Consider the following 72089-nt stretch of genomic DNA (forward strand, 5'->3'; position numbering starts at 1 on the left):
GGCTTCGTGGTAAACAATATCGACAAACTAAGGCCTTTTTCCCTCTGCATATAATGCAAACTGATCTTTTAACCCCAGACGCGATTCAACGGCGTCACAATACACCCTACAAATATATTCTAGTTGCAATCAGTGTCTTTAGTCGCTATACATATGCCATTCAATTGCGAACAAAAAGAGGTGTTGAAGTTGCTCAGGTTATAGAAAGTATTCTTGAACATGATTGCTATAGAAAAATTAAAACGGACCGTGGTAGTGAATTTGTTAATCCTCTATTGAAATAAAATTCTAAGCTCTATCACAGTCCGATAAAGGCTGCATTGGCTGAACGATTGATAAGAACAATACGTCTATTAATTTCAAGATATTGAACGTTGAAAAATACTGCTGCTTTTATTCATGATTTAGATAAAATCATGCAAAAATATAACCAACGACCACATCGATCCCTGTCCAGTGTTAGTCCTCAGGAAGTTCATTGTAGTGAAAATACATTTGACGCTTTTCTAAAGCAATATTCCAGTGAAAAAACGATATCAAACAAAATTGTGAATAAGAAATTCAATGTTGGTGATACTGTTCGAATTAATCGAACCACCAATATTTTTGAAAAGGGAAATTATTTATGGAGCACTGTATATCTTAAAGTTTCCAAACTCTCAGATGCCGCAACCACGAATTATTGGCTGCGAGACACCAAAGATTATGAGATAACTGGTGGGTTTTATGCTCATTAATTAGAAAAAATAGGAAATACTGTTGATATTAAACAAATAGATAATATATTAAAGAGCCGTACTTGCAGGCGCAAGAGACAGTTGCTTGTTCGTTGGCTAGGATGCAACTGTGATTTTGATTATTGGGTTGCAGTTGAAGACATTGACAATGCCAAATGATTTCTGTGTGACATTCATTTCCATTGCTTCAGATCCTCTGTACAAGGATTTGAATAGAACAAGTGATTTTTGGATGAAACTCTCCCCCACTATCAAATTCGACGGCACGTATCAAGTGGCTCTTGTCAACTGTATTGTCAAAAATATATATGACATCCTGAGAAATTATCACAAATATGATATAAAAATCAGACCCTATGATTGGCCGCCACCCCCAGGTGATCACCAACAAATTCAAAAGATCAATTACATGAATTATCCATATATTGAATTACCCTACGAAGAACTCACCCTTATAAATGATTTATGTCGTTCCATCAATAAAAGAATTTCCGTTCGTAAGAAGGAAGCCTTTCATTTCACTTTTCAAAGGAAGAGGTCAAGATCTATATTAATTCACCCATTCCCAATGGAACTGTTATTCTTAATAACAGTCTAAAGGATGTTCATGGCGTTAGACTCAATATACTCAATGGTAAAAGCGCTGGAAACACTACTTTTATTTTTGCTGACTACCCGTCTGCCTTCTCCAAAGAACTTGTATATTTCTCTATGATTCATTTGTTGAAACATCCAGAGTTGGCAATAGCAATGTCCCCCTCCTACGAGTTCTGGAACGAAAAACAAATCAAGAACATATTCATAATTAAAAAATAAAGCATCTTAAGTATATCCCTGTAAACACTTCCTATTTGGAACTCTGCCAGTTAACACTAAGAACTGAATTAGGTAATCGCCTATTAATATCAATAGGTTTGGCTGTGATTACATGCCCTTTTCGACCCGTCGTTGTCAGTGTTCAAAAAAAACAAACAATATGTCTAATAGAAAAGTGGTATTCATTTGTCCTGATATTGACTGCTATGTTAATACTCTTAGCCTAAGACAACTGGGCAATGGAATGGACTATTACAAAGGTCGTTCATCAATATCTGGCTATGGTCTTGGCAGTTGATTTGCTAAGCTGTTTCGCTCTGCACTACCTCTGGCTAGAAAATATATTTTACCTACTGCGACAAATTTTGCATACTCTACACTATACGATTCGAGCTCTGGCAAGGATTTTAAAAAAAGTGCTTTGTAAAATCTTAGGTCCAGTGCGCGAACCCTTGGCGAACAATTGAAATCTAATTAAAATAGAAAAGTTTTAAAAAGGTCGAGAAACAGTGCACCACTCATCAGTCTCTACTCAGGTCAGAAACGAAAGGCATCACCCCTGTCAAAGAAAAGAAGGAAAAAGACAACACCTAGAGTAAACAGTAGAAGAAGAAGCCCCAGGAAGAGAATTGTTAGATCGAAATTAGATTTCTCTTCATAGGCTGAACAATGGCATATCTACCACATAGATATTCCCAACCTTCGGTCACTTCATCTTTAAATCTATTCAATGCAGAAAATGTTGATGTGAGTGTAAAACATGGATACTATGAACATTTTTATCCACAACAACCCCTTTCCGATAATATCCACTTTCAACTTTATTCCAATGAAGACTACTTTATGGACATGTCTTCGACATTCATAGATTTACCAACGAAAGTCTCGAAATCCGACAATACATTGCCAATTTGTGCTGATGGAATATCCTATGAAAATTGTATATTACATCATTTATTTCGTCAAATCAGTGTCTACATAAATGGCACTTTGGTGAGCACAAGCAACAATCTCTCGAATTATACAAGCTATATGCAATTCATGCTGATGACACCCAAGTCATACAAGGAATTGAGAGGCACCTCCAATGGATGTGAATATATTACTAATACTGATAGTACAGATGCACTTAAAAATGCTACAACTAGTGAATTACATCTAGTTGGAAAAATACATCATGAAATATTTAATATACCCCAATGGCTACCACCAAATATTAAAAGTGGATATAATTGACGCCTGCTCCATCCAATTTCATTTTACGAAAGGAACATCCTGTCAATCCTGATGTAACTCTCTCTCTTTCTCACCTCGGCAAAACTACATGTACGAAAGCAGCAGGTTATGAGTTCTGTTGCTTTGGCAGTGGAAAAACTGAGAGCCAGTGGAAATAATATTAAACCACTTGTTTCTCATACAATCACCAATCAACGTCATATTGCCACAGGCTCACGCATCTTCACCGACTCATCCTTTATCAATGGTGAAATTCCATCAAAATTAGCATTGGTATTTGTAAAAAGCGCTAGTGCAATAGGATCGTGGACTGGATGCCCACATAAATTTGAAATGTTTGGGCTTTCATCTCTTGTCTGTACAGTAAATGGAATCACCATCTACAATCTATCTTTTGATAAATCCTATTGGACTTTGTATGAGTTGACCATGCAAACCATAGGTCATGATTCACAACTTGTTGAAAATGATATAACCGAAGAAATACTCGCTAAAACACATGGTATCATTGTACTAGACCTGTCTGGCACCCAAGATATGAGTATAGTACGAACGGGGGTGTGCGTTTAGAGTGTATATTAGCCGACCCATTGCCTGAGAGAATTGCACTAACCTCACTAAATCAATTTGAAATCTATTGGAAGATCACTCCCGAATGTAGTGTTCTACTAGACCTTGCACCATGAACACCAGTTATATAATCAATGTATTTAATATGGACCCCTACATTTCCAAATACAGATTATATTGTCTGATCTCGGAATTCCTTGAGAACATTCAAGGGATAGATAATACTCTAATTATTGTTAAAAGCAGTCCCTCGACTATGATTACTGGCCATTGGTTGTGCATCTTTCAAACAATGAAGACAATTGAATTTTTTTATCCTCTCAGCCTACCCTATACATTCTACACTCCACAAATCAGCAACTATATTGTGAGCAGTGGGAAAACTATTATTCAAAATCGGAAGAGAGTACAGGATCTGACGACTAAAAGCTGTGGTTTCCATGCGCTACTTTATTTCATGTTCAGATGTCCTGGCTAAACTTACAAGCAGTTTCTCAATATTTATGTAGACAGTCCACGTCTGAACGACTTTATGGTGGAAAATATCCTCTCAGACCTGTATAATATCAATTTCGGTGCCCTACGAGTAAAGTACTTAAAAAATGTATGCGAATTTGTTTATCAATAAAGAAAAAATTTATATATACAACAATGTCTTTTTTCTTCACTGTAGATTTCTTCTTCGGTGTATAGGCAAGTGTCGAGAACAACTAATGATGGTAGATCATTTGATTTCACTGTATATTGATCTTGATTGGCTGTAAAGTCAGGGTCACATTTTCAACAGTGCAATATAACTTCACTCTTCTTGTATCCCTTTGTATAGTCAATGATACTATTTGCAGTCATATTGTGGAATTCAGGTGTTTCAATCTGTCTATTTGAAGCAATATCACATACAGTGTTTTCAAATGGTGAGTTACATTCGGTAACTGCCAAATAAAAATCCCTTGGTTTAAAGTCATAATAAGCAGTGTTATCAAAATGATGAAGTAGAAACCAAATTGTCTTGTTACCCCAACATTTGAAACTCAAACTTGATTCTTCCTCCCAAAAAAATGTAAATCCACGACGATACAAGTCTCGTAGAATTAAACTAAAATCTCTTTTAGGGTTCTTTCCAATCATATCTGGGTAATTATTATCCCACTGATTACACTTATCATAGTGGCAATTGGAGCATAGATGCCCTCCAAGGTGAGAGTCACAAATCTCTTCAAGACACGAATTACAGCCTTTAATTTGTGCAGCATAGCCTCTATGTAATTTACAGGGATTGCTTAATTTACACTTTTCATTATACTCATCAATAATTGTACAATTCTCACATGATGACCAACTGCCAAGAGTGTACATGCATAGTGAGCATGTATAGAACATTTATGGTTTACGTTGTCACCTCATTCAAAACTGAATAGAGAGTAATCCTCGTTCAATAAATTCCGATAGGGGTTGAAGGGGAGTAACTCTGTGACGTTACATAACCTCTTTCGAAGAGGGAGCCATCTACATAGAACCTATGGCAATGTTTTCAAAAGTATATCCACAATATTATTCTGCTTCGTTTCAATTAATATATTAATAAATTTAGTAAAAGCATTAGAGTCACGTCGTAGAAGCTTCATACAATAGTCCAATGCGGGAGAATCAGTTTTAATTATATTGTCAAGTGTCCCCTGTGAGAATATCTTCCGTTGAAATGACAAATCGAGAAAATCGTCATCCAAAATCAAATGTTTTTCCATAATCACAAGATTCGATCTAATTCTCTCTTTCTCAAATTTAGTCATTTTTTAATCCTATCACTCTCACTGCTGACTCTAGACTAACCATGATTCGTTCTACTTCAAGAATATGCGATAACCTAAAATTCTAACATAAAGAAAAGGGTGACATTTTCGATTTCGAAACAATTTTATTGAGCTTGTATAATTACAACAATAGTATATATTACACATGTACAATTATCGATATAACTTATTGTCCTCTATATGCTTCACCATTGCATTTAAAGCACTTTGAAGTCTATTCACATGTGCTGTATCAACTTTTACAGCGAAGCATAATTGATCCTCTATTTTAAATTTGCTCAAAAATAACACATATCTTGCATATACTTCATCCCATTCAAGAAAAATCCGTGATCCTCTCGTGATTTCTACCGCTATGTTTGGTGCTATTGCATCATTGCTGCTACTGCTATCAACTTCTAATAGTGTAAACATTCCACTCATTATTGCAAATATATCTCAATGAATAAAGTTAAACTGTTCTTACTCCTTGAATTCTATTCTCACACTAATAAAAACTATAGCAAAAATTCATCCTAATATTCACTGTGATCTTGTCCCGTTAGCGTTTCCGACTCCCTAATTGGCCTACAAAGAGAGACGTGATCTTGTTCCCGTTTGACACTCTTATCTGACAATGATGTAAAGTTTCGTCTGTATTCAATAGGAATAGAAACATCTATGAAACATCTAATCACATAACAATCAGCAAAACATAACCATGAAACAACATCAACGTAACATAACATAGCATAACCAGCAAACCATTATATGGCAATGATGTAAACTCCCGTCTATATCCATTGGGCTTAGAAACATTAAACAACACAACCATCAACAAAACATAACCACGAAACATGGAAAGGGGCATGTGATCTTGTACAGTTAGACTGATTATAGATGGCCGCAGACGGTCCCGTTCAAATCAATAGATGCATTTCTACTCTTTGGCAGTAAGCATGGGCACTGTTCTGTTTTTCTAAAGAAACAGAAAAAAATAAACAGGGCTTGAATGAAATAGAACAGAAAGAGAACAGGTCAACAAAAAAACAGAAGACCTATTTCTGTTTCTGTTCTGTTTTTTTGGTAAAAACAGAAAACAGCCGTTTTCTGTCACAGCTGTTTAAACAGCTGTTTTTCGAACACCTAATGCTTAAGAAAAAATTGTAAATGATACGTTTTAGTTTATTATGAGTACTATTGCAGCATTTTCCGCCAAAAAGAACAGTTTTTCAATAAAGAGTTGAAAAATTGTCTATGCACAAAATATCGCCATCCTTTTTTATGGTTATTTTCTTCCATCTTCCCGTTCTTTTTTTTACAAAAATGCGCTTTTATGTTTATACGGAATCTCGTTGAATTTCCCAGAAATGCATACTAGTTATTTGTGACGTTTTGAAAATAAAATAATTTTCTTCGTCAAATTGCGCAGTCAGCTCTAAGTCATTAGTGTTTAAGCAGAGCCCATAGTTGCTTTGGCAGGGCACAGTCTCCCCATCCAGACCAAGCTTTCCCCTTCCCCAATCCTGATGTTTGGAAGCCATCTGAAACAATGTATTAAAGAAGAGAAATTCACGGGAAAATGACACTTCTTACTGCCAAGTAAAAAATTTTCGGTGCCTCACGGCTTAAAACAATCTTTTAAGATTAATTATTTCCTAGCCAATGTGTGTGAGAGAAAAATCAAAAGGAAAATTAATGGTTTAAGTGTACTTCGCATATTTTTACGGCGCTTTGCGCTAGAAAATAATGTTCTAGGACCTCCACCGAATTCATTCTTAGGTAAATATACAAAATGAAACTCCTTAAATTCTGAATTTCAAAGAAACTTAGACCATGCGCTACACAATACTTTCTTTAAGCATTCTCTTCTTTTAAATAGGTTTTCAAAGGGATGCAAATATAAAGTGTTACTAACTTCAAACTTGTGTTTTAAGAATACGAGTGGGTATTATTTAGGCATGTTTTCATGGTCCATTCCCAAAGGAAAAGGGGTAGTGACAACCTTGAATATCAATGTTTGAGCAAGTGTAACGTGTCTTCAGATAGCCTGTGCTGCAACCTCGTTTTTGACAGACTCCCAGCTCCCCACTCTTCTTTCCCATTACTTTCACCGCCCTCTTCCTTAGATACTGCATCAGTTTATTCAGATTCTTCAGCAAATGTTTCTTCATTTCCGAAGTTTTCAGAACAACGAACAGAAAGACCGTCTGAATCATATTCACCAGTTGGATCGACATCTTCGACTTCATCAAATGATTCCAAGCAATCTTCTTCAGGGATGTCATTGGCTAATCTTCGAGTGGACCAAAATCTAACATCGCTTGCAACAGATGAATGAAGACAATGTTAAAAGCGTGAAGTTAAGGAAAGGGCTCATATCCTACAGGCTTCGGTGACATTGTTCCCAGAATTAGTCACAACACGGAACATTTAACTGTCATTGAAAACTTCCTGATTGGAACTTGGATTGCTGAAAGGATGTTAGTAATTGTATGAGAATTCTTATGCCTCTTGAAATGTGAAAGATTGCGGTGCAAACCTCTGCTCATTTTCCATATTCCTGGGGTAAAAGGCAGTGATACCTATAAAACCAGATTCTTTTGCAGACCAGCAGTGAAAAGTCAAGCTAGTCTGAGTGGCAGATCTTAAAGCAGCCTTCTGAACTTCTTTTTTTTCTGGCAGGAAAACTTATGTGACGATGGACGGTTCCCCCAAGTGGTGCTTTCAAGCCCCCCATTTTTTTTAAATAAGCTGTTTCATATCTGGCTTATCAAACACCGAAATTGACAATTTGTCCTTAAACAGGGTTTTGCAGCAGAGCATCCTCAGAGCAGCTTCTTTTGACAGATTAGAAATAAAGAACCGTCGCACCTCTGCTCTTCTTATTCCAGATTTCACTAATCCATTGCCCTCTGTGTCACTTGCTTTACTATCTGCAGCTTTCTCAAGGGAAGCAGCCTGATTTGATATATATATATTTTTTTTTTTGGTTTGGGTTTTTTATTTGCTGCACCAGCCGCATATACTTTATCTTTTTGTATATCAATTGGGGTCTTCCTTTTAAGATAGTACATAAATGTCATGGTAGAGACTTCCGTAGCCTTTAGAGACGCTCCTCAGAAGTTGCACCTAAAGCTTTCTTTGCTTCCTTTTTTCCGTAGGGTACCCAGAGAGATGTCTTGAAAGATCCAAGTCGTCATCAGAAAATGATATCATGCTTGTCTTAAAACAAGGTTAATTCTAGGATTTTTCACAAAATTAGAAGCACCTTCTAGTAGCCTACCATTTTGAAAATTGCACCTCCAGCCAAATATCTGACCTCTTTCACCTCAGTGACGTAATTAGGGGGAAAGGGGCCGATTTCCCCCTGAACGGTTTCGTTTGCACAATGAGCTAAGAAAACATGTCGGCAAAAAAAAAAGAAAAATGACAGCTCCTAACTGCGGTTTACTGCAAACTTAGACCATTTGCAGCACAGCATTAATTTTTACGGGAATTTACTTGTCTATAATAGGTATTTAAGAGATAGATACAAGAAATAATATACTGCTTAGTTACAATCTTTTTAATTTATTGTATTGTATGGAAAAAATTACCGTGTTCCGCGGAAGAGGTGGCATCCTACAAAATGAGAAAACTGCATCAGCATTTTATAAGACTTCGGCCAGTTAGGCCAGAATCAGTTAGTTAGGCCACTGTTTCAACTATAAGCTTTTCCTTGAAAGGGTTTCCATTGATTATATTCAGAGATGGTTTTATTAACATGAGAAAAAGTATACTTGGTATCTTGAAAAAAGTATATCTTGTTATGTTGATGCAATAAAACGTGCTAGCAAATACATATATTTTTACTGGACAAGAATTCAATACATTTACACTCCTCACTGACTAAACATTCAAAAAAATTTGCAATTAATAAACGGTATTTATCATGTATAGGCTAATATGGTAATCATAGCAAGTCACTGTTGTCTTGCAGTATAAATTCCATAAAAACCGTTGAACTAAGGTTTTCCCGGTTAAAGGTGCAGATTACTTCCCATGTAATGTAGGATACATAGGCCCTACCAATAGAACCAGAAAATACAGTAATAAGTGATTTGTTTGAATCCTGCTTAACCTAGACTGTATCTGTACAACTTTGCTGCTCAATTGACTGAATAATATACACACAAAAATAAGCTATTTTAGTGGAACAAAACTGCAACTTTACCGTTCTCCCATTTACCCACCTACCTACTTTCATCTGACTCTTAAGCCCTAATTTTGCATAGCTGAAATAATCTAGCAGCACATTTGATATTTTAGACACACTGAGTGCCATCATTTTACTGCCACTTCTGAGTGCCACTTCTACTTTATATTGACGCTCCAATTCCAAAAACTGTATGGGGCGTAGCCATGCTTCTTTAAAATTTCAAATTATGATTTAAAACACTATTTTGTGTTCAAAATTTTTAATATCTCATTCTCGAATCAATAAAATAAAATCGAGAACAGAAGAAAAACAGGTAGAAAAAAAACAGAAACAGGACAAAATAGTTATTATAAAAACAGAAACAGAACAGAACAGGTAAACAGAAACAGGTCATCTGTTTCAGTTCTGTCTCTGTTTTTTGTAAGAACAGAACAGAAACAGGTACTTAAAAAACAGAACAGAAACAGAAAACAGAAACAGTGTCCATGCTTAGTCAGAAATATAATAACTATGTCTTTTAGGATGACTTAATCCCCCAAATTCCCCGGGGGGAAGGCTGAAAGCTATGAACTTTACCCAATGTTTGCATATAGTATTGGTTATCGGGAAGTATACAGACGTTTCAGGGGGTATTTCTTCTGTTAGTGGGGGGAGAGGGTCGGGGGTTATTTGGGAGGATCTTTCCATGGAGGGTTTTCATGGAAGAAGGGACATTAATATGAAAGGGGTGCCGGATTTCCCGGCATTATTTAAAAAAACGATCAGAAATTAAACAAAATAACAAAACATGTTTTTCAACTGAAAGTAAGGAGCAACATTAAAACTTAAAACGAACAGAAATTATTACGTATTTTACTGGGTTCACCCCCTAGTCAATACCACGTTCTTTAAGCCAAAGATTTGTAGTACTTTCATTAAAGCTATTTAATGAATAGCTGTAAAATGTATGACTTACTGACCTCTAAAGGCATATATGCATATGACTATTACTGTTTTGGCGCACGGTTAAGTGAGGAGAAACTCCCTCCCATTGATGCATTCTATAATTCACTTACCAATAGTGAATGCATTGGCTAAGACTATGAATTTGCCAAGAGGGTATGGGCTAAGGGTAATTGTAAAAATGGTTGGGATTATTGTAGAATGTACTTGGCCAGTGATGTGTTAACTCTTTTATATATTGTCCGCAAAAACACAGATCAAATTTATTCAGAGTTTGGGCTAAACATTGGCTATTATTTTTAAACACCACATCTCGTCATGGACTTAATTCTAAAAATTAGTAGGGAGGAAATAGGGTTGATCACCTATGTGGATCAACACCTTTTTGTAGAAAGATCGATAAGGGTGGGTATGTTTTTCATGGGGATCGCGTTCTAACAACGGATCCAACTGGCCAAGACACCGGTGTAAAGTCAAATTTAGTTTTTCTTGACATGAACTCATTGCACCTCTTGGGATTGTGTCACTGCTCTTTACCATGTGGCAAGTATAAACGACCTTAAAATCCTTGTGACCTACCTGACATTCCAACACGTAAGGAAAATGAGCCACATGGATGGTTATTTGGAACTTAGGAGCATATACCAGTGGAAGTTCACGATACAGTAAAAGATTTTGTATTTCTATACATGAATAGACATGTGACCAAGGAGTCTTTAAGCCCATACAATCGGTCTTTAGTCGAGGATATGAGCATGCACTGGACCCCCTTTAATCAGAAATTAATTGCCAATTTGGACCCTAAACAGAATATCGTTGTTCACCACGTCTTTTTGCGATGGATGTTGAGCAATGGTTTCAGGGTCACAAAAATACACAGGGCCCTGCAATTTGATCTGAAACCCTACAGGAAGACGTTTATTGGCACCTTTGTCAGTAAACGGTCACAGGCAAAAAGTAAAGTCGAAAAAGTAATGTACAGTTATTTTAAATTCAGCTTTTGGGAAAATGTGTGAAAGCGTACGAAACAGATCATGTTGTGACGTCGTAACAGGCCCCAAAGAATGTGCACGAATTATTGCCGACCCCAATTTTACAACATTCACGAGCATAGAGCCGAATATGGTTCTTCTACACAGAAAAAAGATAAATGCTGTACTGAATGAGAATATAGCGGGGGCAGTTCAGTACTAGAAATTTCCAAAAAAACTCATGTTGTCGTTCTTTTACAATGTGTGCAAGGTACAATGGCCAAGAGAGGGGGAGGTTCAAGTTTACTATGGGGACACAAATTCTCTGTTGTTTAAAGTTAAAACTGGGGATTTATTAAATGATTTAGAAAATGGGGTGCATATCAACTCGCAGATGGACTACACCAACTGGAATGAGTCACTCTATCCCGAGTTGGTGAAACGTCAGGCCCCCAATCAACTTTTAATGCTAAAATCAGAGACGGGGAATGATTTAATATCCAATGGGGTGTTCTCCGGTCCTAAAGATTACTGTGTTGAAACACACGGCAAGGATATAAAACAGGCGTGCAAAGGGGTGCCTACACACTTTGTAAAAAATAATTTCGACCTGAGTGTCTACAGAAACTGTGTAGACAGCTGTCTAGTGCCAAGAGCAAAAGTGCAGGCAATTCCCTCTCTACAATATAGGAACTATACTGTTAGAGTGGAAATCAATGCCATGTCATGCATATCCGATAAGGTCTATGTGCTCGAGAAGGGTGTAAGAGTACTCCCCCACGGTCGCTATCGAATTTAAGATCGAGTTGAATGTGTGGACAATCGAAACCAACTCGGTCTGAATAAGTTAACTTAAATTCAAAAAAATCTTCAAAAAGTATATAAATTGGGGCGGGGGACAACATCGTCATCATCATTTTTTAGATGCGCCTATTGTATACAGAGTTTGTTTTTCCGTACTTCCCGGGGGCGTGGGATCCCGCCCACGGCCGGTCTTCGGCCCGTGGCCCAGCGTTCAGCCCTGGAGGGAGGGGGGACCCTTGGAGGGGGGGGGGGATTCTCATCTTTTAAATGTTCTAAATAGTGTTTTCTATTCTATTTTTCTATTCTTAGTCTAGAAACTTTTTCAACTGTGCTGCTATTCGTGTTGTATTTTAAGTTGTTTTTATGAAAATAAATGAAAAATATAGTTCTTGTTGTTTTTGCTATTGTTGTACAAAAATTGTTGTTGTTAATAAATCAAAAATGCCGTTGTTGCTATAGTTGTTGAACAAATAGTGTTGTCAAGAAATGAAAAATACTGCTATTGCTATTCGTGCAATTGTTGTACAAAAAGTGTTGATGTTAATAATTGAAAAATATATTTTTGTTGTTCTTGTTATTGTATAGGTAGATCTATGGGAAAATTATTATTTATTCATTAGACAAGTATGGTTTACAGTTAGTTGTAGTCCGATTGTTGTCAACAGCAGTATGTATCAGTTTAAAACACCATTCAGGTCGTTTCTGTGTGCCCAATCAATGTCAGGGAAAACCATACTTTTAGGTAAAATAATTAGAAATTGAAATAAAATGTTTTTGGAAAAACAAGTGAAAATTTATTATTGCTATGGTTTGTGGAAGGAATCCTACGACAAAATGAAAAGCATTGCTGTTATTATAGCGATGCCAATACAATTCATACGGGGCTTCGGTATTTTCAATAATATTGAGCGAAATTCTTGGCTGGCTAGTGAGCATCCGGCTGAATAAAATGAACAGTTCTCAAAGGAAATGTTACAACTGTTCACTGTTCACTCTAATCATGAAAACATTTCCATAATCCTAGTTCTGCAGAATCTGTTTCATCAGAGCAAGTGTAAGAGAACCCTTGTTTTGAACTCCACCATCTATTTTATCTTCCGATTTGTTCGTGATTCTTGTTCTCTAATAACTCTCAATAAGCAAATATATCCCAGTGCTCCAAGATTTCTACTGTCAACTTACAGTCAGATGACAAATAAGCCCTACGGGCACATTTTACTAGATCTTAATCAGAATACACCCGATAATATACCTGTAGTCACCGATATTTTTGACAAAGAAATTACTCTATATCTTCCGGAGAAGAGTAGAAAAGGCTCTTAGTCGCCATCATGAACTGAAGAAACTACCCGAAAATAAACATTTATTTTCCGCACTAGGCACTTCAAAACCCCCACTCAGGCAAGCCATACTCAAACATGGCGTTGACAAAGAATCTACGAATCTAATATCTGAACCTTGTTTAAATTTAACGGAGGGCAATGTACACTTGCCAGAAGGTGTTAGACAACAGACAAAGCAACATCGTTCCACTGTACGTGCCTTGGCTTCCAAAAACTAAGGAAAAATCTTTAAAAGAAAAAGTTTCCTTCAAGCGGGCGGTAGCTTTTTTACACTTTTACTACCAATAATTGCAGGACTTGTAAACAGTTTTCTCTAGATGGCTAAACCCTATAAATTGACCCCAACAGAACTTGTCCTCTCACCGATGGAACACTTTGAAGACAATCTAAGCAAATTCATTAATGATGAAAATATTGCCGATGATAAAAAGCTAGTTTTACTTCAAGATGCATTGCGTCGAGTGGACAAACATAGACCTTATCGTGAGAGACCCGTCACCGTCGCCGTCACAGATCCCCCCAAACAGGAAACATCTCCACAGGATTCTGCAGCACAATCAAAGTAGAAGGAATTGAATTCAATAGTGACATCAATTGGAAACCTATTGCCATTGACCTATGGAGAACAGAGTAAAAGAGTATTAAAATATCTCATGTTGGAAAGTGGTGATGATTATTATCAAGTTCAGGTCGATAGAACTGAGAAGCGAATTATAATTCAGGGAAAACGTTATAATGTACTTGATTTAGTTTATGATACGTTTACAAATCATAAAGGACTCTTATCATTTGACAATAATCTATACAACTTTCTAAATACTTCAAACTTCCCCAACAGTCTTATTAGCCATAAGTAAATTCTAAAGAAATTAAGAAAATTTAGTAGAGGTGTTAGTCCTCTAACAACGCCAATAACATTTAAAAAAAAGAAGAAGAATATTTTAAATCAATCTTGGAAAAAACTAACACTCCTAGCAACAGCAATGATTTGATAACACCAGTGACGGCTAGACAAAAGCAAAGACGTATCGATATCAACTCATAGTCACAATTACCACCCTCCAGTGTGCAAAAGGGGAGTGGACATTATAATAAGTGTTTGCGTTCAAATGGAAGAAGCTTTAAAACATGTCTATGAAAATATTGGTGAAGCGGGAATTCTAAGGTCCTCCAAAACGCTTTCTAAAGTTGCCTCTGACATAGGTCGCAGCACATTAAAAAATACAAAAGAGTATCTAGAAAATTAACCGAGTTACACTCTACATCAGACTCGCAGGCTTCGTGGGATACAATAACGACAAACTAAGGCCTTTTTCCCTCTGCATATAATGCAAACTGATCTTTTAACTCCAGACGCGATTCAACGGCCTCATAATACACCTTACAAACTTATTATAGTGGCAAGCAGTTTTTTTAGTTGCTATGTATGTAAGGTTCCATTTCAATCGAAGAGAGTGTTGAAGTTCCAAGTCACTTAGAAGGTATTGTTGAACAAGATTACTATAGAAAATTTCATTGGGGTTTTGGTAGTAAATTAGCTAATCCTCTATTGAAATAAAATTCTAAGCTCTATCACAGCCCGACAAAGGCTGATTTGGTTTAACGGTTTAAAATAACGATTCGTCTATTAATTTCAAAATACTGTAAGTTGCAATTTGGTTCTGCTTATTTTCATGTTTTAAGTGAAATTTTGAAATTAAATATACATCGACAGTCTTGACCGTTATTAAGTGTTAGCCCTAGAGAATCTTATTGCAGTAACAATAGATTTGATACTTTTCTTAATCCATATCCCAGTAAAAAAACGACATCAAACAAAATTGTGAAGAAGAAATTCAATGTTGGTGATACTGTTCGAATTAATAGAACCACCAATATTTTTGAAAAGGGGAATTATTCATGAGCCCTGAACTTTTTAAAATGTCCAAAATCATAGACGCTGAATCCAGGTCTTATCAGCTGCGAGACACCAAAGCTGATGAGATCCTTTGCTGTTTTTATGAATATGAACTAGGAAAAAGTTAGAAACACTAGTGAAATTTATCAAATTGATAAGACATTAAAGAGCCGTACTCGCAGGGGTAAGAGACAGTTGCTTGTTCGTTGGCTAGGATACAACTCTGATTCTAATCTTGGGTTGCAATTGAAGACATTAACCATGCCAAATAATTTGTGTATGGAAATCATTTCCAATGTTTCTTATCCTCTCTACAAGGACTTGATTAAAATAGGGGATTTTCGAAGGAAATCACTCGCCCCGTGAACTTTGATGGCGCATGGGAAGTGGCTCTTGTTGCCTGTATTCTCTAAAATACCTATGGATTTCCGTAGAAAAGATCGTAAAGATGATATAAGAATTAGACGCTATGATTGGCCGCCACCCCCAGGTGATCACCAACAAATTCAAAAGATCAATTACATGAATTATCCATATATTGAATTACCCTACGAAGAACTCACCCTTATAAATGATTTATGTCGTTCTATCAATAAAAGAACTTCCCTACGTTCTATCAAATAATAACAAAACATGTTTTTCAACTGAAAGTAAGGAGCAACATTAAAACTTAAAACGAACAGAAATTATTACGTATTTTATTGGGTTCACCCCCTAGTCAATACCACGTTCTTTAAGCCAAAGATTTTGTAGTACTTTCATTAAAGCTATTTATTCTAATTAATGGCCTTTGTGATTAAGGGGTCATTTTTAAAGAATTGGAATAAAATTCGAACTTTAGCGTAAAGAGCGAGGTATTGACTAGGGGGCGAATTCCTAATATACGTATTAAAAATATATGAATATAGAAGTTCGTTACGTAAGTTACTTCGTAAGTTACGTATATTTATTACTAATAAAAACGTTTGTAAATAAAATTAAACAACTTTCGAGGAGCCGTTTAACCAAATAAAAGTAAAATTAATATGCAAATTTTGTATTAATTATTCATGAGCCAAAATCAAAACCTACATTAATTCAAAAACGTTCAGAAATAAAAAAAACAAGTTTTTTAACTGAAAGTAAGGAGCGACATTAAAACTTAAAACAAACAGAAATTATTCCGTGTATGAAAGGGGCTGTCCCCTCCTCCACGCCTCGCTCTTTACGCTAAAGTTTTCTATTGTTTTAAAAAATAGAGTTGTGAGAAAGAGTCTAACTATAGCGTAAAGAGCGCGGCGTTGAGGAGGGGACAGCCCCTTTCATATACGGAATAATTTCTGTTGGTTTTAAGTTTTAATGTCGCTCTTTATTTTCAGTTAAAAAAAAACTTGTTTTTTTTTAATTTAATTATTATTAAAAACGGCGGATGCGGTGAAGATATTAAAAGTAGAAAAGCCAAGGCTCAGGGTGTTTTTCTCAGTTGAAAAAGTTTGGAAGAGTAGGAAGATCCTTGCTTACGCTGATAAATTAAAAATCCGCTCCACTTTTTTCCGTTTCACAAAATACCTACTGAGATATCGAATTTTAAAACGCAGTTCAAAACGCATCAATATCCTTTATATAGCAAATCCTACTTTAGCTGTTGCTAAATTTATTGAAAAACACAACCAAAGGATTTCAAATAATGCTTGGAACTAACTCCTTTTACAATAGTTACATTGTGATAGTTGCTGCTTTTGTTTTTTTGTTGTTCTTTGTAGGCCTCCATCATTTTCTTTTTGTATGAAAGTTTTCAATAGATAATGATAATAAGTATGCAAACCTGGATTAAGATATTGGAAGCTATAGTGAGGACAGTGGTCAAATATAGTTCTGAAGCGTGGGCGCTCCAAAAAACGGAAGATGATTTACATGAGGTTTTTTTCAGAGCAGGTGCTTACGAATTGTTTTGGGTACCCAACTAACTAACCATATCTCAAACGGTAAGCTGTTCGAAAAATATATTTTCCAGGACTAAAATTCAGCTTTTTACGGTCATAATAAGAGAAAGAATGAGATGACTATGACAAATTTTGTGGATTAATGATGACAGATTGCTAAGGATTGTCCTTGTCAGCCAATATCTAGGGCCAAACAAAAGGAAGTCGTCCCCAAATGTGTTGGGAAGATGTCTCGAGTAAGGGAAATGGAAACATCTTGGGAGGGTGTAAAGAGGGAGGCTATGCATAGATCGGGATGGAGGAGGAACATGCGTACCTGTGTTGGCCTCAGTCGGCTTGTCGCTACAGTCAGTTATCAATAGCATTGTATGATGTGTTTTTACCGAATACGATATGAGAGTTTGTTGGGAAATCAGTACAATTAAAAAGGAGGAAGACTGTGTATGGCAATGCTTTGTTATCCTCTTATTTAAAGGACAAGTGAAACACGTGATTTTGAGCTACTCTTAGGATTCATCCGGAGTCGGATCGTTAAGGGGCGTTCAGACGCTGGATTCTGTCTCCGATTCTGTCCAAGTTCCCCGCTCAGAATGGTTGAACGTCCAAAGTATTTTCAGAAAAAACAAATTCACAATCAAAATTGTGATCTAAATAGGTGTTTTCAGTTCTGAAAATGTTGCTCGATAGCTCCTATTTTTAGCTTTCAACCATTCTGAGCGCGGAAAACTTGGAGTCTGAGACAGAATCTAAGGCCTGAACGCCCCATTAATGCACTGACTCAATGAATCCAAATATTCCTTCGCTTTCATTAGCACTCTCTTTTCATCAGTTGAAAAGTCAACGTATTATAAACTTCCTAAACTTTAAACTTTTTATCCAAGCCAATCGGTCCAATGGCAGCACCAAGTGAATCACTCCAGCTGCGTGGCATGCTCAAAGGACACAATGGTTGGGTTACACAAATCGCCACCAACCCGAAGTTTCCTGACATGGTATTGTCTGCATCAAGAGGTAAGATTTTAGATCACTACTAAAAATTTGGTAGTTTTGGGGTTATTTTATTACAAGTTCTACCATGACTACCTAAATCTTTACCATTTAGGAAGAGTTCTGAAACGACAAAATCCTTATTTACTGCATAATGTGATTTCAGGTAGTCTACCCGCCTGTTCTAAATCCTTTTTTAATGTTTTAGAAATTCATAAGAATATTCTGGAATCAGTTTATTAAAAGTCTCTTTGTTACATAAAATTCTGTTCTAAATGCTTAGCCAGGGTCTAAATGCTTAGCCAGGTGTAGGCCTACTGGAGTTCCAGGCTAGCCTATGAGCATAACCTGAGAAAGGCAAAACCAAAGGAAAAGAAAATAAAATTTTGATTTAAACCTGTCATGCAGGCAAATTTCAGAATCCTCTAGAGAGAGAAGTGGAGGTAGATACTTCAAAATACTGGTAAATTTTTACCAAATCATATTGTTGACTTACAAATAAAGTGAATAGGCCTATACCACTTGATGCCTTTTTGGTAATTTTTTACCAAATCATATTATTGACTTACAAATAAAGTGAATATACCACTTGATGCCTTTTTTTATGCTCTTTTCAAATACAATAATCATTTTTATCGGAAATGAATCTAACCCCACCCCTACATATCCAATTCGGTCAATATCTACAAAATCATATTATTGAGTTAGGAATAAAGTGAATGCACCATTCAATGACTTTTTTTATGCTGATTATGAATATAATAAGCATTTCTATTGGAAATGAATTTCAGCCCCCCCCCCTAAATAGGCTATAACTAACCAAACCCTGAATTGGCATATAGGGGGGCTGAAATTCATTTCCGGTAAAATTCTACTTTAGCTACTTTTGGCTATCTTGGAATGGGGTTAGGTTAGGAAAATGAAACTTTCAGGGATAGGTCTACAGGCTAAAGTATGTCCCGGGAAGGCATTTTGAAGTACCTACCTCTACTCCTTCTCCCTCTAGAGGGTCCTGAAATTTGCCTACATGACAGGTCTATACCTATTGAAATTTTGACAAAACAATATTTTACCATAATTTTCAGTTATCAGTTTCTTTTTCTCTGGCTTTAGTTCTGAAAATGCAATTTCAGTTATTTGAGCAGAATTTTTGTGCCATATCAATGTTTATTCCCAAAATGTAGGAAATGTATTTGCATATCTTTAAAACCTTATAAATTGGGAGTGAGCAAAGCTGTGAAGCCGAAAACAATTTTGTTGTGCTTTAATTAAGCAGAAGATCTATTTTGCAAGGTTTCACTTTTATAATTCACACATTTTTAAGGGTCATGAAAGGTCAGGACCCTCTAGAGGGAGGAGTGGAGGTAGGTACTTCAAAATACCTTCCTAGGACATACTTTAGCCTGTGGACTCATCCCTGAAAGTTTCATTTTCTTAAACTAACCCCTTTCCAAGATATTCAAAAGTAACTAAAGTAGAATTTTACCCTCATTTCCGATAGAAATGCTTATTATATTCGTAATCAGCATAAAAAAGGGCATCGAATGGTGTATTTACTTTTGTCCTAACTCAATAATATGATTTTGTAGATATTGACCTCCAATTCAGGGTATATATTTGCACATTGGGGGGGGGGGTTGTCAAATTTTATTTATGATATAAATGGGAGGTAAGTTTAAACTTTACCCCACCCCCAATGTGCAAATATAGGTCAATTTTTACCAAATCATACTCTTGAGTTTAAAATAAAGTTAATAAACCATTCGATGCTTTTTTTATACTTTTTAAAAATATATTAAGCTTTTCTAACATAAATTAATTTCAGGCCCCCCCCCCCCCTAGATCGGCGATACCTAACCAAACCCGGAATTGGGATATATAGGGGGGGCTGAAATTCATTTCCGATAGAAATGCTTATTATATTCGTAATCAGCATAAAAAAAAGGCATCAAATGGTGTATTCACTTTATTTGAAACTCAATAATATGATTTGGTATATATTGACCCAAATATATACCCTGAATTGGTATGTATATGGGTGGGGATAAAATTCATTTCTGAAAAAATGATTATTATATTTGGAAAGAGCAAAAAAAAAGGCATAAAGTAGTATAGGCCTATTCACTTTATTTGTAAGTCAATAGCCTAATATGATTTGGTAAAAATTTACTGCCTTTTTCACTCATCAATGTGCTAAGATCTTACATCTTTTGTCAGAAAATGTCTAAAATTGAAATCTTTGAACTAAGATCTTACATCTTTGGTTGTTTTTATGCAAACATCTTTCATCATTCTGCTCTGATCAGCAGTCTGAGAATAATGATGAGTAGATCATCAAAGTTCTCTCATCAATGTTCTATTTGGCAGAAAGATGGCATTTTTCACTTTTTCCTAACATCAGTGAGCTGTAAGATCTTAGAACAAAGATGAGTTGAAAAAACAATAATCTCTGCAGAAAGATGAAAGATCTTAGGTGTAAGATCTATGGGCACCCATAAGCTGAATTCTAGGGGGGGGGGGCAAACCTTGTCTAATTGGCACTTTTAATGCTATATAATAGAAATCGCAGAACAACAATATAAAACTAGGCAGCATCATTCAGCCATGGGGGGGAGGTGCCCCCCCCCCTAATGGGCACTCATCTTAGTGCTAAAAATGGCCCTACTGTGACACAGTGATGTTGGGGGGGGGGGGGCAGTTGCCCTCTACTTAATAAACTAATTTATTTAGTGGCTTTAAAACTGTTCAAAATTTTAAGTGTCAAATTTGCTCTTTATTTTTAGCAGATAATTTCTTTTTAATTAATCTGTTATCATTTTTAACAGAAGGAAAATGAGAAAAAATAACAGTCCATTACACTGCATAATATGTTCTATATAAATATTGTTTAAAATATACAACCTTTGAAACTTTATCATGAAGTAAAATGTGAGCATAATTAAGGGTAAAATTGAAAAATGTTCTATGCTTCCTGTTCTGCCAAATTTGCTTGGGTATATCTTTCTCCTGATATTTAAGGTTCTTTTAGCTTACTTCCTAAAATCTATAAGTTCAATATTAGATTCTCTTGTATAAAACTAGCAAAAGTGGAAATGAATACACCCTCTAGATCTGCAATTAGGATAGACACAGAATTATTGAAGAATAAGAAGTTAGATATATAGTGAATATAATTTCCTGAATGAAAACTAAAATAAGGCTTGGTGCTTTTTATAATGATATTCGCACTATAACTAAATAGGCCAAATCAGTTGTAGTTTGGTCATGGAATTTCGTAAAGGGGGATCAGCTCCAGGAATCATTTAATTGTTTTAATTTTTATTTTCAGTACTTAATTGAAACTGATTCTCTTATTTGCCATTGAAATGCCTGCTGATAATGTCCTATTCCTTGCTTTTTGTATTCACATACTAATGCATAAATATTGAACTAACTCCTTGTACAATATCATGGTGACTTCTTGCTATTTTTGTTTTTCTGAATATTTCTTTTAACCAGCTCCAAAAAAAAAGAACTAGATATACTCCTGTCTCTTCATAGTGAGACAAGTGGTCACCAGGCTTCAAGCAAATTTTTTATAATATTTCAGTTTTCTATATATTTTAATGCACTAATGTAATTAGGGAGACTTGTAGACTACACTAGCAATTCCATTTTTGAAGCAAGTCTAGATTTCCTTTGCCATCTCTACTGATGACATAGTGCTATCAGCCTTGGAGATTGTAAGATGTAGGCATTTACACTGCTTTCTCCTGATAGTGAGATAAGCGGTCACCAGGCTTCAAACAATACATTTTTAGACATTCCAACAGTTTAATTTTAATATACATACAAGGGAGAGACTTGTAGACTGCACCAGTAGTTCTGTTTTTGAAGCAAGTTTAGAGTTACTATGTCATCTACAATGATGGTGTAGTGTTATCCCCGCCTTGGAGATTATAAGAAATAGCCATTTACCCTACTTTCTTTTGATAAGTGAGATAAGCAGAGATGTAGTTGCAGTTGCTATTAGTCTCATTTGCAGCTGCAGTAGTAGCAGCCCTGAAAGTTTCAGGTTAATATCCTTACCTGTTCCTAAAGTATTGCAGATCCTCCTTTCTGATTATTATATTTCTTTTTGATTTAGCTTATCATGTCCCTCAATGTTTCTTGAAATTTCGCCTCAATACCCTAACCCTTTTTGCACACACCCAGGGTAAAAAATAGACAAACTGCATAATTTTCATTCCTTGCCCTAGGGGATGTGTGGTGCATTGTATCATCAGAGGCATAGCTATTTGACTTTGTGATTTTCAAATAAAGTGGCTTTTTAAGATCTCCATCAGTGTTAAGGGAAGTATCCAAAAGGGCAAGGAGAGGGGGAGGGTTGCCCTTGGATCCATTTTCAGCATACCTTTAAAGTTTCAACTTAATACTTCTAGCTTTTCCTTAATTAAGATTTTACTGTAATATTTTTAGCCCTTTTTTGGAGACTCAGGATCAAACATGTCCCCTTTTCCCAATAAATAACCTTGTATATAAACAATGGGCAACTAATATAACTTGCAACACTTAACCCAGGGATTGTGGAAGATTACATCATGCCTGGAGATATAGTTATTTTACTTTTTGGATCAAAAGATAGAAGGATTGCCCACTTGGGAAAGTTGTTGAGCTAGGCAAATGAAATTTTCTGATACACTTCTATAGCACAAAATAGGTTCAGGAATCTCTGTTCAAGCTGTCTTCCATGACCTGTGTCCCAGTTCAATATTAGATTCTCTTGTTTAAAACTAGCAAAAGTGGAAATGAATACACCCTCTAGATCTGCAAATAGGATAGACACGGAATTATTGAAGAATAAGAAGTTAGATATATAGTGAAAATAATTTCCTGAATGAAAAAGAAAATAAGACTTGATGCTTTTTATAATGATATTGGCATTATAACTAGATAGGCCAAATCAGTTGTAGTTTGGCCATGGAATTTGGTAAAGGGAGATCAGCTCCAGGAATCATTTAATTGTTTTAATTTTTATTTTCAGTACTTAATTGAAACTGATTCTCTTATTTGCCATTGAAAAGCCTAATAAGTGCTGATAATGTCCTATTCCTTGCTTTTTGCATTCACATACTAATGCATAAATATTGAACTGCCTCCTTGTACAATATCATGGTGATTTCTTGCTATTTTTGTTTTTCTGAATATTTCTTTTAACCAGCTCCAAAAAAAGAACTTAATAATGTGCTAAAAATTATGACTGAAATTTCACTCAATGCCAGTGGTATTTGTGGGATATTTATCTCTGCATCAGCATGATAAGTTATGTATAAGCAGTACCAACCCATTCTCTTTTTCTATTGTTATCAGTTTTACACTAGGAGACCATGCTTTGCTTGTGAAGAGAATTATAGACATGAAAACAATATTCAGTGTAACCTCCTCCAGAAACATGTCCCCATACTCTGCTTACACAAGAAAACATTTGTGTAATTTTTATAAATTATATATATATATATATATATATATATATATATATATATATATATATATATATATATAGCAAAGATACAAAGGGAAAGGTAATTTCCAAACTCTTTTACTTAATTTTCCCTTCCAATTGGCATCCCTGGCAAACTTGGAATTATTCTGTATCTTTCTTAGACATTGCTATTGTGCTGTCTATGATTTTTGTTTCAGCTTTGCCCTGTTGATATCAAAGCTATTTATTAATATAAATCAATGAACCCACATGCAAATCAATTTAATAAGAAATCATAAATTTCAATAAATTGTATATTTTATAAGTTTAGTACAACAAATTAAATCTTAGTCTAAGTCCATTCAAAGTTACAAGCAAATCAATAGTGCAATACCTGGGGCGCCATTAGAATAGAGTTGGGTTTAATTATGAGATTGAACATCCTGTGCTGGGTGTGGGGGTTGGTGGAAGTTGAGGGGGGATATGTACTGCAGTATTAGTGGTAAATTAGTATTAGTGGGCTCCAGTCCACTGAAACCATACTCAGTAAAATTAAGAAGCAACAACTGCGCTGGTTCGGCCACGTCAAGCGAATGGAGCCGAGCCGCCTTCCGAAAATCGCCCTTGAAGGATCCCTCCATGGCCTTCGCCCACGAGGCAGACCACGAAAGCGATGGATGGAGAACTTCAACTTCGATAACGTCAAGATAGTCCAGTTATCACGTATCGCACCAGACAGAGCAATGTACCGAGCCCTTACGCATGAGCTAGCAAAAGGAGTGGCCCCAAAACGTCCCACTAGGGTGGCCGGGACCTAAGTAAGTAAGTATTAGTTGTAAATCTGGCTGAAAAAAAGTTTATATGACATTTACCTCTGCCCAGCCAAAAGCTTGTTTATGCCATACTACTGTCATCTGCAGCAGCTCATTTCTGACAATTTTAGTAAAAGTAGAGCACCAGCTCTTATATTCATGATTGTTCTATGTGTGTATTGTTAATTATGTGTTGTGTAATGTTTTTAAATTCACCAAGGAGCATGTTTGTTAAATAGTTACTTTTCTTCACTACAGCTTGGATAGCACCTACTTCAATGGCACCCCCTCTTGCCCCCCCCCCTCCTCCCATTAAAAATACTGTAGCTATGCCCCTGCTGAGACAATTTGTATCTGAACTATGGCCAGTTGCTTGAGATGTAGTAAATGACATCTATAAATCTACACAGTGAATGAAAACCAGCCAGGAGAATCTCTTAGGCTACTTTCTAGCTAATTTTTAAATAAAATAGGTTTGGAGTAGGTTAATTTGTTTTTTGTATTACAATGCTTTTCTGGGCCAAACATTAAAGGCGTGTCTAAGTTTTAATTGGTAAAATTCTAGACAAGCTAATTTTGACTTATCTTGAAAAGGGGTTAAGTTAGTAAAATGAAACTTCAGCAGTGGCGGATCCAGGATTTTTTTAGGGGGGGGGCAATAGGTTGATCCAATAACCTTGCATTAGGAGCAAGTTTAATTAATGCAAACTTGAGTTAACTAAGTAAATTACACTACTTTTGACTACGCTGGGGGGGGGCCTCCTCTTGCCTTGCCTCTGGATCCACCACTGAACTTCAGTAATGAACCCAGGGCCAAAAATATTCTGGGAAAGTATTGCCAAGCTACTATGTGAACCCTATTCTGATTTATAAGTCTTAAAATTCCTGTTATGTGAGTAAACCTAGAATTTTAAGCCATATCAATTTGTTTCTAAATTTAGGAAATGTATTTGCAGATCTTCAAAAGCTCATAAATTGGGATTGAGCAATACTGTGAATTTGAAAATACTTTTCATGTACTTCATTTAAGCAGATCTATTTTGCAAGGTTTCATTTTATAGCACAAGAATTTTTAAGGTTAATCAAAGGCCAGTGCCCTCTAGAGGGGGAAAGGGAAGAGGTAGTTACTTCAAAATGCCCTTCCATGGCATACTTTAGTATTGTAGATCAATCTATGAAATTTTCATTTTTTCTAACCTAGCCTCTTTCCATGATGACCCCTTATTTCGCTCCCAAGTGCGAATTAAGGTAAAGATGGCCAAAAGTAGCTTGTCTAGAATCTTACTATGTAATCTAACTATTCAAATAAATTCATAGCCTGGTGTGTTTCAGTTTTCTCATTTTGATGGATTGTTTATTCAATTTCTGGTCAATTTTGGTTTCTTATATTCTTTAACAGAAATATCTGGTTGTTTTGAGTTTGAATTGTTATAGGAATTTACTTCTGCTCATCTTAAGTTCAATGTGGCTCTTTATTTGGAAAAACTTCTTTCTTGGAAAGTTTCCTTAGTTAAGTTCTGTTTGATTTTGATTGTCAGAGTTTCAAGTTTTTCAACACTCCCTGAAGTGAGTGCTATCAGCCTCGGAGATTATAAGATGTAGCCATTTACCCTGCTTTCTCCTGATAAGTGAGATCAGCAGTCACCAGGCTTCAAACAATAAATTCTTTGACATTTCAGCAATCTAATTTTTTATATACACCTTTTTGGTTAATGGAGAGACTTGTATACTGCTCTAGTAATTCTATTTTTGAAGCGAGTCTAGAGTTACTATGTCATCTCAAACAATAAATTCTTTGGCATTTCAGCAATCTAATTCTTAATATACCTTAATGGCTAAATTTTGTATAATATTACAGTTTTCTATATATTTTAATACATATTATTATAGCTAGGGAGACTCTTGTAGACTAAACTAGCAATTCCATTTTTCAAGCGAGTCTAGAGTTACTGTGCCATCTCTACTGATGACTTAGTGCTATCAGCCTCGGAGATTATAACATGTAGCCATTTACACTGCTTTCTCCTGAAAGTAAGATAAGTAGTCATCAGGCTTCAGACAATAAATTTTTGACATTCCAATTTCCAACAGTTTAATTTTTAATCTGCATCTTATTGGTTAAGGGAGAGACTTGTAGACTGCCCTCGCAATTCTGTTTTTGAAGCAAGTCTAGACTTACTATGCCATCTATAATGATGGCATTGTGCTATCAGCTTTGAAGATTATAAGTTGTAACCATTTACCCTGCTTTCTCCGAATAAGTGAGAAAAGCAGTCACCGGGCTTCAAACAATAAATTCTTTGACATTTCAGCAGTCTAGTTTTTAATATACACCTTATTGGTTAATTAAGAGACTTGTAAACTGCACTAGCAATTCTATTTTGGAAGAAAATCTATAGTTACTATGCCATCTCTACTGATGACATGGTGCTATCAGCCTCGGTGATTACAAGCTGTAGCCATTTACACTGCTTTCTCTTGATGGTGAGATAAGTAAAGTGGTCACCAGGCTTCAAAAAATTTTCTTGTAATATTTGTTTACTATATTAATATGCACTTCAATTGTTGGGGAGAGACTTGTAGATTGCACTAGCAATTCCATTTTTGAAGCGAGTCTTCAGTTACTATGCCATTTCTACTGATGACATAGTGCTATCAGCCTCGGAGATTATTAGAGGCAGTCATTTACACTGTTTTCTCCTGAAAGTAAGATAAGTAGTCACCAGGCTTAAGACAATAAATTTTTGACATTCCAACAGTTTAGTTTTTAATATGCATCTTATTGGTTAAGGGAGAGACTTGTAGACTGCCCTAGCAATTCTATTTTGAAGTAAGTCTAGAGTTACTATGCCATCTCTACTGATGACATGGTGCTATCAGTCTCGGAGATTACAAGGTGTAGCCATTTACACTGCTTTCTCTTGATGGTGAGATAAGTAAAGTGGTCACCAGGCTTCAAAAAAGTTTCTTGTAATATTTGTTTACTATATTAATATGCACTTCAATTGTTGGGGAGAGACTTGTAGATTGCACTAGCAATTCCATTTGTGAAGCGAGTCTTTAGTTACTATGCCATTTCTACTGATGACATAGTGCTATCTGCCTCAGAGATTAGAATGTGTAGCCATTTACACTCCTTTCTCTTCATAGTGAGATAAGTGGTTACCAGGCTTTTGAGCAAATTTTCTATAATATTACAGTTTCCTATATGTTTTGAAGCGAGTCTAAGAGTTACTGTGCCATCTCTATTGATGACATAGTGCTATCAGCCTCGGAGATTATTAGAGGCAGTCATTTACACTGCTTTCTCCTGAAAGTAAGATAAGTAGTCACCAGGCTTCAGACAATAAATTTTTGACATTCCAACAGTTTAATTTTTAATATGCATCTTATTGGTTAAGGGAGACACTTGTAGACTGCCCTAGCAATTCTATTTTGAAGTAAGTCTAGAGTTACTATGCCATATAATTATGGCATTGTGCTATCAGCCTCGGAGATTATAAGATGTTACCATTTACCCTGCTTTCTCCGAATAAGTGAGATAAGCAGTCACCAGGCTTCAAACAATTAATTCTTTGACATTTCAGCCGTCTAATTTTTAATATACACCTTATTGGTTAATTAAGAGACTTATAGACTGCACTAGCACTTCTATTTTGGAAGCGAATCTCGAGTTACTATGCCAGATAAGTAAAGTGGTCACCAGGTTTCAAACAAGTTTCTTGTAATATTTGCTTACTATATTAATATACATTTCAATTGTTGGGGAGAGACTTGTAGATTGCACTATTAATTCCATTTTTGAAGCGAGTCTTGAGTTACTATGCCATTTTTACTGATGACATAGTGCTATCAGCCTCGGAGATTAGAACGTGTAGCCATTTACACTGCTATCTCCTGATAGTAAGATAAGCAGTCACCAGGCTTCAAACAATAAATTTTAGACATTTCATCAGTGTAATTTTCCATGTGCACCTTAATGACTAAGGGAGAGACTTGAAGACTGCGCTAACTATTCCTCTTTTGAAGCGAGTCTAGAGTTACTGTGCCATTTTTACTGATGACATAGTGCTATCAGCCTCGGAGATTAGAACGTGTAGCCATTTACACTGCTATCTCCTGATAGTAAGATAAGCAGTCACCAGGCTTCAAACAATAAATTTTAGACATTTCATCAGTGTAATTTTTCATGTGCACCTTAATGTCTAATGGAGAGACTTGAAGACTGCGCTAGCTATTCCTCTTTTGAAGCGAGTCTAGAGTTACTGTGCCATTTCTACTGATGACATAGTGCTATCAGCCTCGGAGATTAGAACGTGTAGCCATTTACACTGCTATCTCCTGATAGTAAGATAAACAGTCACCAGGCTTCAAACAATAAATTTTAGACATTTCATCAGTGTAATTTTTCATGTGCACCTTAATGACTAAGGGAGAGACTTGAAGACTGCGCTAGCTATTCCTCTTTTGAAGCGAGTCTAGAGTTACTGTGCCATTTCTACTGATGACATAGTGCTATCAGCCTCGGAGATAAGAACGTGTAGCCATTTACACTGCTATCTCCTGATAGTAAGATAAGCAGTCACCAGGCTTCAAACAATAAATTTTAGACATTTCATCAGTGTAATTTTTCATGTGCACCTTAATGACTAAGGGAGACTTGAAGACTGCGCTAGCTATTCCTCTTTTGAAGCGAGTCTAGAGTTACTGTGCCATTTCTACTGATGACATAGTGCTATCAGCCTCGGAGATTAGAACGTGTAGCCATTTACACTGCTATCTCCTGATAGTAAGATAAGCAGTCACCAGGCTTCAAACAATAAATTTTAGACATTTCATCAGTGTAATTTTCCATGTGCACCTTAATGGCTAAGGGAGAGACATGAAGACTGCGCTAGCTATTCCATTTTTGAAACGAGTCTAGAGTTACTGTGCCATTTCTACTGATGACATAGTGCTATCAGCCTCGGAGATTAGAACGTGTAGCCATTTACACTGCTATCTCCTGATAGTAAGATAAGCAGTCACCAGGCTTCCAACAATAAATTTTTAGACATTTCATCAGTGTAATTTTTCATGTGCCCCTTAATGGCTAAGGGTGAGACATGAAGACTGCTAGGTATTCCATTTTTGAAGCGAGTCTTGAGTAACTATGCCATTTCTACTGATGATATAGTGCTATCAGCCTCGGAGATCAGAACGTGTAGCCATTTACACTGCTATCTCCTGATAGTAAGATAAGCAGTCACCAGGCTTCAAACAATAAATTGTAGACATTTCATCAGTGTAATTTTACATGTGCACCTTAATGTCTAAGGGAGAGACATGAAGACTGCGCTAGCTATTCCATTTTTGAAACGAGTCTAGAGTTACTATGCCATTTCTACTGATGACATAGTGCTATCAGCCTCGGAGATTAGAACGTGTAGCCATTTACACTGCTATCTCCTGATAGTAAGATAAGCAGTCACCAGGCTTCCAACAATAAATTTTTAGACATTTCATCAGTGTAATTTTTCATGTGCCCCTTAATGGCTAAGGGTGAGACATGAAGACTGCTAGGTATTCCATTTTTGAAGCGAGTCTTGAGTAACTATGCCATTTCTACTGATGATATAGTGGTATCAGCCTCGGAGATTAGAACGTGTAGCCATTTACACTGTTATCTCTCGATAGTAAGATAAGCAGTCACCGGGCTTCAAACAATGAATTCTTAGACGTTTCATCAGTGTAATTTTTCATGTACTCTTTAATGGCTAAGGGAGAGACTTGTAGACTGCGCTTGCAATTCCACTTTTGAAGCGAGTCTTGAGTTACTATGCCATCTCTACTGATGGCATAGTGCTATCAGACTCGAGATTACAGGGTGTAGCCATTTACACTGCGTTCTCTTGATAGTGAGATGTGGTTATCAGGCTTCAAACAAATTTCCCGTAATATTTCAGTTATAGTGCATATTAATATGCACTTAATAGTTGGTGAGAGGCTTATAGACTGCACTAGCAATTCCATTTTTGAAGTGAGTTTTGAGTTACTATGCCATCTCTACTGGTGATATAGTGCTAGCAGCACTGGAGATTAAAAAACAAGGTGTGGCCATTAACACTGCTTTCTCTTGATAGTGAAGTGGTCACCAGGCTTCAAACAAATTTCGTGTGTTATATCAGTTTACTATATTAATATGCACTTAATAGTCGGTGAGAGACTTGTAGACTACTAGTAATTCCATTTTGAAGTGAGTCTTGAGCTACTGTACAATCTCTACTGATGACATACTGCTATCAGCCTAGTATATTATAAGATGTTGCCATTTATGCTGCTTTGGCGTTATAGTGAGATAAGCAGTCACTGGGCATCAAGCAATACATTTTTTGACATTTTAGCAGTCTAATTTTTAATATACGCGTTAATGGTTAAGTGAGAGACTTGTAGACTGCACTTGGAATTCCATTTTAAAGCGAGTCTTGAGTTACTATGCCATCTCTACTGACGACATAGTGCTATCAGCCTTGGATATGACAAGGTGTAAACTCCATGCCATACTCACAAAACTTCCATTCCCCAGTAACTTTTCCTCCCAAAACTCTTACTCATCCACTCATAAAGATCATAGCGTTAAAAAGACACAAATATAGTTATTCTCTCATGGAATGCGCTTATTTTACAGGAATCCATTCTTATCTAGGCACTAGCTAATGGCTCTTTTTAAACAAGAAAACAAAATATTTTATATTTTGTACATGTTTATATTTTATATATATTTCTCTTCTTTTTTTTGCAGACAAGACCCTTATTGTGTGGAAGCTAACTCGTGACGAACAAAGCTATGGTGTTGCTCAGAAGCGTCTCTATGGTCATGGTCACTTTGTGTCTGATGTTACTCTTTCATCAGATGGACATTTTGCTTTATCCGGGTCATGGGACAAAACCTTGAGGCTTTGGGACTTGTCCACTGGAAAATCAACTAGAACTTTTGAAGATCACACTAAGGTTTACTTTTTGAAAAGAGTTGCAAGCTTTTTTTTTCAATTTTTTTATTATCCATGAAGATAAGGATTATTATTATTCTTTTAAGTGAGAAATTCGGGTAAGTAAAAACCTGATTTTCCTAGTTTTTATTTTATTCATAGTTTGAAGACGCCCCACTAAATGCTGCTTATCATTTTTTTTCGGGGGAGGGGGATGAATAAGTTATTTCATCTATCCAAAATATTTTGGACACATGAGACTATTTACAATTTCAAAAGTAATATTTCTATAAACCTAAAAAATAATAATGATCTTATGAAAAGAGTTCTGCCCCCTCCCTTCCTCCGGGTTGACGTTAATCTCCCGATTCCTCCACCCATACGCACTGTGTGCAGCTGCGATTATAATTTTCGTTCAATACTGTTCTCGTATTTCCTTTGTGCTTTGATAGTTGATTCTCAATGTAGGTTGTTTTTCTTTAGTGTGTGTGTCCATGGTTTAGCTCTGTTCTCAAGCATTTCCTTTTGTTTGTTTTTTCTATCTTGCTTTTTCGGGGGAGGGGGCTTGTAGGGACAGTGTGCGGATCAACCAAGGAATATTTCTGTAAATTTTTAACTTTATTCATCTGTGATATAAATAACATGCTTTCTGGCTAGACAAATACCCCCCCCCCCCCTCCCGTCTGGATCTTAAATTTAACTGAAGTTTTTTTTTATTGGGCCTATATGGTATGTTTTCGGGAAATGAGTGCTTTTCCATAAGGGTTTCAAACGTAGTTCACGGCAACGACTATAATTTTGTAACTTTTTTTTTTTTTTTGTAATTAGAAAGCTAATGAAAATTTTAAGTATATTTATAGACGAACCCAGGGCATAAGGCTTCCCGTTACATTTCTAATTGCAAAATTTAATCATTTTTTTTTTCTGTTACTGCTTGGATTTTGAATCCATCTTTGAGCTGAATTATTGTCTAGTGCTGTTAATTATATTGTTTTCTTTGAATAATAAACAACAACAAACTATTTGCTAAATAGGGAAGACCAGTTACCACAATTGGCCAGTAAATGTTACGGCTGCTATTAATTAATTTTCCTCAACTCGCTTCTATTTTATATACAGTATTTTAATAGAAATGGATGATTTCCCCCCAACCACGCGTTGTACTCCCATCCAAAGACAGAAAATCAGAAGATCGGTACCTGCACTCAAGGTCGTACCCAAGAGGGGGGGGTAGGGCGGTCTGATACTCCCTCCCGAAATTATGATCATTAATATTTATTATAAATTATTAATAACAATTATGGTGACTGGTCTTCCCTAGTTAGCAAATAGTTCGTTGTTGTTGTTGTTTATTATTCAAAGAAGAAAACAATACAATTAACAGAACTAGACAATAATTCAGCTCAAAGATAGATTCAAAATCCAAGTAGTAAATGTTACGGCTGTTATTAATTAATTTTCTTCAACTCACTTTTTTTTTTTTTTTTTTTTTTTTTTTTTTTTTTTTTTTTTTTTTTTTTATTTTTTTTTTTTTATATATAGAGAGAGATTTATTCTAAACCAACAAACAATTTAACATCAGTTAAGCGGCCACCCCAAGAAGTAAAAACTTGTCCAAGGGGGTGGCAAAAATACACTAACAAAAGAAGAAAATAACCTATCTATATCACAGTCCCCAAACAGCACCACAAACCTTACACCTTAACATTTTCATTAAATTTACTATCATATTCATAATCATCACCCCCAGGAGCCATAAATATTGTATTGTTTATACAGCATTAGATGAAATGGGTTTAACAGCTTCTGTTTCATTTTAGGATGTCTTAAGTGTAGCCTTCTCTGTTGACAACCGTCAGATCATTTCTGGTAGTCGTGACAAGACCATCAAACTTTGGAACACCCTAGCTCATTGCAAATACACTATTCAAGAAGATGGTCACTCAGACTGGGTCTCTTGTGTCAGATTTTCACCAAATAACAATAACCCCATTATTGTTTCCTGTGGCTGGGACAAAATGGTTAAGGTGAAAGAGCTTCTTTTTTTTTTTTTTTTTTTTTTTTTTTTTTTTTTTTTTTTTTTTTTTTTTTGATTGACTTTAGTGATCGGCCTCTCGTTTTTTTTTGTGTAATAGATTTTTGTTTTGGGGAATTTCCTTGTAAAAATAATAATTATAAACGATTCTCAAATGCCCTGGTATTCAAATCCAAAAAGCTTACCTAAACCTAATAAAATTTTAATCGGTTCAAATTTAGCAATTAAGAGTAGCTTATTTTGTTTTTTCTCTGCGTGTACTGAAATAACCTTACATTAATAACCTAGTTTTCTATTTTTATATTCATAAATATTGAAGAGCGGAAAGACATGCAGAAATGTTTTATTCAATTATATTAGAATCACAGGACTTGTGAAATTTTGTTTGTCGTCCAGGCAAAAAAACGGATATTTATTGTGGTTTGTTTGACTAGGAATTTGAATTGTGAATATTTAAATTGTCTGTGTTGAAGATATTGATTGATATTAAGGTACAACAATGCTTTGAGGTGTTTTCTCTACTAGGCACATGCAAAACTTCTGGGGTGTAGGGGGGATTATCAATTTTCTATGAAAATCGTTGGGATTTACAAGGAAACAGTAAAAATCACGAGGTCTTGTGTGGAGAAATCGGGGATCATAGATCAAATCTCCTTAGTTTTAACCATACCTCTTATTTATTTGTTCAGGTTCGACTGAATAAATTGTACTTCTCGGGAATAAATTTTGAGTAATAAGGTTGGGGAGGGAGGAGGAAGAAGCCCACCTTGTGTGCTTTTTATACCATTTATATCTTTTACCTTCGTATAGCTATACGTATCCTTAGTGTAATTCTACCTTCATTTCGATATGATGATACTAAAGATAGGGACATATGATATCTGATTATTTATCTTTTCTGATTAATTGGAATTAATTGCCCTAAGGAAAGCCTTCCTTTATCATACCTAATTCGAATGATTTTTTGGTAGGTATGGAATCTGGCCAACTGCAAGCTCAAAAAAAATCATGACGACCACACTGGCTACTTGAACACTGTCACTGTATCACCTGATGGCTCCCTCTGTGCTTCCGGTGGCAAGGTTAGACCTATAATATTTAATAACATAAATCTATAAAAAAATAATGTCGGCCATCTTCTTTTATTGCATAGGATCATTTGTTGTGTGAAATTGTAGCATAAGACATTAGTGTGTTCCCAGTGTCTATTCAGGGGAGCAGTGCAGCCTAAATTCAGTTTTGTCTGTAGTACTGCATGGACAACTTTTATGGTAGGTTTCTTAGAAGGGAATTCCTCCACAAGAAATATATTCTAACAATAGATCACATAGCTCTTTATGAGGAGTGCTCAATTCCTTCATAAGGAACTAAACATCGATTGACATCTGGACCTAAGTGCACTTCATGAATTTTCAAGTGTTCGTGATATTGAACTGTTAAGGAGTGATCCTTGCTAATAGTAACAGAGACTCTAAAAGATGAAATTTTTAAAACGATATATGGATTAGAATAATTGACTCCTTGCGATTAAAAATAAATATAATTAATTAATTTTAAAATTACTCATCAAAAGTTATGACCTTGAGAAAATTTAAAATTACTCATCAAAAGTTATAACCTTGAGAAAATTTGGTAATAAAGGAGAAATTGCCTCAAGGAGATTAGTCTTGGTGAAAATTACACTATAAAATTCAGCACATCCGAGTGCCTAGTTTAAAGGTTTCAAGTCCCTATCCACAGTGCGTTTTTTTTTTTTTTTCGATGATGTTGGTCTTGGAATCGTGCGTTTTTTTTTTAGGTCATCATATCGAATCATTGGTCGTAGGGTATCGGGAAAGGGTTCATTCGTATAGAGATTGAAAGTTGTAGTGTCATTTTCGAGCAGTCAACGAAATTGCGCCATATCAAAGTGGCGTTTTCAACCATTTTGTGGTGTAATACACAGTTTTGGCCCGTGTTGAGCCAAAATAAAATCGAATGAAGTTAAAGATAATCAATTGGTTAAGAGCTAATAAGAGTTAATTGATTTCGAGTAATCAAGCTAAATGAGCCTGTACAATCAGATTCCAAGTTTGAGAGGTCGTAATGCCGCGTGGTGGTGCGTTTGTTTCTAAAGCTACTTTGGGTTTGAGGCTGCGGTCTCAAACCCGTATAAAAATCTCAAACCGGAATTGTATAAAAAAGATACATTTCACTTGTTGATAGATAGGCATGGAGTAAGGGTAATTCAAATAGTCAATCAGTTCTGTTAGCCATTTCAAGGCATTGGAGACCCCCAAACGAAATGTTTTCTAAGATTTAAGTTCGCATTTGTTCCTAAAGCTACCTGCATTCCAAACAGAACAAGTAGTTATCTCTAAGGGTCATTTAATTGAATTCATTCTTTTGATGCTCCGTAAAGTTTTGTTACACTCCTGAAAACTGTAAAAATAATCCAAAATTCGGTTTCGATATTGCGGACACCTCCCTTCCCCTACCCCAGCTTAGAAATGTACTAAGGGTTGCACTTTTTGGGGGATGATCAAACTATTGTTGGGTTAATATAAAATTTGAATTTAATGAATCAGGTTGAGAGGGAAGGGGAAGTTTCTCCCTCCCTCATATCAAGATTTATCAAGCAGTTCGTAGTGACAAACTGTAGTTAAAAAGTGACCTCAGTCAGTAGACACTAAAACTGGAACACGTAAAACGAAAGTTATCTGCAATATTTGTAATATCTGCAGATAACTTTAGCATTAGAATTAAGTATTAAAATATGAAAATTTGGATTATTATAGAAAACGGAACACACAACCACCACCACAGTGTGGTTGTGCAATCTTGATGAAAGAATTCAAAATTTACGAAAGCGCTACAGCTACTATCTACAAAAATCAACTACTGAAAGGGTATTCAGCCTGCCAGTCTCAGAGGTGACGCTGGCCCCCGGTACAACTTTGGCCCATAAACATGCATGCAGTCCATAAAAATGATGTTATAGACCATTTTCCAGTGAAACTAACGGTTGTAGAGTGTCGTTTAATGCACGTCAGCTATTACGGTGGAGGCAAACGAATTCTATAAGATTTTTTAATTCTACATTATTAAGCTGCCGTGAGAGGTGCCTCAGATGACTTGGATGAACATTAAGATGACTAAGTTTATTTTAATAATACCACTGATCTCCCCTCATTTGGAAGAATGTCTACATTCTAATTGAGCTAATATAGTATCTGATACGGTTGCTGTGGGGATGAAAATTCCTCGCTTATAATGGAAATGGTAGTTTATTCAGAAGAATTCTATTTTATTTTTAAAAGCAAGTGCACTAAATAAGAGCCTTTGATCTTGAAGCGTCGTAGTGCAAAAGTTGAACCTTAATATGAGGAGTAGCGGTTGAGGGACTGGCGGGCTCCCTCATAATTAGGATAATCCTGGATGATATCAAAAACCATAAATGAAAAAACAAGTTTTTCGACACAAAACACGTTTGATGCAGGTTTTCAGTTTTAACACTTAGTTTGCGCCAGGTTTATCATTGAAGTTTCAAATGACAATAAGAATTAATTTTTAAGAAGGGTGTTGCCAACTGATCTTCACAATAATAAGGTTGATAGTATAAAATTTAATATCAAATCTTTCCAAGGACTTTTAAAAGAAGCAAAAGGATCTGATGTATTTTTTGGTCAAGTCTTTGACCATTATTCAAATAGGCATTTTTCTTTTTTGTTCATGTCTGCTTAAATGCTATTAAGACATCTACTGTTTTTTACCTTTACTAGTTTTGTAAAGGTGCTGCTGGCTGCTCTTTTATGCTTTGGCTATAATTACATTTTCTTTACAGGACGCCAAGGCTATGCTGTGGGACTTGAATGATGATAAGAGGCTTTACACCTTGGACCACACTGACATCATCAATTCCCTTACATTCTCTCCAAACAGATATTGGTTGTGTGCAGCTACGGGACCTGCCATCAAAATCTGGGTATGTCCATAGTTAATTTTAATATTCTTTTAGAGATAAAATCTGGAAATCAGTAAGAGAAATAATTCGAGCTGCCAGGATAAAAAAGAACACCAACTAGCAAGCCAGATTTTTTTTCGAATTTCAGGTGCTGTGCTATAGCCAAAATACTGACATAATGTGTCAAAATAAATTAAAGTAAGAATTAGTTTCAAGCATATGTAAAAATATTTTCCGTGAAATTTCTCCTGGAAAATCTATCCGATTTTCTCCAGGAAAATCTATAACCCATACCATGCAATGTGGTGACTCTGCTTCGCTTTTGTATATTTATGAGAGATATTGATACATCTCGGGAGGGAGAATTGCCTCCTGCAAAAAGGACATTGTTGAATGCAGACCAACTACTCGCTTCTTTTGGGCTGACACAAATAACTTACATATGCAAATTGTCAATAAAAAAAGACGTAATGAAGCCACGATGTGCGTAGATGAGGGTGGCACTGGCAGGTTGGCAAAGACGGATCATTATTAAATTATCGGGAGATAATCGAAAATTAATTGACCGTTTTCGAAATGAATAAAAAAGTACAATTTTTGAAGTCAAATCACCAGTGGTGACAACCCTGCTTACAGTACAGCGTTATCTAGTAGAGTGAGCAAAATCAAAACAAGGAACGTTAATTAACTCATTAATTTTTGAAGATGTGACAAAATACATCTGTCGTGTTTTCTGGTGGGGGGGGGGGGCTCTTTTTATCGTCGGTCCTTTTTAAATCAGAAGAAAATAAATACAGCTAATGTTTTACTTAGATTTTATAAATAACTCTATTGTTTGACTGGATATTGCTCGATGACGTTGGTTATCGTTTTTTTTTTTTTGTTTTTTTTTTTTAATTTTTTTTTTTGTTATTTTTTTATAGAGAGAGAGAGAGAAAGAAGCTTGATTTTCCTTTCTTATCAGTATTCCATACCCTGAATAGTGAGGAAACACTTCTTATAAACTGCGAAATCATTGTATTTGGGTCTTGTGATACCGAAAGCCTATAAGTATAGAATTTCAAACCTGATAGAACCACAAATCATTCGTACCAGAGTTGCATCTCTGGGTCGGTGTGTACTTTATCATATAGATCAGTGATGATCTATAAATGTCTAATCACTATTAGCAAGTTTAAGTCAATTCTAAGTTACACTCTAACTATTGTTTATAATCATCAAGTACCAAGGACACTAAAAATTAATTTTATTATTATCGGTTAAGTGGAAGTTTACACAACCACATACGCCTTTAAAAATTAGGAAAACCCGGAAACTAAATCTTTAGTGGAAAAAACATCTATATACAGTTAGATAGTTTTACATTTAGTCAGCACCAAGTTTGGGAATAAGGAACGTGTGTGAAAAATCAGCCTAAAATGAGCAGAAGAAATGTATCATCTTGGAACTCTATAAATGTAATTGCTACAGCAAAAGACAAACACCGCCATAAATCTCAGCTATGCATTAATATGTATACTGTTATTCAAGATTAAATACCTCAAATCTTTAGTTAATTGACATACCTACTAAAATGTATTTAAGAAAGACCGATTAGGTTATCATATTCTTTTGTATCTGTCCCTTTAGTTGATTATTGGCATATCAACGGGATCCTTATTTGTTGTGATTCTGACAATACCACTTATTACTTAATTGTTACACATACCTACTAGCCTTCAATTGCGAACGATTGTAGTTTAGTTTATTAATAAAAGATGGAACTTGACAAAATGCATATATATATATATATGTATATATATATATATAATACATGAAAAAAACAAATTCTTTCAAGTAAATCTTCTAGCCTGCCCATCAACTCGCAAAGGCAAGTTGTCCTAGGGGCGTGCCAAGAATAGAAAAAAAGAGAAAATATAGGCCCATATTGATTGTTGAAATACTTAGGTACATGATGCAGTATTAAATTTGGTAGTACAATCGTTCGGTTCGGCTTTTTATGTAAACAGGAAAATCTTCCGCTTGTTTCTTTTTCCCGATTCAGTTTGGCAGCAAGGAGACGCTTCACGCAATAAAAAAGATCGTAATAGTTGTGTTAAAAAAATTGGAAAATCCCGGCAAAAAAAATTCATTTTGATGTCCTTGGTACTTCAGCAAAAAGAAACTGTGGAAACACTTTCAAAGTTGCTTTACTGATTCAGTCCATTGAGATGGTGAACTTCCATTTACGCCACTGATATATTTTTTTCATTATGAGTTAATTTTTAATCAGTACAATCAAAAGTCAGAGTTTGAGCCTAGAGTCACTCTGTCGTCTCTGTGGTGATCTGGTGCTATAGGTCTCGAAGAACAAAATGGGTTCCATTTGCACTGCTTTCACCTGATAGTGGAGTTTGGAGTCACATTGGCATCAAACAGTTGGTCCTGTATGTCTTAATCTTATCTGGTTTTGAAAAGAAGGTTGATAGTTGCAGCCGAAGGACAGACTGATATTTCATTGAAATATATAATATATACCTGCTATAGTTGAGAACGATGACCTATCAACTAAAATCCCCATGACTAGTTTATTTAATTTGTGTTCTTTTTTCCTGTTCAAAATAATAAATATAATCCCTCAACCGAACCTACTTCTTTTTTTTTTTTTTTTTCTTTTTTTTTTTTCTTTTTTTTTTCTTTTTTTTTTTTTAGAAAAGACTCCCAAGTTGTTAGTCAATTGTGCTAGATATGAGTAGGCTATACGAGTACAATGAAATATCGGTGCCGAGCCTAGAGTCACCGTGTCGCCTCTCTATGGTGATCTGGTGCTATAGGTCTCGAAGAACAAAACGGGTGCCATTTGCACTGCTTTCTCCTGATAGTGGAGTTTGGAGTCACATCGGAATCAAACAGTTGGTCCTGTATATCTTAATCTTATGTGGTTTTGAAAAGAAGGTTGATAGTTGCAGCCGAAGGACAGGCTGACATTTCATTGAAAAAAATAATATATACCTGCTATAGTTAAAAACAATGACCTATTAACTAAAATGCCCAAGATTAGTTTATTCAATTTGTGTTCTTTTTTCCTGTTCAAAATAATAAATATAATCCCTAAAACGAACCTACTTCAGTTTTTTGTTTTTTATATAGAAAAGACTCACAAGTTGTTAGTCAATTGTGCTCGATATGAGTAGGCTATACGAGTACAATGAAATATCGGTGCCGAGCCTAGAGTCACCGTGTCGCCTCTCTATGGTGAGCTGGTGCTATAGGTCTCGAAAAACAAAACGGGTGCCATTTGCACTGCTTTCTCCTGATAGTGGAGTTTGGAGTCACCTCGGCCTCCAACAACTGGCCGTGCATATCTTAATATATCTGAAAAGAAGGCCTATGTTCCAGATGAAGGACAGGATTTTTTCTCTCTTTTTTTGTCCAAAAAAATTTACTCCTGCTATAGTTGAAAACGGTGATATATCAAATGATATGTCCATAATAAGTTTATTCAATTGGTGTTCTTTTTTTCCTGTTAAAAATAATAAATGTTATCTTTCAAGTGAATCTACTTCAGTTTTTCATAAAAAAAAATATTCCCAAGTTTTTAGCCAATTGTGCTTGATATGAGTAGGCTATACGAGTACAATGAAATATCGGTGCCGAGCCTAGAGTCACCGTGTCGCCTCTCTATGGTGATCTGGTGCTATAGGTCTCGAAGAACAAAACGGGTGCCATTTGCACTGCTTTCTCCTGATAGTGGAGTTTGGAGTCACCTCGGCCTCCAACAACTGGCCGTGCATATCTTAATATGTTATCTGAAAAGAAGGCCTATGTTCCAGATGAAGGACAGGATTTTTTTTTTTTTTCAAAAAATTTACTCCTGCTATAGTTGAGAACGGTGATATATCAAATGATATGCCCATAATAAGTTTATTCAATTGGTGTTCTTTTTTCTTGTTAAAAATAATAAATGTTATCTTTCAAGTCAATCTACTTCAGTTTTTCATAAAAAAGATTTCCAAGTTTTCAGCGAATTGTGCAAGTTCCTTTGTTATTGTCTGGCGTGTTCAGACATTTGTATAAACAACAAGCTTTAGCTCAATATCTTACTTAACAGCTCTTAATTATGCACCATTTTTTAGTTATACTTAATGTGAAAGATAATACACGTTCATTTTGCCGGATATCTGTCAGTTAAACAACTGACTTTGGCTGTGACGATTCTGGTCTCTCTTGTGGCCGGGGCAAAATCTTGATTAGCCCTCTCCTCTACCCTTGTCACCCAAAAATTGTCAGACCAGACTTTAATAAAAAATATTTCTATTTATTTAATTCTGACTTCTTACTTGAGTCTGCAAAATTATCAATTATCTTTTTCCAATTGTTTGTTTCCAATTCCCCGCGTTCTATGCTCGTTAACGTTAAATCATTTAGTCGCTCCTGGTCCATAGTTTTTGTGAGGTACGTTAATATTAATTTAAATTTACTAAATGACCGCTCAATACTGGCCGCCGACACTGCAATCGCTAAAATTTGATAAGCACCTCTTACTTTTGCGAAGACCCCTTCACCTTTCTGTCGCATAATTTATTCTAACACATCTATTTATTAGGTTATTCCTGTTTTTTCCGGAGCTTCACTTACGTTGGATGCGGGACCACGAACCCTCCGAGTTCTAGTAAGTTATTCAGTTGGTTAGGTTTGATTGTAACTACCCTCCTTTTCTTTTATATATATATATATGTATATTTATAAAAAATGGTAATTATTCGTAATGATCGTCTGGATTGGCTTGAGAATAATCCATTGAGTGTTTCGGATTTAGGATTAGGGGTACTTCACACGGATTTTGATATGGGGATAGATGATGTTTTTCCCAAGGTTAATTATAAGTGCCCAGTTGATTTACATACTAGACTGGCACCGGATAAACTTGGCATTTTTCATCTGAATTGTCAGGGGTTAAATAGTACATTGGATTATTTGTCGGAGCTGTGTATGTTATCTGATTTTCATATTCTTGCACTTCCTGAAACATGGTTAATGAATAATAATTCTGGACTATTGGATGTTTTAAATTATAATATGTGTGTTAAGAACCGTACTCACCATCAGCATGGAGGACTTGCCCTGTATATTAGAACTGATTTGAATGTGAAGGTTAGGGATGATTTGTCTGTTAATAGAGAGATGATTTTTGAGTGTTTTGTTGTGGAGGTTAATAAGAATGGTGACCCATTTTTTATTGCTGTTTGTTACCGCCGCCCTTCAGCTAGTGTAGATTGTTTTTTAGAATTATTAGAGCAACAAATGGGCCTTCTAACTCGTAAGAACATGCCGTGTTTTGTGTGTGGAGATTTTAACATTGACTTGAAATTGTTAGCATCTAATTTAAAAGCCCGGAATTTTTTGAATTTAATGTTAGGTTATGGGATGCATCCTGCTGTAAATATTTGTACTAGAGTGAGGGAGTCATCTTCATCTCTAATTGATAATGTATTTTTGAATGTTCCCCAGGATTCGTCGAGTGTTGTGTTAAATGATGTTTCGGATCACTTTGGTTTGGCAATACTAGTTCCGGGTATATTTAAGAATATTAATATTAACAGTGATGCTCGCCCTAAGCCTAAGAAATTATTACTTGATTCAAATACTATTTCAAGATTTAAGCTTAGGATAGAACAGTTAGATTTTAAATTTTTACAAGAAGAATTATATTTAAATTTGAATTTTGAGCTTTGGTGTAGTAAGATTAAGGATACGTTTTTGGAATATTGTGAAGTGTCAGGAATACAGAAGAGAAGGGTGTCTCCGAATAAACCTTGGATTTCAAAGAGTTTGTTACAGTCAATTAATAGAAGACGTTTTTTATATAAGTTGTCAACAAGGAGCAATGATCCTCATGATAAAGTAATATACAGAGTTTATAATAGTAGGTTAAATGCTGTACACCGACAGGCTAAGGTAGAATATTATAAGGTTAAGTTTAAAAAGTTGAGGGTAACCCGAGTAAGACTTGGAAATTGATTAAGTCGGTGACTTGCCCTGGTAGCGTCTTGATCCCTCCAGATAATATAGGAATGAATAATAATGTTGCAGATGAGATGTGTAATCACTTCGCTACTATTGGGCATTGTGTGTCATCATCGGTGCCAGTATTTGATCAAGATAGAGATTTTCGTCAGTTCCTACCAGAAGATTGTGATGTGTCTGCGTACCTTAAATCTGTAACTATTGATGAATTATTTGATGTTATAAATAATATGAAAAATGGTGCATCAGGAGGTGATTTTATTTCGTTGAAGGTTTTGAAGTCGATTTTACCTGTTATATCTAGTAATTTTTTAGGACTGATAAATAATTGTTTAAAAGCTGGAATATTTCCCGATTGTCTAAAGTGCGCGAATGTTATCCCGATATTTAAAGGAGGGGATAAGAACTGTTTTAGTGATTATAGACCGATTTCCTTGCTGCCATTTATTTCTAGAGTGTTTGAAAAGCTGATTCATAGTAGGATGGTAAGTTTTTTGGAGAAAAGACAATTTTTTATTCCAGTCAGTTTGGGTTTAGGAGTCATCATTCTACAGAGCATGCAGTTTTGTTTTTAACAACTTTTATTCATGATGCTTTAGACAAGGGTCTGAAGATAGCTTCGATATTTTTGGATATTATTAAAGCATTTGACTCTGTTGATCACGATATACTAGTTCAAAAGCTATATAGTAGTGGTATACGTGGTGATTTTTTAAATGTGATAGTTAGTTTTCTTAGTGGAAGGACTCAGTGTGTCGTGATGGATGGAGTTACGTCTAAAATTGAATATATTTCGATTGGAGTACCTCAGGGTTCCGTTTTGGGCCCTTTGTTGTTTTTGGTTTATATTAATGACTTTTGTAGAGCTTCAAGTAATGTGTCTTATTCTTTAGACCTTGATACTTACGGTACTAAAGGAATTCTACCATGTTTTGCTGATGATGCCCATTTTACTGTAGCTGCTAGAACTGAAAATGAGTTGATGACTATATTGAAACAAGGTATTTCTTCGATTGAAAAGTGGATGCGAGTAAATAAATTTGAAACTGAATCATAATAAGCCGAATTTTTTTATTTATGGTAGAATTACTGGACATTATCCATGGATTAATAGGATAGAAGTAGGGCACCATACTATGGTAAGATCTACTAGTACTAGATACCTTGGTGTTATAATTGATGAAAGCCTAAGTTTTAAAGACCATGTTGCATCTGTTAGCAGCAAATTGTCTCGTAATATTGGTATTATGCGTAAACTTAGGTATCTTTTTCCGTGTGAAATTCTGAGAATGTTGTATTTTTCTATGGTTCCCATAGAAACCCATATCTCATTTACTGTTGTATGGTTTGGTCGAAAACATTCGTAACTCACCTCCATCCATTCTGTGTAACACAGAATATGGCAATTAGAGTTCTGTATAGTAATCAAATTGACCTATCTGTATCGGTGAGGCATCTTTACCGCGAGTATAAAATTCCACCATTGGCAGGAATATGCGTATTCTATAATGTTCTGTTTATGTTTAAGTATTTAGCTTCGGAGTTACCATCATGTTTTTCAGGAATGTTTAGTCTTGCGTCTGCTATTCACGATCATTTGACACGATCTTCTCAGTTGGTGCGAAGACCAGCTATGGTCACGTCTAGGTCTAGGTTTTCAATTCGCCATGTTGTTCCGTTAGTTTGGGAGAGTTTGCCAGAGGATTTGAGGAATGTTGGGGGTTTGCAGGAATTTGGAAAGTTGCTAAAGAACTATTGTTTTGATGTGTATATTTTGAATGGATTATTCTATGCTACTTAAGTTATGTTTTGAGGAGGGATTAGGTGCAGCTGAATATGATTATAATTATTATAATTTTGTTGGGTATTGTTTGGAGGTTCGTTGGTTTTCGGGTCCGGTAAGTTGAGCTCTAATTATTTTTTTTTTTTTTTAATAAACCCAGTATTACATTTACATCTAAAGGTTTCGGAAATGTGTGGGTGTTGATTTTTTTTTTTTTTTTTGGTCTTGGTCTTGGAGTTCGTGGAACAAGAGAATGGGATCTAAATTGTCGCAATATTTTTCACCATGTCTGAGACAATTTGCTTTAATATCATCAACATTCGTGGAATCTTGAAATAACACTTTTATATTCAGCAAAGTTGTGTATTCAATTTGCTTTTACTCACTGCCATCTGCGGCCTTTTTCTTTATTTTATTGAAAATAAATTTTAAAAATTACAAGATGATTATACAACTGTTGGAATATTTATTTGAAATTTTGCACCCCTAAGATTTCTGCGCCCGGAGCAAGTCCCCCTCCTCTAAAACCGCCTTCGTGAAGATGTTATTGCATCATGGACTTTGATATTTTTGTGGGAGTTCGTATGTTATAACGACTTTCGTTGAAATACACTCATAACTATAATAATTTCCAAAGTACTCAAGTAACTTACTATCCATATATAAAACAATTTGAAGGGACCCTTCGATAATCTTAAATTGATCAAAATAAAATAAAAAACTGATTAGGCTTATTTGTCACGAGTATTTTATTTAAGAATTAAAGTTATCCATAAACTACATTTCTGATTTTATATTCATTCGTTTCTCTTACACTTTTAGTCAACTAGTTCGGACTTGTAAACCGACAGTAGGTCACGCCTCTTGGTACTCTTAATCTAATTGTTATACGTGCGGCCATTGGTGCAGATCCTTATGACATTCTTTTTTTTAAGCTGAAATTTATTTTTCTTTTAGGATCTCGAAGGTAAAAATATGGTTGATGAATTGAAGCCAGAAGTGATCACCCCAAATGCCAAAGCTGAACCTCCTCAGTGCTTGTCCATGGCATGGTCTGCTGATGGTCAGACGCTTTTTGCTGGCTATTCAGACAATATGATTCGTGTATGGCAAGTGACAGTGCGATAAACTGCCAACATCTTTTGTTGAAGAAAAAAAAAGTTGGAAATAAAAGTTTCCTCCCCTATTTTGTTTTCGTTCGAAATGCTCTTTTTTACGATAGGAAAACGTAGTGAATAATGGAAATATATTTTTAGATAAGGAAAAGTTTTGAGATGAAGCGAAACAATTTAAGTGGATAGGATACAGACATATTTTACCCATTATATTGCCAAATTGAACAGATTTTTCAAACCGTTTCCGTGTATTAAGTTTCGAAATACTCTAACATCCATATCTTTCAATACAGAATATTTGTGTTTATTTTTCATGTAAAAATTTATTTTAAGTTTGCAATGGGTTAGGTTTATTAATTTTCTTTCTTTATTGTAACTGATCCGATACGAGCTCTATGGTCGCACTCAGGCCCTGGTAGCTTGGCAGCTAAGGGAAGCCTCCCTTGGGGATAGGTTTATACTTTAATTATTTGACTTTTTATAACAGTTGTCTTATTTAATTACTTGCTTTATGGTCCAGAAGTGTTGATAACTACTGAAGTAGAAGCGAAATTGCCAATTTGTAATTTTAAAACATGTATTTATTGTCTGTTAGTCCTGTCTCTCATTTTAGTTGCTTTTCCTCATTTAAAAGTATTTCATTTTCAAGCTCCTGTCTTCACAATGCTTCGAAAGGAGGGGGGTCAATAAAGGGTTTCGTATCGGAGTGAACCAAATACTTTTTGATGACAAAAGCTTGATGGGTAATAACCACTATTGGACTCAGTAGAAAATCAAATTTCCGAGATGGGGGCTTTGGTACGGTCTACAATGGTTATAGTTGTCAGGCGTTGTTTGGGACATGGGCAATAAGTGTTCCGTTCTTCGTCTAAAGTGGGTACTTAGAAAAAATACAATTCCCTGATAATTTGACTAGCCATCAATCACCCTACCAATGAACTTGTCAAATATACTTTTTTACCTTTCTGAGGTTGTTGGACAATCTTTCAGCTTACGTACAGTTGGCTCTCGATGCTTCGACACTTGATAAATTGGAAGGAAAATAACACCTCGACAATTTGAATTTGTAACGAGGACATCTTGCTTGGCGATACTCTATAAAAAATATATAAATTCTGTTGGATAACATTGATAAAAGTGATAATATGAAAATAAGTTTTGATCTCTATAATTATGATTGATAAGGCCTGGAAAAATGTCAGTTCTACCACTCTACATAACTGCTTTAAAAAATGTAGTTTGCTAAGGCAACGGAAAACCCCGCTAGGTTAACAGAGTAACGAGATTTAACAGGATCCATTCCCCTAGACACAGAGTGGTTACTTCCACCAAACTGTGATGAGTTTACCTTTGAGGATTTTGTTCACATTGAAAAAATTACTGTCCATAGTGCAATAACCGATGTCCAGTTTTTGATTTTTCAAGACGAGGAGGCTGTACGCTCCTGTACGCTCAGAACAGAATTAAGTGATAATTTCTTTACAGCTTTCATCACCATTGGAAATGAACTGGACAATGTAAGATGGAAATCGCTTTATAAAAAAAAAGATTACTTTGCAAAAGCATTTTTCGCTCGCATGGTTCTTAACTTACTGTACATACATAAATGATTAAGAAGTTAAATATAAGAGTTGATATAGATTTATGTACATATATGGGTTATGTGTTATCCGTCTTGATTATTTTAACTTTTATTGTTTTAAACATCTCGGTAACATGAACGTTTCCTCTGCTCCCTTGGGTTTCAAATTATCGAGAGTCGACTGTATTTTGCAAATTAGACTGTTTTCACACTCCTGTAGACGCTTGTAAGTTACCGATAATCTTTGTCCCAGACCTAAAACCATATGGGAAGTTAGAAATGGAATTGACGATTCCAAGAAATCATAAAACCTTTGAGCAAGCGCTATTTGAGGATTTTAGGAAATATTAATAAAATAAAAATCGGCTAGTAATTAGATGGGCTTTCAGCATACTCTCCTTCATGAAGTGGAATTATCCTTGCTTCCTAAAAGGAACCTGGTTTTAAATGACAGATTCATTGTATGAATAAAAAAGTCTGGACAAAACAATTTTTTAGCGATTTTATTGAGGAACGTTTGTTCCATCGGAGTATCCTGTATTTAAATTAGAAGCTTTCCTCATAATTCCAGACTAATCTATCAGCATAAGAAAGTAGAATAACATTGAGGAGGTTGTGCAGAAGTCGTTTAAATTCATGTTGGTATTCGACAAGTAGGTAACAAATAACCAAAAAGGCGTTAAATCAAATTTCGTATTAGTGGATTAAAGTGCATGATTCATAATCCATATGGGAATTTAAATCCAAATGTGAGTTGTATGATTCATAAAAATGAAAAATTCTAGGACCACTTCGGTTTTCTAAAGCACAACAATTCAGTCACATCTCTAGCGGATGCTGAAAAACCGAAGTATCGACGTCGTTATGATCCCAATACTTGCGTCAGCTTGAAGCCTGTTTTAATGAATAATCATATATAATTCTAAGAGAAAATTCATATGAAATTTCAATACGGTCAAAATCGAAATCTCAAGAAGATAACCCCTTTGTTTTGAAAATATATATATATACGCTGAAAACCATATCTCGATTTCCAAGATCAGTTTCTGTGGAGTTCCTCCGATTTACCAGGGGGTGAAAAGAAACATTCTTTGATTAGAATTACTTAGTCATTTTTATGCTTGTCACGCAAATGATGTCCAAAAAGGAAACACATCTTTTATGCGACAAAAGTTTCAAATTCCAAAAGATGATATTTATATTTACAGAATCTAGTCAGGTCACCCACAAAAACGCGCCTGTGCTTTTAATTTTGCAAGTTACTGTAAAATCGTTTCCCAGATCTACCTCTTAGTTTCCTTTTAATCTCAACGTGAAATTGAGGAACTGTATACCCTATTTTTCAACTTTTCTTATGCTCATGAACATCCACTGAAAATATCCTTTGACAGCTATTGACAATATGTCGTGCATAAATTTTGTTACCAATTTCTTAGATTCTCATTCTCTTTGATATCTGTTCTGATAAGGGATGCAAGGCTTGATAGTATCCAGAGAGAGGCTCTGCAAAATTGAGGAAAGTAAGCAGTTTCTACAAATTCTTCCATAAGAAAATTGCAGGGTGGTTAATTATTTCCTTTGTGCTCGGACTGGTAGGTATAATTGAATAATGAATTTAAGCGATTTTCTCAAGAACTACACTTAAAGGTTAATTTCTTGGCTTTTGTGCTTCTGCAATCCTTTCAGTTTCTTAAACTATTGTTTGAAGTTTTTATATCAAAAAGAAAGCAGGTCATCTAATCAACTAAGATGTAAGCTGTAACTGTCAAGAATTCGAAATTAAATCTTTTCGTCGCTTAAATAGTAACACATCTTGCTGGTCCTCTATTGGGTAAAGTAAAGAGAAAGGCTTTTCCTAATTTGGAAAAGTTTTTATGTTAGATGAGTGAATTTGTCAGGACATCCTAAACTAGGGAGTGTAGTATCGATCACTTATACCCAATCACTCCTTACTTGTAAGACTTTTCAAGATCGTATAAAAAGACGTACAGAGACCACTTGGGGCAGTCACAAATAAAGATTATTCCGGTAAACATAAAATTATTATATTTCTTGTATCTGTGACTTGCAGAAAAACAAACTGAGACAGTTATAAGCTTAAAATTTAAAAGAGTAGGATTTGATGGTGGTGTTTGAAAATACGACTTCAGAAAGGCCAGTTTTAAGCATGGTTCTTTGGCGAAATTTAGGGATATTCTGATTGCTGACGCTTCCCATCTATCTGCCTCTTCTTGTTCATCGTTCATATGTCTGCAGTATTGTTCACGTGTTAAGTGGAGGCTATGAATTAAATTGCTGAAGATCTAGAAGATGCAGCCAGACGGTGTAGTAGTAAAATATTGTATTGCCATGCACAAAAACTGAGAGAATAGTCAATTTGGAATTGTGCCATTTAAAGATAGGAACTGGGCTACAATTAGTGATAAGGAAAGAGTTAAAGAGAGATGGGCAGAACATTTTCAGAATATGCTAGATCGCGATAAAGTTACAGGAAATGATCTAGAAAAGAACGAAAAAGTTTGTGACACTTTGGAAGTGAAGAAAGACATATTTTGCGAGGAAGAATTAGAGACAGTACTAAAAGTATTAAAAAATAATAAGACCCCAAATGTTGATAGTGCAGTAAACAATTTTTTTAAACATGGTGGTTGTGAAGTTAGAGATAAACTACTGAATATTAGGAATATGATTTTTGAAAATAAGGAAGTACCTAGCGATTTTAGAAAAAACTTTAATTAAACACTTCTATAAGAAAGGTTATAAGAGTGAGTGTGGCAATTATAGAGGCATTAGCCTGGTTTCTATACGAAGCAAATGCATGATGATTCTTTTTAGACTTAGAGATGCTCTAGATACAATTTCAAGAGAAGAGCAGTACGGTTTTAAGAGTGGGAGAGGATTTGTCGACAAAATATTTACTCTTTGATAAATGCCTGATTCATCAGAGCCCTTTAGTCCTTAGCTTTGTAGAGTATGAGCAAGCGTTTGGTTCAGCCGATAGAAGAGCTTTAGCCAAGGTCCTGTCCTTGTATGGTATACCAGATAAATATATTCAAGGGATTACTGTTATGTACGAGAATAACACTGCTGCGGTTAAGGTATGAAATGATGTTAGTAACTGGTTTCATATTGAATCAGGGGTTAAGCAGGGTTGCGTTCTATGCCCATTTATATGGATCATTTTGATGGACTTGATCCTAATGAACACAGCAAAGGCTATGGGAAAGCATGGAATCGACAGCCCTTGATATACAACGGATATATATTAATGGCAAGATAGCTCTACAAGATTTTAGAATAAACAATATTTGGAAGATCTCTTCCAGACTCTCATTCGATCTCGCTGTAACTTGAGAAAAAAAAGGGAATTTAAAATCCTTAATGTACAAAGCGCTGGCCTACTAATTTGGCCTACTGTTCACGAATAGACATACTAATTTTATAATTATAAAAACTAGATTTCTCTAATACGAACCTGTTCCTGATTTACAAATTAGGTTAAATTTCAATCAAACAGTTCGTGGTAACGAACTGTAAGTAAGGAGCGACCCGGCTCAATGGTAACCGAAACTCAAGAAAACGCATTTTTGATACCAATATGTATATCAAAACAATCATATTTTATTCCTGAATTCAAATATATAACTTTCATCAAGTTTAGACCTACCCATCAAAAGTTACCCGCCTGAGAAAATTTGGCTGATATTCGAAAAAGGGGGAAAGACCCCCTAAAAGTTATAAAATCTTGATGAAAATCACACCATCATATTAAGCGTATCAGAGAACCCTACTGTAGAGGTTTCAAGCTCCTATCTACAAAAAAGTGGAATTTTGCATTTTTTTCCAGAAGAAATATCACGGATGCGTTTTTATTTGTTTTTTTTTTGTTTGTTTTTTTTTCACAGGGGTGATCGTATCGACCCAGTGGTCCTAGAATATCGTGGGAGGACTCATTGGAACGGAAATTAAAAGTTCTAGTGCCCTTTTTAAGTGACCAAAAAAATGGAGGGTAATTAGGCCCCATCCCACGCTCATTTTTTTCCCAAAGTCATCTGATAAAAATTTTGAGATAGCCATTTTGTTCAGCATGGTTGAAAATATCATTTGTATATCCTTTAGGATGGCTTAATCCCCCGAATTCCCCGGGGGGAGGGCTGAAAGTTATGAACTTTACCCAATGTTAACATATAGTATTGGTTATTAAGAAGTATACAGACGTTTTCAGGAGGTATTTTTTCTGGTAGTAGGGGGGTGGGGGGGCCGGGGGTTATTGGGGAAGATCTTTACATGAAGTAAGTTTTCATGTGGGCAGGGAGCTTGCTATGAAGGGGGCGTCAGATTTCCCAGCATTATTTGAAAAAAAGATCAGAAATTAAATATAAAAAAAAAACAAGTTTTCCAACTGAAAATAAGGAGTAACATACAAACTCAAAATGAACAGAAAAATATTACGTGTATGATTGGGTTCACCCTCTAGTCAATACCTCGCTCTTTAAGCCAAAGATTTTTTAGTACTTTCATAAGAGCTATTTATTCTAAGTAACGGCCTTTGTGATTAAGGGGTAATTTTTAAAGAATTGGAACAAAATTCGAACTTTAGCTTAGAGAGCGAGGTATTGACTAGGGGGTGAGCCCCCTAATATACATATTAAAAATATATGAATATAGAAGTTCGTTACGTAAGTTTAAGTTACGTATATTCATTACTAATAAAAATGTTCGTAAATAAAATTAAGCAACTTTCGAGGAAGGAATTTAAACAAATAAAAGTAAAATTAATTCACAAATTGTCGTTTTAAATATTCATGTAAGGTGAGCCAATATCAAAACCTGCATTAATTCAAGAATGTTCAAAAAGTAAATAAAAAAAAACAAGTTTTTTTTTTAACTGAAAGTAAGGAACGACGTTGAAACTTAATACGAACATAAATTATTCCGTATATGAAAGGGGCTGTCCCCTCCTCAACGCCTCGCTCTTTACGCTAAAGTTCGAATTTCTCACAACTCTTATTTTTTTAAACAATAAAAAACTTTAGCGTAAAGAGCGAGGCCTTGAGGAGCGGACAGCCCCTTTCAGATACGGAATAATTTCTGTTCGTTTTAAGTTTTAATGTCTTTCCTTACTTTCAGTTAAAAAAAAATGTTTTTTTTTATTTAATAGTGAGAAAGGATCAATTTGATAGAGCTGTTTTTGACGTAGAATAATATGTGCTGCTCAAGCACCTACAACACTTTTTGGGGGGGGGGGCGAATAGTAAAAACAAAAATTTTACATGCTGGATAAAAATAACATAAAATTTAGGGAAATCTTAGTATTTCGGAGGGGGGGGGTGAATCTCTTCAACGCACCAAAATAATCTTTAGTAGCTCTACTTCCAAACTGATGACGCCCATTTCGGGAAATGGAAAAGAGAAAACAATGTAAAAAAAGGAAAATACTGTGAAAATTCTGACATTTCGGAGGGCACAGATCTAAAGCTCCACCCCTCCCCCCAAGGGCACACTTCCTTCTAATATTTGTATAACCCTACACCGTTGAGAATAAGTAAGGCGTTTTATGCTGGCTTTGATATGCTACTGATGATTATTTCAACATTGTAAGAATGTTCCAGTTAACTTTTCTATTCTTGTTTCTTTTCAACGGCACTTAGAGTGGAATCCTGGCATATCTTTTCCAGAATCGACTTTGGGATAATAAATTTCAAAGTTTCTAATTGGTAGTGCATCATTCCATTGAATGCCTTTGGGATCTTACCGTCATCTTAAACTTCTATCTAAATAGCTCACAATTTTTCCATCCGAATAAATCACTCTTTCTTCCGCTAATTGAACCCAGCTCATCTGTCCCGTCCCAATCTTCTCGTTATCAAAAATACTATTTCCAGCTCTAAGAAGCGAAAGCGATTTATCCTGGAAACCACGTGTTTTTGGTGGGGACACAGAATCACGTCTGGTTAGGTCTATTCAGAAATTCAAAAATAAACAAGTATTAGCCAGGCAGTCTGTGATGGGCAAACGGTGATGGATCATAGACAGAGAAGAAGAAATTCCGTTTTAGGCTATTGAGATCTTAAAATATAAACATTTCTTTCAGCAAAGCTTTCTAAAGCCTTTTTCAGACCTGCACTTAATATGTGTAAGAAAAATACACCTGCAAACCGAACGGCTTCCATGCATGACAACAGCAAGATATTCAAAAGCTATCAAAACATGTTATGTACATTCTCTGGCGTAAATAACTTCTTATCACACTGTCTTTGCATGTATAATTGAAATGAGATGAAAATAAATAGTAGAGGATAAAAATTAAGACAGTTTATACATATGTATACATAAAGCATAAAAACCCGAAGTCCTTTTCAGTAGAAAAAAGAAAAAAAAACTAAAATAAACACTTAACACAAGCAAAAAAATAACATAAAGAGATGAAAAAACCCTTTGTAATAAAAGGAGGAAAAGAAAGAAACACAATTGATAAATTATAGTGTTGCTTAGAACAAGTTCTAAACCAATTCCAAGATGAGAACAAAAACACTACACCGATCTAGACAAATTGTGATACAAGAGCCTATAAACACAGGTGCTGGTCTGAAAAAAAATATTACAGGTTACTTTTTCCTTTAAGTAGAAAAGAATTCTAGCAATTTTTTTTCATACTGTGCTCGGAAGCAATTCCGATCCATCATTATAGCACGAGCTCCGCACTGTTTTTTCCTTTTTTTTTTACGACTGTCTTTGACAGGCTGAAAAACTGCTTACACCAGTGATTCCCAACTGATTTCTGGCCATGCCCAACATAGGCATTTCTAAAATTCTAATGCCCCTCCTCTCGATATTAAAATTTTGTTGTTCAAAATTTAAGTGTACTCACCTGAAAGAAGCTTAAAAAGGCATTAATTCTTTTTTTTTGGGGGGGGGGGGAGGTCGGTATTTAGGCATATTTTATGCTAATGGAAAATATTGTCTGAAACACCTTTGATGCATAGCATGACGTTATTAAAATACTATCATGTGTCTTTTTTTTCTCTATGAATGCAGATGAATGTGAAGTCATTCACATGAAGTTTTTTTTCAAAATTAAGGCTCTAAAATGTAGTCAGCCAAAGAGTGCACGTCCTGCCCAGCCCATGACCCACCAAAATATTGTCATGCCCCATCGAAGGGGGGCCAGCACCCCACTCTGGGAATCACTGATTTACATAACTTGCCATTAGAAGCATTGGTGGTCAATTTCATTGATCATGGGATGCTCAATAAATAAATAAATAAAAGAAATGGAATAGAGAGGAAAAAGAAGAGAAGAATCCATTTGGAAGCGTGAAATTAAAACAAACAGAACACAGATTGAAAGTTTGACAGGAAAAGAAGGTTGCGTACCTTAGACACAAGACGTCTTACGCGGTTTTATATAATACCTGAAAAATTGCTACGATTAGTATGCTTCGAATAATTGCTTCGAATAATTAGCTAGGAGTCTATTTGCTGACTACTTCTATTTTTAATTTTTTTTTGACTTGTAATCTTGAATCCTGTCTACAGGACAGGTATACAGTTACCCTTCTGATAAGAATAAGGAATATTAGGAGGGGGCTCTGCCCCCTCCACCCCAAAACCACTAAATTTCTCCATATTCTCGTTTTGTTTGATGTTAATACCTATATTTTGCTATTTTGATCAATTCTTGCTCACCTGCCCCCAAATTTATCCCTCCAGAAACAAATGCTGCATATATGCCTGATTTGTAACTAAAGAACAAACTTCAGTAAGAGAAATAATTAAAAACTCTTAAATGGTTGATAAAAACATTGAAAACATAACTTTTTTATTATGATTCCTAGTTAACTGTCAAAAGTTCATCAAATATGCTTTTTTTGTAACTTTTTAAATGTAACTACCTAAAAACAATATCCCTGAATTGAAACTAATAAATCAAAATATAACTAACCTGACATTAACCTAAAGAAAATTTTGTGTATAGAAACGGAAACGTATTCAATTATATTATAAAAAATCATTTTACTGAAAAGTAAAAATCTGTAAATAAAGTCAAGGTGCGAAGAGTTAAAATGTGAATAAACAATAAGAAGTTTATACGACTATTCTCCCCCCGAATCTTAGTATTGTTTATAAGATTGTTGCATATTCAACTTTTCGCAATGAACGCTGCCACTCCTAAAACCTGTATGCTCATCTGTCCCACCATATTTTCGACGAATGTTGAAAAACACCTCATTTTCAACGAATGTTTTTGGTTTCAAAAACGGAACTGCAAAGAGGAATTTAAAGTCATTTATGAATATTTTTATTATTGTAAACAATATTAATTTATTTTTTTTTTTAACACTCGTCCTACAAAACAAAAAACGGATCAGATGAACAAAAGAGCGCGATGAAAAACGTGCAGTACTCACAATAATAAGCAGTCTTAAATAATTGGGGAATATTGGGAGGAGGTCCAACCCCCCCCCCTCCCTCCATCCCCTCAGCCGCTTTTGTGTAAATACGCGAGTTGAGCTTTCAAGTTTTTCTCCTGTCCAGGCAGCAGTGCTGTTATCCTTCCAATGACGACAATGAATCAGTGGCGGATCCAGGGGTGGCGAGGTTCCCCCCTTAGCGTATTCTAAAGTAGTGTAATTTACTTAATTAACGTAGGTTTGCGTTAATTAAACTTTCTCCTAACGCAAGTTTATCGTATCAACCTATTTTGCCCCCCCCCCTAAAGAAAATCCTGGATCCGCCCCTGCAATGAATGTCGTCAATCCGTTCCCAAGATGGATCTTGTCTCTGAATTTCTTCCTAAATCTGACTACGGTTCCTTTAGAAATAAATTCACAGCCTACTCCGACAACTCCAACAATGGATCTTGATATATGCATCAAGCCAACCTTACTTTTTTCGGAAGATAAGATTCAGGAATTCAAAATACTTCCGAATACCCTTTCTGCTATAGCGTTTAGTCATCTCTGTTAAACCCTAAGTGTTGTTTTACCCCCCCCCCCCTTTCTGTGCAAATTAAACACAGCTTCATCATGGATATCCGCTGAGGAAGGGGACAGGCTAGGTATTTTCTCTCCTGGAAAGACCAAAAAAATACGAAAGTGCAAAATGTTGAAATATTTGGAACAAAAATGATACTTTTCTGCAATATAATAAATTTAATAACATCTTCCCCATCTGATTTGAAAGAATATTTGCAGGCTTCCCCTCTCCCTAAGGATATTATAAGGATAGAAACTTGACAGCCAATCATTGGGTTTAATCTGTTCAAATCTTCCATTTGAACTTAGACGATTCCATTTTTGATTATATAACTGAAATATCGAAAGCGTAGAAGGGTAGCTGGATTTTGCAGCAACAATCCTAAAACATTGCAAGAAATGTCTTATTGTTATCTAAAAATTATTGCTGGATAAAAGCTACCTCGAATTACGTCGTTATTTTGAGCTATATAATGTCCCTACTACCACCCGTAGGTAATGAAATGTCACTTTTGAAGGAGGGCACACCTCCTTGCCACGTCGGCCGACCTCAAAAGCCCATGAAGAGGGATTTTTGTTAGCAAAAAGGTAGCAAAGGCTGTTTGCTGGCTAGTTTGGTAGAATGTCAGTACAATTTGCAGTTAAGATTATCTCCAAACATTGCAATTGCAACGATGAAATCTTACAAAATCATGGGTCGTCCATTTAAAATCTTTTGAACAATCATATTTCGTGAGTGAGTGAGATGGGTTCGTGCGCAAAGTGAGTGAGATGGTAATAAATTACCATATAATTCGTATATATTTATATAAAATATATAAACCCAATATTTTACCATTTTCGTAGGCACAAACGTCTACAATTATATGGCTAATCAAGGTAATTTAATATCCTCGAATAAATAAATGATAATCACTCAGTATTTGACTTTCCCGTTGCTAGACATTTCCTTCTAAGTTAATATTTACACATTGTGCAGATATATTGTTTTCCCCGGTTAGCCAAACAGCTGCTCTTTGCGTTGCCAAATGGGATTAAAACTATCATTGCAAGTTATGAAAAGGCATGATTTTATTTCTGAAAAAAATAAACCCCTGGTCCAAAACAGATAATCCAAAGCAGATGGTACTACTGCTAGCGATCTTATATTCTAATCCATAATTTTTTCCCTTTCCGATGTCAGCATTAAAATTGAATTCAAACAAAGGAAGCTGCCCCACTTTCTTCCTCCCCCAACGAAAGAGTTCGAGAAAATAATTCTCTAATCCTGATCTGACTGAGCAACACAATATTGGTCCTACAAAAATATTTCATCGTGCTTCTTCTGCTCATTTTTCGTACTAATGGTTTCAATAATTGGTTAAAATTTTCCATTTCCCTCATTTTTCGCGTAATGGCTTTAAACAAAATCGTTTGGTATTTGAAATTTTGTTACTATAATGCTTGAAAAAACTCAGTCGTTTAGTATAATTTATAGTTAGTACTTCTTGTTAGGCTTAGAAAAAAAAATTAATGAAAACTTGTCCAACGCCCATAATTTTGTGCAATAATTCTGGGATGTTCTTTTTCTGTCAAAAAACGTCAAAAACTAATTGTCTAAAACTAATAGTAATGAAACATACTTGCATGAAAAATCGCTTCTTGCTCAGGATTTGAACCCAAGATTCCCCGGTGACTACAAGCCTACCAAACCTGGACTAACAGGAACAAATCGTGTTATTTAATAGATTTTATTGTAGACTTGCCGTTTCTTACAAATCAAGTAAATTCGAATGGTAATTAAACACAGGTTATTCGATTTACATGGAACTGAAAAGTCTGCATTATAAAGCTATGAAAAGTTCGTTAGGCGTGCTTATTGGGCCATAACTGATAGCCGTTAACTACTAAATTTGTAACAGCCTTGTTTGTAGCTATGTACATACTCTGAACTATGTTATGCTTGCTGAATGAACAGTACTGGCGGCCAGTTTGCATGTTCCTGTATGTTTATTTTTTAACGTGTAAAATATATCTTGTGTTTAATTCTTATTCCGACTTATTTGAAAAACTTTGAGGTTCAAAGACTTGATCCCGTTCTTGAATCAATCTTCAGTAACTGAAAATTTCTATTACTCTTGGTTCAAACATCCTAATTTATGCCCATCCTCTCAAAAAAAGTATTTTTAAGAAGGTTTTTTTTGTAAGAAAAATAATTAATCTGAAAAAAAAGAGTAAAATACCATTTCAAATTTGTTACAAAAGTCAGAACCACGTATGAGTGTCGACACCCATTTTAAAACAAAAAAATCTCCATAGGTATATATATATATATATATATATATATATATATATATATATATATATATATATATATATATATATATATATATATATATATATATATATATATATATATATATATATATATATATATATATATATATATATATATATATATATATATATATATATATATATATATATATATATATATATATATACCAAAAGGAAATTTTGGTACTTGTGTATATCAAGTTTACGCTGTGTAAAATTCGAGAACACACCGGTTTTTTCGTTAGTTTCTTCGTTACTGTAGAAATAAATTTGGGCTCTAGATTTTGCATATTAGGGAGGGGGGTAAAGTATAGCGGGTCTGCATGCAAAATTTTTTTGGTACAATTATTCTGCATACTAGATCGATAGATAGATAAGTGTGTTTTAAAGCCAAATATACGGCCATGAACACAGTATAATAACATAAATCAATATAACATAATCATTTTTTTTTTTTTTTTTTTTTTTTTTTTTTTTTTTAGTTAACAAAATTTCCAGATACCTCACTATTCTTCTGCAATTTTTAAGTGGCCATATACCTAGAAATAATTATTTTCTGACTTCAAACTGTCCAAATACTTTACCCCCCCCTTATGTGCAAATATATAGCACAAATTATATATTTCCCACATATTCTGTCACGTGTCTCTGTCTTGTCTGGCGCTAAGGTGAAAAAAAAACTAACGAAGAAACTGATTTGTTCGCGAGTTTTACACAGCGTAAACTTGAGTGAGTAGCCCATAATACACAAGTACCGAAACTCCTTCCCCCTACGGAAATTAAATAAATAAAACTAAAATAAAATTCTCAAATTTGGAAAGCCTTTTTTTCCACTGGGGGGGGGGGGGGGGTCTAGGGGGGGTATTTTCCTCGGGGGGGGGGGGCATTTTCCACGGGGGATATTTTCCAGAGGGGAGGGGTAAACACCGACCACGATTTCTCATACAGAAATTCCATGGCATCCAGTGGCGTCACGAAATTTTGTCGTTTGTCGGAAATTTGTTGTTTTTTCATTTTTTTTTTAATGAAAATACCAGAAACTAACAACTATAAATAAAAATACCCCTAAAAAGCTGTTTTTTTTAATTCCAAGAAAACTAATCTAGGATATGGGAGGCGCATGTCCACTGGACCCTCCCCCAATTGACACTGATGTTTCTGTTTGAATTAAATTTAATATTAAACTTTATTTAATAAGATTAACGCATATATTATACAATAAGACGGGACTTAATAACGCATTGCAAAAAAGTAAAAGAACGGGATCAAAGCTTATTATACTTATTATTTAAAAGAAAAGTCTTGTCTTAATTTTAGACTATACCCATTTTTCCAATAACGAGTGTCGTGTGAATAGACATCAAAGTGCAGTAAATAAACTAATAAAAATTTGCTTTTGTATCTGTATAACAATGCAAGCGCTTTCACAATAGAATTAAACTGTCCCCTCTCAATCAGAACGCAGTCTAATCGCATAAAGCCCTCTTTCGACCCTTGATAATCCGTACGAATTGCAAAGTCACACACTAGAAGACAGAGACACGTGTGAAGCACACTTTGAATATCGGGGTCTGTTAAACTCACCATTCCGACAGGTTCGTGATTGTCGCAATTAAAAAATGTGTCTCTCTTCTTTTGACAATAAAGAGGTTACCAAAATAGGGGCCTTATTTCTCTGAGTTCGAGATGGTGGCAAGCATAATAATCCCATCATTCTCAGAGATCTGATATATACGAAAAATATTTGATTTTTTTTTTGGGGGGGGGGGGGGGTAGTTCGAGTGATCATCTTTCATAAGTGCCTCTTAAAACGTTTTTTTTGGGGGGTGGGGGGGTCAATTTATCTCGTAAATTTTAAACTGAAATTTCCCTCGAAGCAGACATAGAACACAAAAATAGCAATGTTTTAGAAATAATTTGGATGATTATCAAATTAGTAACTTAGTATTGACTGAATGAATGAATTTATTGAGAACCCGTTGAGTTAACAAAATAAGGACGGAGCAAAGAAAACAACAAAAAGAAACACTGAATAAAAATCATAAGACAAAACTCGCCAAAAAAGGAGTCGTCAACTAAACCAAACATTACATAGAAATAAACAAGACAACTTAACAAAACAAAACATCTGATTAATGTAGAAGTAAATAGTACCACTGGTGACTATGTGATTTTGAATTGTAGGAGCTTTACGCCAATTACGACGCAGTAAATAAAAAAGACACTCAGGGAAGGGGAGAGAAAAAAGAGAGAGGAAAGGACTTCAGCCATTTATAAGAATTTAATCTGATTACCTAACCGGCTTGAATGGAGCCCAAACAATTAGTAATAAGAAGAGCTTATAAAAATTACTAAACATAAGTCATAGCGGAGCCAAGATTTTTTTATAAATCGTTTAAAAGGGCCGGACGAGGGGCATTCTCGAGCCAGGAAGGGTATCAGGAAGGGTATTCCATATAATATGACACTCAACTAAAGGCTTGGAAACAGATTTTACTCTTGGAATAAGTGGAATAACCATATTCTTAGAGCTGTGGAGCTGATAGTTCTACCGATCAGATACAAAGGATGGAGTAAATATAAGGAACCTGGGAAAATCGTCGGTGAGCTGAAGAAAAGTAGAAGATACACAGGAAAGAATATGAAGCTTTTTAACATTCAGTAGCGGTTTAGTTGCTGAATTATTATTTTCCTAGATTAGATTTATAGCTTTATTGTAAATTTTAAAGGGCGGTTTAAGAATAGAACAAAAAGTAGACATTCAGATAACTGGACAAGAAAAAATATACGAGTGACTTAAATTGTGAAATGGGATTCTCAGATTTGGCCCAGGAAAAATAGGTTTAAGCCTTCTTAGAAATACCAAGGCTTCTGCATATCTTCATATTAATCAATATGATGCTTAAAATATGGATTTTCATTAAGGAGGATGCCTAGGTTGCTGGTTGGACAAGTTGTTGGATGGAGAGAAGATATTGGATGTAACCAGGCCTCACTTTGGTCTTCCAATGATAAATATTTAAAGTTCTTGAGGGATTCCAGTTCAAACAATAGGCAACTGGCTTACATTTCTGCTAGAAAGTTGGCGGTGTGGTCAGGGCCGTATTTAAAGCTCTGACGCTTCTACGTCCAAACGTTTTTGCCCCTCTAGTTTAGAAAGGTTTTCGGGCAAATCCCCTAAAATTTGGGGATAGTGGAAGCACTTAACAGAACGCAACTGATGAGCCAAAAGTAATGAAAGATAGAGGTACTGAACTCTCAGCTACCATTTTTGGGAGACATCTCACACTTTATAAGTGGCCACGGAATTCCCTTGGTGTTTTAAAATCACTTCTGTGTATAGGCTGCACGACGGCGGAGTGCACCTAGCATTTTGACGATAAATCACTTCAGTCCAGTTTTTGCTAAGAAAAAAATCACTCATTGTGGGCCCTTAGGACCGGGTATAGTGGGCCTATTGGTAAATCATGGGTGTACTGGGATGTCGGAAATGGGTTTGGAGGCAGCACTGGCTCCCTTTGCTCCTCCAGTTAAAAAGATTGGAAATCTACATTGTTCCGGTTAAAACAAAGTCTGAACTTTCTTCTAAAAAATAGGTGTTGGCGATACAGATTAAAAACCATTCCGCGATCAGCTTCAAACAAAGTAAAATAGTGTTTTCTTATTGCTAAGAAATTGGCGGTGGGATGGGGGAGGAATAATATGTTACAGGAATCTATTTTGTCTCTCCAATCATACGGATTACAAGCCAATTCATTTTTCCGATTCAAATAAGGTACTAGCTGTCTTTATTTCTGCAAAAAATAAGTAGTGAGGTAAGAATAATACAGTTTTGGCTTTTTACACCAAATAAACTTGTGTTTTGTGCCAAGTTTTCATTGCCCACATTTTTCCCCTTCAATCATACTGACAAAGAAGCATTTTGTGATCTGCAGTTTGAATAAGGTGAATATACCTACATTTCTGCTTAACTGTTGATGGTGGTGAGAGAGGAGGTTATTCGAAGCACCACATTACTAACGTGTGCCTCAAATCGTACATATTTAAATTCATTCGTCATTCTAGTTTTAGCAAGATGCAAAATTCTCAACTAAAATATATCTGCGAAGAATGGACTATTTCCAATATTTGGGACCGTTACTCTTGGGGCTTGGGAAGCTTATGTTCCCCTTTGTGGAATAATTTATGGACCTTTCTTTGGATCATTCTATGCGAAATGGCATTCTCAAAATCTTGAACTGATGCCGTGGAGTGGGGCCACTAAAGTGTCAATAACTAAAAAAGGGGCACAAGTTGCCCTCCAATATGTTTGACCCTTAAAAAGGGCACTAGAGCTTGGAATTTACGACCGAACGATTCCTTACCAAAAATTCTACGATCATATGTTCTTTGTGATGGCCCCAACACTCTTTATTAAGTCAACGCTATTCGTTGACTGTGATAAATTAGCCTAATTAACCCTCTTCAATTTTTCAAGCTTCTAAATTTTTCTTTAAGAGCATTTTTTCACCGCCTTATTCACTCTGCCTTGAAAACTATGAATATTCAATACAAGGAAGGCTATGAGGCATTTATTTCGTTCCAAAACCGGAAGAACAAAATCAGAGGTTGAAACTTAATCTTAAAATTAATTTAAGCGTTTGAAAACTGAAAACTGCATACGCTGTTTATGAGCAAAATCATTCATCGTTTTCCGTAACAAAAACCCATCAGATTCTGCAGGTGCGTAATTATGTTAAAATCCCGGGGGGGAGGGCAAAGTAGGGGTCGATTTTCCCAAGTCAAGCAAAAATAACAAAGTGAAAATGAAAAAAAAAGAGCCATATAGTACAATAAAGGCAAAGGTATACTGAAGAAAACTAATCTGTTTCTGTGTATGTTTGATTTTTGTAGGTCAATCTCAGTTTTGACAAGATTTTGAAAACACTTAATTACAGCTGGAGGCGCAAACTGGCGTCTGCGGGGGGCAGTTGCCTCTATTTCTCTATAGCAAATTACACCCCTGAGACCCTGATGATCAGGGGAGAAACCGGAAAATCCCTCCTGAGAAATCAAACTGGTGATGGGCGCACAATTATTAGAACCAGCCATAATCTTCTTTGTCACTTATCTAAGCTGTTTTAATAGACTTAATTTATTTGACGACTGAACCACTCAAGTGGCAGCCTGACTCTCGCTTATAAAAAGGACTGCGACTCCATTTTGATTTGGCTTCAATTGAAACCAAGGAACAGATCCAGGTAGTACGTAGAAGAAGGGGCTTTGGTCTTGGCCACCGAAAGATTTTCTTAAGATTTTCGCAACAAAAAATGTCGCGTGCAATTCATATTTTCCATGTTTCTTTTACGTTCATTAAATCTCCTCAAAATTTATCCCCTTAAGGCAATTTGTGTCCCTGGAGATATTCCTCTTCTTCAGGGCCCGAAGCTTTACATAGCAATCGCAGGACTAAAACTATTTATTTGTGCATTTTAAGTCATATTTTTTTAAAAAGGGCTCGATTCCCCTGTAGCTGTTATAAAGATACCTGTTCTGTATATCCCCAATACACTGGAGAACAAAATTTAACTTTTTTGGCTTGATAGAAATCTCGAGAAATTTTTACGTCAAATTTGGAAATTCTATCAGAATTTGTCCATAATATAACAATAATAATATGTATTTATCCCACTCACGTCACAAGATAAATAGTGGAGTAAACACTAAAAAAAAAAAAATGTGATTCAAAAACGAAAATCAACAATAGCATGACAGAAAAAAAACAACAACATAAATCACCAGTAACAATTAAACAACAAGAAAAGAACAGGCTCTAGAAAAACTCAATTACTTGTTGGAATTTAGCACACAAAATTCTCAATAGTTTCCTAAGTAATCAAATTTTCCCTATCTTATTTTTAATCCAAATCTGAACAATCTAAAATTTACGGATAGTTAGACATGAGCTTAATCACTCTGAGAAATCAAATCAAACTTTCTTGCCTTAAAAATCAATGTATTTAACTATGGGCGTGCAAAAATTATAATTGCAGTAATATTGTATCGAACATTTCCAGGGAAATATTTAACAGTCAATGGATCTCCGCAAGGACTTTTTTCCTCGACTATTCTTTACATAGCATATCGTATTTTTTTAAACACTTATTGCTAGTTATACGATGATGTTACTTATATAAAATAAAAGTATCAATCGAAAACTATGTTGTCCGTGTCAATTCAAAACACGCATGATGTCGGAATTTTCAGGGAAAAAAAAAAAGTGCAACTTGCTTCTAGACTCAGAACTCAAAGATAAACAATGGCTTTCCGGACCAACTTCCTTTAATATTTTATAGAGCAGAGTTTAGCTTGAGTTGTGCGTGCAACTGAACCCCTGTTTAACTCAAGCTCGTTCAACTTAAGCAATTTTACTTAATCCTCGTTCAATTCAGCCCCGGTTCGGCTTAACGCCCATTTAACTCTGCCCTTGTTTGACTCAACTCCTGTTTTACTCAACCTATATTCAACTCATCCCCGTGCGACTCAGCCCCCTTCCATCTCGACCCATTTGACTCATTCCACATGTAACGGAACCCCCAATTAATTCGACCCCATTCAATTTGAGCTCGCGAAGCTCAACCCCTGCTTAACTCAACCCCCATGGAGATCCACTCTCATTCAACTTAACCTAAGCTTTTGCAAGTTTTGTATTGAATGGCGGTTGAGTCCATGGGGGTTGACTTAAATGAAGTTGAGATACACGGGAGTTAGGTTGCATGGGGCCGAGTCAAACTGGGATTGAGTTGAATGGGGTTGAGTTGAATGGGGTCTGAGTTACAAGGAAACTTATGGCTTAGTGGTTGAAAATACCAAATATTTTGAGGAATTTTTGCCTGAAGATTTGATTCACTTAGCTGCACTACTTTCTTTAAAACATCAAAGAAGGTCTGCCCGGAAAGCAATTGCTTACCCCTCTGCAGTGGTGTACCAAGGGGTATGTGAACACGGTTGTCACTGCTTTTGCAAAAAACTTTCAAGATTAGTTTTAAATGGAAGCTTAGCATACATAAAAAGCGGGCTGTAGGTCTCACGACCCCTACCTTTCCCCTCCCAAAGCTACTACTACAGTCAAAACACCCGTGTTTCAAAACCTGATTTTAATCATGAAATCAAAACAGTGCCATATAAGTAAATTTCAAGATAGCACTCTGCAAATAAAGAAATAAATAGCAAGACTTTTATCACCCAATGAAGAGGAAATACTTGAAAAAATGCCACCTATTCTATCTGTTACAGATTATAAACGATTGACAGACGGAAGTTTATCCTTCGCCAGCATTTGTAGTTTAGGATGCTTTGAAAGCTTTTTGGAGGACTTAATGGTTTGGGCGCCATATTATGGGTCTGGTCAAATATTAAAGCCCAGATATCATAAATCCAGCATTTAAGCATGTTCATCGAAGAGGGTATCTTTGTAACTTGTCAAAGCTAAAGTAGGGTCGGAGCTCGAATTGACATATGACTCCATTCACCAAGCTAAATAAAGTCTTCAAGAGGACTAGAGATGGGCTAATCTGTAGTCCAGTTGCGTCTCGAGAATTATCAGCCTTTTGATAATGAGAAATACCATAGAGAGTGGGACGAGACCCTGAAGCTGAGTACTTAACGGCATCACCATAAAACTCTGATTATTCAGAGCCTTTAACCATCCGAGCCTTAGTTAGTGCACTTGCGCCTTTTACCTTGTTCTATCACCAGCCTTGGCAATCACCATTTTAGCGGTGTTATTACCGATATTTTAAGGATCAATTTTAAGTATCAAGAAAATTCGAGGGCACGGGTTTCGACGTTTCTTATGCTGGTGCATGCCTAATTGGTTACTTCTTTTTTACATTCCATTATTTATTCGAGGGTATTCTTTTTTAGGAATTATACAGCTTGGTTAGAAAGAAATTAATTTGCTGGGACATTATTTAGGTGGAGAGGCAGGGGCGTAATTTGCTATGGGGCAGGCGGTGGGTGGGGTGGGGGTGTTGGGGGATTTGGGCAACTGCCCCATCCAGACCCAAGCTCCCCCCCATCCGCCACAAACCTCATCTTGCCCCCCAGCTGAAATTTATTTCTGCAAAAAATCTTGTCAAAATTAAGATAAGCCTGCATAATTCAAGTATCCAGAGAAGCAGGTCAGTTTTTTTTAATATATCTTTGGCTTTATGGTAATATATTACTCATTTTTCAGTTTTCACTTTCATTTTCATTTTATTTGGGAAAATTGGCTCCAAATTTGCCCCCCCCCCAGGATTCTGACGAAATCACGCCACTATGGAAAGGCCTGAAAAACATCGAAAAAATGAAAAAAGGAACACCATCTTCTGTGTTTTGTAGAGCTACAAGAACAGCGATAAGATATTACAGGAAAATTTTCTGGAATAGCCTATTCTGAATAGTTTTTATGCGTCATAATTTTTTAAAGACTACATCTAGAATTAAATACAAAAGCCAGGGAAGTAGAAACTCGGAGAAAGGTGTGGTCTAGCCCTGGGACGGATCTAAAGGGGGGAGCCTGTCCCCGATGCTGGCTCGTAGGGGTGCTGATTCATAAACAACTTTTTGATCTGATCAAATAAAATTTGAACCCTAATTTTTCAGCTCTGCAACGCGCCAACGCTTGCCTCGAAGATGTATTTACCTATGCCTGAGTCAGTTCCTTTTATCTTTGCCCCGAGCGCAGACAGGTCTAAATCCGTCCCTGGTCTAGCCTCTCAAAAGCGCTGTACTTTACATATAATCTCACTGTCTAGGCGATATAATAGAAGTCATTAAAATTTGAAGTCGTTCAAAATTTGACAGTTGAGAAAAAAAAAGAAATGTAGAATAACATTCTTGCAATTCACAGTACATTCAAACATTTCACAGGTCAATTCGCAATATTTTCATGCTTCTAGTAGTTTCCCCTCCTTACAAAGTGAAACCGTTTTTCATCCATGTGCATATATACAGAAACATTTTTGAAAAAGTGGCTAATTTGACGTGGTTTTCCTTTATCACCAGCAGAGACGTCATTCAAGATACAGTCAGTTAGCCAGTTTCGCTAGTTTAACAAAGCACATAGCTGAAATAAAAAATTCTTTGAAATAGCAACAAAAGGTATGTTTCATTATGTCCCCCCCCCCAATTAGCGTGCCTGCTGTTTTCAAGCCTCTTCTCTCCTATGACTTTTGTGTCAGTGCACTATCAAATTCAACGTCTCCCAGAACCTTAAAACAGAGGTTTCAGCTCTCTATCTACAAGCCGAACTTTAATATATTTCTAAGACGGATGGTCATGGATGCATTTTTTTATATTTTATTCTTTTCAAGGAATGATCATGTCAAACGAATGGCTGAGGAATACTGGAAGAGAGCTCATTCGAACAGCGTTTTAAGCTCCAGTACCTTTTCTGAGCAACAGAAAGGAATTTAGTACATCAAGGTGCGTTTTACGATTTTGAGCAAACAACAGGAACAACTCTTGTGAACCCAAGTACAAGCATCCAAGCTAAGTATAACTACAATTCTGATAGAAAAGAGACGAACAAATCAAAAAGTATGCTTCAATCAGAACTGGGCCAAATTCCTAATGAACTAGAATATTCAAACAAGCAAAAGATGAAGTTCCAGAACCTTACTTCTTAATGACATTCAACATTCGGAAAAATATCCAAACTGTTTCTTGAGTACAAGGGGGGGGGGGGATGGACAGTATAGATGACTTTTGGTTCTGCAATCCAATGCAAATCAAAAAATAAGCTAACGTAAATAAAAGATTATTTGAAGATTCAACTACCTACTTCTTTAAGATTATAATGGATTTTAAAGGCAAATTTTCTCAGGCGCGTTACTTTTAATGGGTAATACTAAGCTTGGTGAATCTTATATATTTGGAATCAGCATAATAAGCTGATTGTTTTGATTCAAAATTCTTGACATCAAAATTCCGCTTTTATGTTACTATTGAGCCTGGTCGCTCCTTACTTATAGTTCGTTACCACGAACTGTTCGTTTGGCACATCCAAATAGCACATCCATGGGGAATAAAAACGGACGCAAGATGCTCTGCAGTGAGGTGCGAGACCAAAACAGTCCAAAAGCTTGAAAAAAGCAAAACAAAACAGTTATATTGTGAGAAAAATCCAGGAAACATATATGCAAAACTATTAAACCCACGAGATTAAATAGGGCCTGTGTAGGAGGTAGGACCTGTTTATCATTTCCTAGTTTCATCCAAATTACGCACCCACAATCTTTATGTATATTAATCTATGCTTCTATAATGAAAAACTAGCTGTTCAAAAGTTTTGTTCTAAAAAATGTAACAATTAAATGTTTCTGCAAGATTCTTAGACTTAGGATTGTCAATTTTCTGTAACTGAATAAACAAGGACTGTTCAAGAGCTAATAAATATATGAAATTTTAAAAACTCTGCCGACAATAAAAAGAATTATAAGTAAAACGAAATATTAACAGTCGACCCGTTCTTCAAATACAAATTAGCGGGGAGTTTATTCGTAGGCCTATCAGGTTACAATAACAGTCATATGCCTGCAACAGATGGCTAACAGAGTTTCCAATGTCGTAATTTGATCAAATATCTCGAAAACAGCCCCAGAACGATAACTGGAATTACCACACAATGAAAAATTAAATTCGGGCACCCTTCAGCTGTTAGCTGATTAAAACTGGTGCTTGGCACCGTACGACGGATTTCATCACTCAAAAATATAAGTGGTGACCATGGTGCAAGCCTAATATACTTCTTTCTTTAGCGACACCGTTTCTTATTATACCACCTCATTTTCAAGGACTTCGTGCCGTTCTCCAGAACTAAGGGAGGGCTAGGGATGGTGACCCGGATCTAAGGGTCTGCTTTTCCCCTTTTTTTTACCTGCTTAAAGAATTATTGATTTCACACTAACTTTATGCCTTAAATGTTAATATGCTTAATGGATGATTTGTCAGATTGTAAGATGCACAGAAATTTCTAAATTAAGGGCCCTTTTAATGGATAGAAAGGTATTCACATTAGCCTGTTATTAATTACCGCTCGTGATGACAAAAGGACCAATCGAGTAGAGGGAGGCTGTGAAAAGCCAGTGACGATGTTTTGCACAAGCTAAAGTTGGCACTTTTGCTAGTTTACAGGTACCCAGGGTTGAAGCCGTTTCCAGAGGAAGGGTACGGCTTTGAATCCCCCCCCCCGCACTCCCATAATTTTTTTCCGAATCGCAAGTGTAACAAAAATGCATATAAACAAATTTTTAATGCATTAAAAAAAATTACCCTAAGCACAAGGGCCGTTTAATTAGAATAAGAAACTTTTTTAAGATAATAAGAAAACTTTAGCGTGGAGAACGAGGTATTGATGAGGGGGCATCCCCCTCATACATTGAACAATCTCTGTCCGTTTCAAGTTTTAATGTTGCTCCTTACTTTCAGTTGAAAAAAAATGTTTTTTTATTTGATATCCTATAAGCAGAGTTAAGGCATTTGTTATGATCGATACAGTTTTCCTCTTCGTATCCAATATTGTATTTTCATATCCCCACATGAGATTTACTTATATTTGTAGAATTCTAAAAAACTATTACTTCACTTGAAACTAAACCTAAGTTTTTTTTCTAATTAAATACAATTAAAACTTTAAACCAAAATTTATTGATTTCGTGGCTAGTGAAAGACTATTAAGAGCCTTATAAATTATTCTTTTACTTTCCGTAGGCCGTATAAGAACTTTTCTGCTCCTAATTCTGTTTTGTTGTGCCAGTTTTGTGTTTTCAGTAAAGAGATAGTTTTCCAAAATTCTAAGAACATTGGGAAATGTCACGAGTCAGTTTATTTGAACAAGTATTACAGATACATTTTGTTCGTTTTCAGTTTCAACTTCTCTGTTAACTTCCATCAGAAAAAAAGGTTTTCTTTTAAATTAATACCACGTAAAAACCAGAACCTGCCCTGACACATTCAAATGTGTTTCATAACCATGACATTCAAATTGTTCTATCTTTTACATCTATAAGACTGTAACCGCCTGGGCCACGTTGGCTTTCACATAAAGAAATGGCCTTGAGAGGGCGGGGTTCGAGGACAAGGAATACAAACAAATAATAATGATAAAAATAATACTATACCTACTTAGAATAAGCAAAAAAAAATCATATGTTAACTTCAAATTTAGCCACTTAAGCAAGATACATAACTTTTGGAATTGAAAATGGAAAACAAAACAGACAGGAGGACAAAATATATCTCTTTGAACTACCTAAAATTTTAGGAGGGAAAGTCCATAGTTCGGAAATCTTAGCTCTTTTGAAAATAAAAGCAAAAGCTAAAGCTTAATTGGATCTCTAGCTATGGTTTAAAATCTGTCTATTTGTGTGATTTGAACACTACCAAACATAGTTGAGAGCAAAGGGACAGCTGTTGAGCCCCCCATGCATACACACAATTTTGCTCTATTGTATTTTCTTCATCGTCTCCTAGGAGTATACTTATAATTCTACATAGCCAACATTTATGGTGCGTCAAAGCTTTTCTCTGGGGGTAGCTGATTTATTTGAAAAACATGTATTTAGGCATTTAAAAAAACCTGACTGATTTGGAAAATTAAAGCCTGAATTATCCCCCCTCCCCTTCTTGCATCACTTCAGCCCATAAGTCATGGAATTTTCTGGGCAATTGGCATACTATACCAACGCAGAACAGTATTTCGTATTTAAAAAGACCAACTTCCTTTCACTGATATTGATGTCGGTATTGAAGGGGGGGGGGAGTAGGTTGAATTCCTCAAGGTCAATCTGAATAATTAAGACATAAAAGTTGCGTAACGGGCAAAATAACTGTTATCTGTAAAATTAGA

General features: G+C 35.6%; 1 protein-coding gene across 2 annotated transcripts; it reads left to right on the forward strand.

Moving 5' to 3' along the window:
• The first annotated feature begins 18045 nt into the window (after positions 1-18045).
• LOC148945301 (small ribosomal subunit protein RACK1-like) lies at positions 18046-46410 on the forward strand. Of its 2 annotated transcripts, XM_089099366.1 has the most exons (7): positions 18046-18240; positions 31271-31479; positions 33278-33484; positions 34464-34574; positions 37316-37456; positions 42021-42086; positions 46182-46410. In XM_089099366.1, the coding sequence occupies exons 1-7, from the start codon at positions 18123-18125 to the stop codon at positions 46350-46352; spliced, it is 1023 nt and encodes a 340-aa protein (XP_088955492.1). In that variant the 5' UTR covers positions 18046-18122; the 3' UTR covers positions 46353-46410. The 2 variants fall into 2 exon arrangements, with proteins under 2 accessions (XP_088955492.1, XP_088955493.1); XM_089099367.1 differs by lacking the exon at positions 42021-42086 and having other exon boundaries at positions 18048-18240.
• Positions 46411-72089: the final 25679 nt, after the last annotated feature.

Source organism: Artemia sp. Qi Xiang Cuo, chromosome 13 (assembly GCF_049724085.1).
Source record: "Artemia sp. Qi Xiang Cuo chromosome 13, ASM4972408v1, whole genome shotgun sequence".
NCBI classification, from domain to species: domain Eukaryota; kingdom Metazoa; phylum Arthropoda; class Branchiopoda; order Anostraca; family Artemiidae; genus Artemia; species Artemia sp. Qi Xiang Cuo.

Excerpts from the sequence above, each read along its gene's own strand:
- LOC148945301 (XM_089099366.1), top strand. The coding sequence starts at position 18,123 with ATGGCAGCACCAAGTGAATCACTCCAGCTGCGTGGCATGCTCAAAGGA. Across the intron at positions 33,485-34,463 it reads GCTGGGACAAAATGGTTAAG|GTATGGAATCTGGCCAACTG; the intron begins GTGAAAGAGCTT and ends ATTTTTTGGTAG. Across the intron at positions 37,457-42,020 it reads GACCTGCCATCAAAATCTGG|GTTATTCCTGTTTTTTCCGG; the intron begins GTATGTCCATAG and ends TCTATTTATTAG.